A 71,501-nucleotide genomic window follows, 5' to 3' on the forward strand; every position below is an offset into this window, starting at 1 on the left:
GATATCTTGCCAGTTTGATGTGAAATTACTCTTCTGAACTTTCTCTTGTTTTGCCATGAAAGGTATCAGATCTATGCCATAATACATCATTGTCTTTCATCCTTGTCCCCATTATTTTCCTGCATTTTTGATTTGTTATAAAAGATAGCTTTTCAGCTCCATCCTTAATTTTTTTTTTTTTGAGCAGGGCGAGAGGGGCATGAGGGTGGTAGATGAAATGAGCAATCTAGTAAGTTAGTATTAGCTTATCTCTCTCTTCCATACTTAATGTTTCTTTACATTTTTAGGTCGGGGATAGCACTAACACTTTTCCTTGGACCTTCTGTACACCATTTGCTTTTCTATTTCACCTAATTAACCTTGTATTGAGACTTATAGCTTTGATTTCAATTACAGCCATCTTAAGAAACAAGACCAGTCTTAATTAAGAGATAAGAAGAAGATCCACAGACTCCCTAGGTAGTTTATTCCAGCAGTTCATCATCTTTATTATTAAATATGTATTCTAATTTGACATGCCTGGCTGCTGCTTCCAGGCAATTGTGTCCTACTATGTGGTTTTCCACAATATGCTAAAGGACTTGTAGTACTTTGGCCCTTCTGCCCAGGAAGCTGAATCCTCTCTGTAATTGAGTTCTGCCAGGGCTGTAGTGAAGGAGTTTGTCTCTAGGTGAGTTCAGTTGTTTGTGTTCTGTACCATCTTCAATGTCACATGAACTATGAGCACTAGTCTAGAATTGGACTTGACAAGCACCAAAGGTAAAATGACCTTCATCTCCCCCGTCCTGCATTAAAGATCTAGGATTGTCCCATGCCTAAACCTTGTTCTAAAATGCTTCATGTTTGTGTTCTACATCTCTGTTCTTGTTGTTGCAGAAAGTAAGGTCCAGACTTGATTTAATAAAGAGCAAATTAAGCATTTAATGTATATTCATTAAATGATCACCATTCATTCCATACCAAATAAGACAAAGACCTTATGATTGAAAAATTGCGTATTTTTAAAATAAAGACTGCAGATATGGAAGACTTTCAAAACCAATGGGGGCTTGGAAATTGATGTAGCAATACAGTGCAACCAGTGTTAAGAGAACATAAATGGACTTTGTGATTTGTTCAGGGATCTGTTTCATGAGCTAACACAGTAGCTGCAGGCTCTAGCTCTGTGAACTGGCATAGAGAAGACACCCCTTACCCTGTCTCTCTATCTGCTTAAAGAATAATTTTTCTTTTTCTGGGAAGTGTATGCTTATTATATTACACAGATAAATCACATCATTCTATTGTACTTAAGAGTTTATAGAAGATTTAGCAGGTTGCTAAGTCAAAACTGTAAGGCAATACAATAAATTTTAAGAAGGTTTAGAGATGACAAATATGTTGATTCTTGCTTTGAGTACAGTTTCATTTTGCTTCCACTGAAATGGTGGGTGCTGTATCCAGGAGCAGAAATCCATTCTAACTGCACTCCATTAGTTATTAGCTTTTTTTTGACAATTTAAATGAATAGTTATGAAAAATAATGAACACCTAGTCCTCTATGTACAGCTAAAAACAATTTCCTGCTTCAAAACCCTGCTTGAAATATCTATAAATATGATGGAGCAGCAGGTGGTGTCCATCATAAGAAGAGTTTTGCATAGTTCTTCAGTCAGAAAACTTCCAATAATTCTTCTTTCATAGATATTGCACACTGAGATTATGTCAACATTAGGAAGTCAGAGTGACAAGGAACATTTCCAGGCACTGGGATACCATCACCTACACTTACAGACTGTTCCAGTGTTCCTCAGAAACAACCTGAGTGCTGTGAAATAGTCTTTGCACAACATTTTGGAGGTTTAAAGAATTTGCTATTCTGGCAGCAGGCTGCAGCATGCCAGTTTAATCTCAGCATCCAGTAATATTTCCAGGCACATTTAACCCACTAATATAAATGCAGCCTAAGCAATTCAGAACATAGTGACACTGAGCCCCCTGGAGTGAGTAGGAGAATGGGTCTTCAGTCACGAGATAGTAAGACACCTTTCCCATCTCAAAGCTCTTGTATTCTTGAGATTTTAATGTGGATTGCATACTGATTGAACTTATTTTTTCATTATTTCATAAAGCAGATGAGACTCTTACCCTGTAAAATCTTTTCTACTAAACAATGTAAAAATCTGATGGAACATTATAGTGATAAAATATCACTTATAGACTTTCAAAGCCAGAAATAGATTTTGCTTTTACTTATGCAGCTGTTCTGCATAATTCTAGACATCTGTATTTAATAAAAATTATAAAAATATTTTAAATATATTATTGACGTAGACCAGTCAAATACTGGAATAAGTATTGGCACTTGTGGCTTGATTTTGGTTTCTATAAAAATTTTTCAAGCAGTGGTCAATCCTCAGAACTGAACACTACCAACATGTATCAAGATTAGAATGCAGAATTTTTGTGCAACACATTCTCCTTGAATTGATATTTGTCTTGCATTTTGTTGTTGTTACCTTTGGACAGTCATTTTCTTTGGAAAGAAGGTGCTTTTTTTTTTTTCTTTTATCCTTTGGAAGACCAAATATTGAAATATTGTGGAGGCGAGAATTTTTCACCGAGAATTTCTTGGTGAAAAAACTATGTTCCAAAAAGTCTGTGCAAAAAGGACAGCTCCAGAAAGTCTGTTCTCAGTAAACTTCTTCTTCTTGGATTTGCATCAAACTACTAAGGAGATCCAGTCTTTGGCAGCCAAAGAGGGCCTTGGCGAGTTTTCCAACTGTAGCACCTTTGGAGCCTTCCCTCATTTCCCACTTGAGCAGCATTTGGTAAACTTTTTCTTTTAGTCCATCTCGTTCATAGTCATGATCAATTTCATCAATCTCGGGATTGCTGAAGCCCAGTTTCCGAGCACAGTGCTTCCACTGCTTAGCCAGCTTCTCTCTCACTAGATTCAAATGCTTTTCTGTCAAGACAGTAGTATTGTCTGCAAAAAGAAGAACAGTATAAGAAAATTGCATCATTCAACAGTTCTGCTCATGTCATTCTCTCTCTCTCTCCTGTCCTCCCCCAACTATTTGTTGGTAATATCTGGAGACACAATCTTAGTGATGCAATCAGAAGTGGATTTCATGGAGGCAGCATAACCCAGTGATGGCAGGCAAGAAATGTCCAGGCAGAACATATGTATTCATGGGTCAGTTGCTGGACTTGCTTTTTGATCTGAAGCTATCATAGGTTGTCACTTAAACCTATAAGATTGAAAAACCCCTTTTTAGAGTTTTTAAAGAGTTGTATATGTTTTATATTCTGAGACACACATGTTACTTAGCAATACACAGGGATAGTTTAATTCAGTATTGACCAATGAAAATAAATTACATTTCAAAATTGTCCAACTTCTATCTGAATGAAGTTGTTGTGGCTCTTGAATATATGGTTTAACTTTTAGTTTTCCCTGTGTCGGGTCAGGCACTAGACTCTATGATCTGCATGGGTCCACTGAAGTCAGGTGACTAGCCCTGCTTCTTTCTACCAGTTTGAGTGTTTTATACATTGCAAACCAAATGATTCTCAGAATTATATGGGGTGAACACATGAAAACTAGGGAGATATTTCTCTTACCAAATATACCCCTTGCTTCATAATCTGAATAAATTTCTTCCATAGCAACAGAAAAAGTGCTGACATGTGGATTTTGCTCTTCAATCTTCATGTGATTGTAGGATCCAATTTGAATTCCAGAGCTGTTATTTATGTGGTACTTGATTGAATCATCTGTATAAGGAACTTTAACACAAATTTACAAACAACAGCATAAGGTTTAAATGTCAAGAAGTAACATAAGGAGGAAGAAGTTCCACTAGTAAGGGGAGTGACATTCATTGCACTTGATGTAGAAATAGCCATTTACTGGCAAGTGTGCCTTGAGCGTATTTTCACTATGCAGGCTGACACAAATGTACTTTACTGAAAGCCTGGTCTATTTTATGACAGAGTACCACAACCAAGCTGATATTTACTAGACTGTAAATAATGTTCTCTGTGCCTTGGGAATACATTGTAGCAGTCTTGCTTTCTGCTGCCCAACAGCTTCAGGAGGTCAGCCTTGACTCGAATGCTCTTTTTGCTTAAATCTTAAAGCCTCACTTCTGCCTCTCAGCTTTACTTTTCATAGATGTAAGTTTAGGTTTACAGTTATGACTTCTGAGTTCTCTGGGACTACAGCAAATCATTTCATGTTGCTCATAAGATATGACTACTAAAGCACACAATTTGATCCTTTTTTAGTGTTGTCTGATTTCCACACACAGCATGAAGCTAAGTCACTATTTGTGTTAGGTGATGTTAGTTTTCTGTTCTCTTGACAGTGTTTTCTGAACACTTGGTAATCATCTTGGGTAATCGTCCACTAAACATTCTAACTCTAGCTTAATGGTGAATCTCACAACCTAGGTCCAAAACTGAAGTATAGATACTTAAAACAATACACCAAGCTCTGTATTTAGTCACTTGAAATAATGGTTACATCCTTTTTACACACTCAATTGCAATGTGAAGTGTGAAAATCTATAGTTCTGTATGAAAATCCGACTAAGTGCACTTAATATATGCTAACCTGAGACTGTGAGTCTGAAATATTATATGTATGCATGATTAGATTAAGGAAGTTGCAAAAAAGGAATGCATTTTATCATGTCTCATAACATTACTACTTCTACTCATAACATTATGATTCCTGTATTATTTTTTAAGAGCTAGAGGACTTAGAAAACGCATCATATTTGTAGTTAAAAATATAAAGAAACCTCATGTTTGCTATGTTCTTATCTGGCAACAAAACGCATTTCGCATAAGATATTAAAATGTTTACAAATATCTTGTAAATATTACAGTATTAACAGTAAAAAATACTATGCTTATAAATCTTTCCCAAGCCTTTACACTTTGCAGCTTCTCAGGTTTGGGTCATCAGTTAAGGGTCATCTTCTTGGCAGAGCCAAGAAGACAGAAACCTGCTCTTTCAAGTTTTCTTTGTAGTGTAGACCACTTAGAAACTGGACAAGCCTTTGAAAGGGTTAATTAAAGAATTTAGAGTGCTCCAAGCAACACAACTTGAAAGGGGCACATATTAATAACTCCTGAAGGATATTATATAATTTTAGGGGTTCAAGCCAGTAGAACTGTAGAGACCTGTGCCCCAATGAAGGCTGATCAGCATAAAGCTTGTAGCTAGAAATTTGTATTAAAATCCAGAGCAAGATAGGACAAAGTGTCCCAAATGTGTGTGTGGTTCCAGAGCTGGGCAGAGTGACAGCAACTTGAAGTTTAATCTAAGGAAGCAACTAGTTTAGGTGTACAGGAGGTCTTGCAATCCTGTCATATTTTTAAAGTTCTTACATAAAAGAATATGTTGTTATTGATTGATCAAATACACATTTAATGGTGTGTTTAGGTCCTGCTAGAGACAGTAATTAGTTTTACCTACTGATACTGAAAACTTCAGCTATGGGTAGAGGTATTAAGCAATTATTTCAAGTTCCTGAATTTTTTTGCTCTACTGGTCAGGATACAATGCACAGCCTGTTGGCTACCAGGGCAGATGAAAGCCACAGCACTTACCTGGGCTTACTATGGGTGTGCTAGGACTGTATGCAAACGTTCCCCTTGGGAAAGAAGTGGAATCCCTGTAACCTATAGAAAGAGAAAAAACCAAAGAAATGGCAAAAGCATTATGTAAATAGAAGAGTAGATATACATAACAATGACTGCCGCATCTGTAATGATGTGAGTATACAGTGCTCTTAAACACAGAGACGAGAAGCTTTTTATTTAGCAGGATTGCATCTCCTTGAATAACTCTAGTTTAAGCAATGATCTTACTGTGGTTTTGTTGACTTACTAATAACCTTAACTGTCCTTGGATCTCAGTGAGGATAACAGGCTTCCACGTGGGTGTAGGGATATCTGGCAGTGTGGGATCACAGCACGCTGTAGTTACAGACTGAGCTGCCTTCTATAAGATATTCAAACCGGCAAATTCCAAACTCCTAAGTGTGAGTTTTTGAATGCTCACAGAGGAGCTCTGTAACTCATACTGGGGCAGCAAGAGCAGATAGGTTACAGTCACCCGACAAGTCAGTGAGAAGCTGAAATGCAGCTCTTGTGCACCTCAGTCTGGTATCTGCTACACTATTTTACACAGCCTTCCTAAAATAACTTTATTTCTTTCAAACAGAAGGTTTTTCTTTATTAGTGATGTTGAAAATTCTAATGCCTGCCTTCTGACATGACAACCCCCAGATTCATTTCAGTAAATAAACTCACATAAACAACTAATCACAGCCTCTGCATAAATAATTGAACAGAATAACATCTTTGTGGCATCCTGCTTGTAAAAAGCTAGGCATTCTTCATTTTCTTGTGAGATCACCTGAAAAATAACACCATGCTAAAAGTATCCAAGATTAGTTGCAGGCATCTCACGCTGTCTCTATTCCTTGTAGGTATCCAGTTACTACTTACTTATATGTTTTGTTAATGCTCAATATAATCTTCCTACTTTGTCTCCATACCTTTCTACTCCATGGCTTACCAGCAAACACCAACAAAAGCTTTCCTTCAGCACCAGACAGAGCTCTCTGGAGAAAGCAGTTACAAACCTTAGCTCCTTGCTGTCTCTCTAGGTTCAGGAGTCTCTCAGCTTGCAGCAAGTCAAGCTAAAAAATACCCATCTATTTTCTGAAATGCTACAAGTGTTGTTTCTGCACAAGCAGAACCTATGGTATGAATATTACAGTTTTGAGAGCCAAAGTTCTCTTCAGCTTTCCTAGAATGACTGGTAGCAGCTCCTGGTTTTGGGAGCTGCTTCAGCAGTACTTGCTGTCTGCTCTTCCTTGGCTGGTAGCTGAAGAGTCAGGTGTTGGGTCTCATGCTCCTGTGTTACACTGATGCTTTAGAAATGGTTCATTTGAAACTGGCAGCCTGACATCAGTGAAAGCAGCATAATAAAGTCAAAGCTAGAGTATTTTAACTTTGAGTAAACAAAAAGAGCTTCATGAAATAAATCCACCCTTGCTGTATTAGAGATCAGCCTGCAATTAAGCAGGTTGTCCCATGAGCTACAAAACTCTGCTGACCACTTCACTGAATAGAGAAAAAGGGTGTTTTCAGAAACACAGGTGTTGGAGAAGGAGGAATCTCACCTGTATCTGTGTCTGAATTTCTTGAGTACCAGTTTACATTGGTCTGTGACTGCTGGTTTTGTCCAGATTCCGGCACAGGAGGTTTACTTAGGCTTAAGTTACTGATGGCTGCATATGAGTAGGCATCCACTAAGTTTCCTGTAGGAAGACTGTTGGGATTGGGCTCGTAAAAAACATCTACATTCCCCCATTTTGGTGTTGTTGCAGCTGGCTGTTGCCAAAAATATGGATTAGTGTTTGATCCTGGTTTTTCAGCTCTTGGATACAGTTCACTCCATTGAGCAGCAGGAGATGGCTTTGCAAAGGGATCACAGGAAACTCTCCGTCTCCTTTCCTCCTCAGCACTGAAGACTCCAGGTGGAACTGCTTTATCCATCCGGCTCCCAAATGCGTGGTAGTTGTATTCATGCTGAAGTTTTTTTTTCCAGGTGATCAGGAGATGCAAATGAGGTCTCACAGCTCTCAGTGGGCTGGTTCTTGGGGGAGGCAGCAAACAGGGCTTCATTAACCTCGCTGGTCATGGGACCTTGGGAGCTGTGTAGAGAATTAGGCTGATCTGAAGGGGAAGAACATTAAATGTTTGAAAACATTAAAATGCAAGTATTTAACTTGTTGCAATGATACTAAAATCTATTAACCTACTTTATTATTATTGCATACCTAAAAGGTTTCAATGAAACATTACTTCCAGCATAAGACATTCTTTAGAATAATACATAGCTTTTACTGACAGGTAAAACAGATTTTTATCTGAGAAGTACAGGTTTGCTTTAGCTATCAGTGTTAAAATCTCGTTATCTTGAGGAGTGTGACAATTCACTGTGTACTCTGCTTATATTGGTATCAAGTTTTCAACCATTGAAACAAACATTCCTGTAGGCATTTGAAGGGTCTGATTTCCTGGTGTGTCTCCTCTTAACTGGAGTTTGATCAGTGCAAAACTGAAGTGTAACAGGATGGAAAATAATGCCACTATAATAGCAAGAGTAATTTCATACTGCGCAAATAATTTGTCATTAAAATTTTACTTAAAAATTATTTAATGGGTATTTAATGATGAATACTCTGGTCCCAAAGAATACATTTTTGCAGGTAATGTCTACCAGATAAAACAAACTAATTCTCAGTATCAAAGGAAGCTTTACTTCAGAATTGAACTAGATGGAGTTATAACCTGTATGATGCTGTAGCATTCCAAGACTAAATAAAAAACACAAAAATCTGTACCTGTACTTATATTTTTAAGGGTAGGACTACAGATGCTTTCTTAAAGTTCTGGAAGCTTTACACTTTTCTAGAAAATATCATACGTTGCTTGAAGTAAGGGACACTTACAGATCACTGTAAAACTGGAATACAGTGTATGTATGTGCTTCTATTTAGCTCAGATAATACCAGGGAACTTTTTGTCCCCAAAATTACATTATTTCAGGCCATATTAGGCAGGACCAAAACAAGTTCCTTTGAATGGCTGTATATTAGTACACCTTCAGTCAGACTTGCTCTGCCTGTTTTGCTACCACTGCTAGAAAGGGAGTGGAGGAATTATTAAAACAGAAATAACCCCACCCAAAGTGACAGTTCTTAGCAATTCAGTATTTGTACCTGTTCTCCAGGGCAAGCCTGAGATGTATGAACAGATCCTGTGGGATGCCTTTCACTACCACTCTCTGAGTGGTGCCCATTGACTAGAGAAAACCCCCTGCCTTTGACTGACAGGCTGGCAAGATGGCATTTTTCTGCAGTGGAGATTCACAACGAAGTCTTTTCTACTTAAAACATGAGAGCATCTGCAATCTGCAGCAGTCATATGATTCCTTCTGCTCAGGAAATCTAACTACACTCACTGAAAAATAGAGCAGTGGGGCTGCCCTAAGTCCATCAGTTCTACTGAGGAACATTTGTGGCAAACCTAGCTTTGGGGAAGATTTTTAGTTGCATGTTATAGTTTAGCATTATTAATTTAATCATGTCTTAGGTAACTCAGCAGAATTTTATTTCTACTGGATTTTTTATTATTTCTTGTAAATCAGTGCTGTAAATAAGATCCTGTGCCCCTTGACATTAAGAAACTTTGGTAAGAGAATTCCAGATACACTACTACAAATATATATATATAAAAAATATATCTAATATCTAATATATATATTAGATATATTATCACATATTAGAGAGCCAGCTCTATAAACTCACGGAACAGGCAACTCGTCCAAGATTTGATGAAAGTGCAAGAGAAAAGAGAGAAAAAGCTATCAGATTCTTTAGAGACCAAGGTCCTAAATAAAGGAATATTTTACAATTATGTATCTTGGTCATATTCAGAGCATTCATAAGAAAGGAGGGAGGAGGAAAAAGAAAAGTCTTAATGAAGTTAAAGCCTACAAACCAAGCAGTTGACATGACTAAAAAGATGAGAAGAAAGATCAAGTATGAAAAGTAATTCTCAAAGTGACCATTGTGAAGCTTAATATTGAACAAAATTTTTAACATGGAAGTGGAAAGCAGAAGAGTGTAAAAGGAGATGGGTTTGAACTGTAGATGATGGAAAATTCGAAATTTTAAGTGTGATTTCTGGGAGCAAATAACATCTCAGTGATTACAATTCTTTCTGAGGTGCTGAATAATTGAGTCTCTTAATAACCTTTAATGGTAAGGTTACCTGCTTTATACACAGATTTAGCTTTGGCAAATACAGAGAATAATTATGTGCTTGTCTTACCTATTTGACCATTGCTGGTATCTTCTGGTACAGCATCTATTTGAAGGGATTCCATGCTATGCAGCAGTTCATTTGGCTCAGGCCACATTTCCTGATGTGAGGAAGAACAGATGATCAAATTATAGACAAAAGGTTACACAAAGGGACTACCTGTAGAATATGAAACAACACAGCTTCACTGTGACGTGACCTGGATGAACAGATTCTGTCAGTCTCTGGGAAAAGATCCCATCCTCTTTCAGAGGGCACAGCCTGACAGGAAATAACCATTGCCTTGCTAGGTGGGCAAAATCTTCTCTTCAATGAAAGGAGGGAGGTCTACAATGTAACTGAGTTGGTCTACAATACTCTGAGTTGGCCAAACAATACCTTTGCCTACGTGAATGTGAGCTTAATTCAGAGTGGCTCTGGATTGTCTGACTTGTATTTAATAGCCAGACTTTTGGCAAGCAATCTCAGTGACAGGATGCTGCAGAGGTAAAGGTAGCAAACATGCATCCTGTTCTGTGGATCTGTATCTAGTAAATTCATTCATCAACAGGAAAGAAGAGGTGAGAAATAATTAATGTCTAGGTTTAGAAACAGTAACTTTTATGAAGATGACTAGGAATAAGGAGTTTAGAGGAAATTTTCAGAAAGAAGCAGTGCAATTTCCTTTCTATAACTCTCATCCTCACTTAACTAGAGTGAAGGCCAAAGCTACTCTTGTTCTATTCTTTTGATGTTCTCATTATTCAGGCTTTGCTGGAAATAATTTTTTTTAACCTGGAAAAATTATTTCTCAACTTCCCCAACGGCTGCTTACTCACAAAATAATTTTCAAAAGTAGAGGTTTTGTTAGTGAGATTTCATTTAAATGAATTAAACCCAAGAAGAACTTTCACTGATAAAAAATCAACAATTCCTACCTATCTCTTCCCCAAAAAATCAACTTCTCTCTAAAAGCAAAAGATGACATTCTAACACACACTACAACCATAGGTCCTTAGATTTTATTTGAGTAATGGAATTGTTGGAGCAGGGGGGTTGAACCAAATGACTTCTGGTCCCTTTCAATCTCAACCATTCTGTGATTCTGTGATTCTTTTAGCAAGGAGGCTTCCATGATTGCTGGGCAGGCAGCAGGAAGATTATGCCCAAACCCTCCAAGTCATGCTGCTACTGAAGTTGTACTAGTAATTCACATAGTGACTTGCCTTGGATCCACTCTTCATAAACTGTGCCCTGATTGTAATGGACGCTTTCCTTCCTGAGAAAGTAAGAAATTCACAGCCCATTTCCTAAATAGTCATTTTGGCCCTATGATATGAGAGGTGCATCTGCAGAGAGCATCTAGTAAAATTTGCCATGGACCTGATTTGGGGCTGCTGTCATAAATTAGACATATATACAGCTGACACTGCGAGTTTGATCAAATCAGTCCAAGAAATTTGTTTCCTCAGTTTCATTTTGAAAAACTCTTGTTGCTTTTTTGAACAGTTACTGGTGCTTTATAAATACCACACAAAATGTAACATCCATTTCCCTAATTGGTGAGAAGGAAGCACTTGGAAAAAAAGTGAAAGAATGGTTTCACAAGGAAGTTTGGGGTTTTTTTCTCTTAGTTAAGAATATTGTCTGTATTGTCTGTGAATGAAGTCTATATAGTCAAGTGATTAAATTCATAAAATCTGTGATAAAAAGATTCCATTATCAGCCCAGTTGTTCAAGAAGTTCTGATTCTCTTATTTTCAGTCGTAAAATAATTCTTTTCATCATAGTTTTTAAACTTACAGCCAGAAAAGTAAGAGAAACCAACTTGGACACTCAGGAAAACTACCTGAATTTAACTTTTACCTGTTAATATTACTGTGGTATAGCTTTCTGGTTGCAAGCAGGCTGAGACTCATTAGACACTGCCTGAAGACAGGGGAAAAATTACCAAGAATTTATGAAGTTACTTTAAATCAGATTCTGCCACTTTTGAATTGCTAGGAATAACATTTTATTTCATGAGTGAGACTTAATGGATATATGAGGAGCTTTTGCAAAATATTATCATAGAATCAGTGTGCCACTTAACTCGAAACAGACCTGGGGGACCTTGGGCCCACCTCCTGCTCAAAACAGGGTCACTTACAGGATCGGAGTTGGTAGCTCAGAGCTTTGTGCAACCAGATTTGAAAATCTCCAAGGATGGTGATTTGACAACCTCTTTAGGTAACTTGTGCCACTGCTCTGCTCTCCTCAGAAGGAAAAGTTTTTTCATTTCACTCTTATATCCAGTTTGAGTCTCTCTTGTTTCTGTATTTGTCTTTTTTTCTCTAGTCCTCACACGATGCACTGCTGTGAAGAGCTTGGCTCTACCTTCCCAAACTCCTCACAGAGGGGCAGGTTGCTATTTCTTTGTCCTCCAAAGCCATTGCATGTCTGGGCTGAAGTAGCTCCATCTTCTATTAGGACTAACAAGGTCTGAACAGATCTGCTCCCTGTGACACTGCTGGTGCCAGGCAGGCTGTGGCTGGCGCCCAGGTCACTGCTCTCCACCACCCTGATATTCTTCTCAACAATGCGGCTCCCTGCCTGGGCAGCCCCTGGTTGGCACTGAAGCCAGGGGTTATTTAAACCCAGGTGCAACATTCCACTTGTGCTTTCTGAATTTCACAATGTTTCTGTCACCACATTCCTCCAGCCTGCAGCTATCAGCCTCATCCTTTTGACCCTTCCTTTTGGTCCTTCTAGTTTGGTGTCACCTGCATACCTTAAGTGTGCTACATCACTGTCAGATCACTGACAGAGGAGTAAACCAGGTCAGGTCCCAGCCCCCTGCACTCCTGCAGCTGCTTCTGGCCTGCAGGTGAAGTAGGACCCATCAGCTCCTCTCCTCTGGGACTCACCATCCAACCTGCTTTCATCTGCTCATCCAGATAGCAACATCTGAACTTGGATACAAGAGTAGTTTGGGAGACTGCTGAAAACCTTCTGAAGGTTGAGATAAATGACATGCACTGCTCTGCCCTCATTCACAAATCCAGTCATGTCATCACAGAAGGAAATCACATCAGTCAAGCATGATCAGTCTTGAAGTGGCAGATCTGGCCATAACTGGGGTTGGGAAGAAGGAATATCAGAAACTTTAAAATTCTTAGAAAGCTACTCACTTTTAAATTCTTCAGATCTTCTTCAATATTTTTTCCTAGATTTTGATAGTAAAATGGCTGGTATCTTTCCCTGATTTCTGCAAAAATAAAAGAACTAAGTGAAATTGGTTTTCAACGGAAAGTAAAAGCGACTTGTACTGTGAACAATCTTGATGGAAAAAGAATGAAGAATGAAGACTTCTGTGATGTCAGAAACAAGAAAGGTATACATACATTAGTAATTTGCTCACATGGTACGTTTTGTCTTGAACAGTAACAAGAACAGGATCACTTCTGGGGAATTTTTTTGTCGTTGTATTGCTTTTTAGGGTGAAATCTGTCTATAATCAGTAACTGAGAGCATCTTTCCTTGACTTGCATATGGGAAAATTAGAAGCTAAGACCCAATACAAGCACAAGCTTAATACATATGTTAAATATGGAGACAGTAGGTGGTTTCCTCATGGGATATTTATTTCCTCTGTGTATTTTAAGTACATACCTGCTATAAATGAAGCTGTTGGTGACCCTGTCTAAATACAAACCTCAGTTTCCTGTTATTTGTTGGGGTCTTTTTTGTGGGTTGGGTTTTTTCCTCTTTTTGTTGTTTTGGGGTTTTCTGGTTTGTTGGTTTTTTAAAATTATTTTTGGCACTATGTATTGAGGCAGAAAGAAGAGACAATGAGATATAGAATTTTGACTTATTTCCTCTTCCCAGACCATTGAGCCAAGACTTCTACTGATTGGAAGTGCATTACCATCTGACCATATGAAAGGATGATTAGCTATCAAAGTCAGTCAGATTGCTTATGGAAGGATAACTAGGACAGCTTTTGAATCTAGAATATTTTGAACAGGATATTTTCTCAGTCATGGGCAAGTTATACTATATCCCTTGATGTTAGTTTTTATGTAAATTACAGCAGTAAGATTATACTATGCTGAAAAGAAATGATCAGGGGAAAAGTGCCTTAATTAGCTCAGTTCAGTTACTAGAATTTCTCAAACCTGTAAATGCTGCATCAGATCCCATTTTTGGTCACGGTACAGAGAGCATGCTTTATAGAACATGTGCATTGCTATTTCAGTTTTCAAAACAAAACTCCACCTTATTTCAAGAGGAAAATACTCAGGTTTGTTTTGCTGCATTATAAACTCTCAATGGACACAAACAAATACAAATCCTAAAGTAATGCCTTACCTGCAAAGGTTGGACGTTTCTCTGAATCTTCATCCCAGCATTGCTGCATTAAGTCAATAATTTCCACTGGACATTTATCAGTGATCTCCTTTACGTCTGGTCTGTTTCCATTTATGATGCCAAAGCAAATCTGGGCTTCATTTATACCATCTGAAAAATAAAATTTCTTATCAGGTCTGGTCATGGCTTTTGCTACCTTTCCATAGTAGTGGCTCCCTATGTGTTTGTGGGTATGTAAAATACAATTTCAAAGAGGTCCAGGTTACAGCTACAAATCTTTTATATTAGTGAATTAGAATCCACTGCCCTGACTTTCATGGATTAGAGATCTATTTTAAAATTAATGGATTTAATTTTACATGTCAGACATGTGCAGTGTGAGTAAGGGTGACAGTTGTAGCTCTCTAGAACCTGCATCTCAGGTGCATCAGTTCTGCACAATATGAACACAAAGATGGCCACACAGGCAACATTTAGCCATTTAAATAGCAAAAAATCCATTCAAAATTATAAACGTGTTACTCTGGGATTCCACAGTTGGCTCCTATTGTTCTACATAAGCCCATTCGTGCATGCTGAGAAATCATCACCACACAGCTGAGAATCAGCAACTGACTGTGAGATCATACCCATTTCCATGTGTAACTAGTCCACCTCAGGAAATAGTGTCCATCAAAGTTTCCATCCTGGCCCTCCTGAGGTTTGCCTAATTTCTGCCACCAAGTCTGGTTTGTGCCCACACTGTGTAGATATGAGTAGATTCAGCTCATGGCTGCATTTCATTCAGATGTTCTTATCCATGCTTGGAAGTCAGGAATGATGCACTAATTCCTCTCAGTAGCCACGAGGTGCCAAACCAGTGCTATTCTAGGCCACGGGTGATACAATCTACTAATCTTAATTCTATAACATTAAGCGCTTAATATTTGTAACTTATTTGTCGGATAGCATCCTTTGGGAAGTAACGTACTTTCATATGGCTCTTTGTTAGCAAATATTGCCCAGATCACAATGCCAAAGCTGTAAACATCTGATTTCTCCACTGGTTTAGCATTAACACTGCGTAAATGCTCTGGGGCCATATAGAAAAGAGTCCCAGCATGGCTCTGGTAAGTGGTCTTCATTTGCTTCTGTCGGACAGTTTCTGCTTGGGTCAGCCTACTCCAGTTCTTAAAGGAAGCAACACCGAGATCTGCAATCTGAAAAATGAGACACACCAAGCTAGCACTGTAATGAAGAAGAAACAAACAAGTATTTCATGCAGTGCTCAGTTTTATCATGACATAATAGTCTAATAGCTTATCTAAAAATTAAATAATGAAAAAATACAACTTGAGAAAGGAAAATAAATTATTTGATTTTTTCTCTCATTTGCTGGGAAGCCTGGCAGGGTAACATGGCACCACCAATCAAGAGATGAGAAAGGCTCTGCCAATGAAAGGCATGGAGGGACTGATTGACAGGCCTTGGGAGGAGCCAAGTATCCATATATGGGCAAAGCTGTGGGCTGTGGGAGGGGCCAGAAGGACATATAAGGACCACTTATTAATATTAATGAGGCTGATGCAATCTCACGCTATAAAAGGCAGAGATGCCATTTTGTGAGCTGAGCCTCTGGTGGGCAGAAGGAGTCCCATCGTGTTTCCAGTGCTGTTCCCTTTTGCTTTGTAACTTTAATGGGTTCAAATTAAATTTTATTTACTCATTCCCGCCCAGGCTTTGAATCATTTGTAACAATCGTTTGGTTTGGGTTTTGTCCTGAATAAAGTATATCACTGCCAACTGGGAGCCATTAGGCTGAATTTTTTTTATTAATTGTGGAACACTTGCACAATGTGAGGATAGAAGAAATTTGGTTTCACTAATGTTGACAATCATATTTGAGGTCTGCTTGCAGTGCACATGGATGAACAGAAGATTCACAGGAGAAGAATTGAAGATTCAAACCTAGAATCAATCTATGAGATGGGCAGATATGCCTTGTCCCTCACTGCCCTTTCCATTCAGATTCCATTTAACTCAACCATCTTAGATCTTCCTTCGGAAAAGGGAAAGAAGAGGATCTAAAATGTTGTGATATGTATGACAGAGAGATATGGGAAAGAATAGCATGGAGTAGGTTAAAGTAGAGATACGTGGGTACTGTGTGCTTGACAGTGAAACTTTAGGGTGTAGTTCTGCAACTAGACAAATGGCTAGTGGTGAAGAAAGAAATCCTTCCCTCCTTTCCCCCAGTCTTCAATTATGTGCTCCCTCTGCTTCTCTTGTTCCAGCACTGACACTTAGCTGGAAAGACCTGGTGCTAGGCAGCAGTCAAGCAGCTTGCTGAACCAAGTGCTCCCCAACAGAAGGACAGCACTGCCAACAAGGTAAATTCTAATCTGCTGGTTTGGCTTCCTAAATCAAGGCAGAGTGTTCAGATTAGCAACAGTGCTAACACAAAGGAACAAGAAAGCTGAAAGAAAATGGGCCTGTTTCTCTTGGCCACAGGCAGCTATCCAGCAGGGTTGGGTAACTCATTTACTTCAGATAAAATTGAGGTGACACCTTGCCTCACTTTTCTCTCTTACTGCCTCTAACTAGCTTGTTGTTCCTCTTGAATTTCTGAAGCCTCGGGCTACGTTCAGAGGTTGTGTATTCAGAAGAAAATCTAGGTGACATTCTGCTGAAGTAGGAGTCCAGGTTCATGTCTACAAAATGAGAGTTCCAGTCATAGAACGGGATATGACATAAATCTTTCTACATGTACAATTTCCTGGAACAACTACTTCCTCTTCTAATTATTGACAATGTTAGACACATTCAAGAGAGATCATACAATAGCTACCTTAAATTATACTTTTGATTAAGCTACTTAAGGAAGTCTTATCTGATTCTGAATTTGATCCCATGTTTCAGATCAGTTTGTCTTGAAATGTGATGATAGCCTAGTTTCGTCCTGTCCATAAAAGCAAGCTGAAACCCAACCCCCATACAATTTACATTTAAAGCAGATAAAAATGGGGGTTTTATTTTTGGAAAATAAATAAATTTATTATTGTTATCTGCAAGCTGCTCATAGCACACTTGCTACTATATTAATGTTGTTGAAGATCTTCTCACTAATTTATGTGTGACAAATAAAAAAATTACAGAGTTCTCTTCACAGAAACTTATTCTATAGTTTCAAACTGTAATGGGGTGATTATTTCAACAAGTCACCTTGACCAGACAAGGATATCTGATGAGGACTGCTGCAAATTCCCTTCAGCTTTATTCCACAGTGGCCTATATATTTAAGTGTCTTGATCCAAAAACACACTAAAGTTAATAGAAGGGCTTTGGAATAGGTTTATAAACCATTCTTTGAAGTAGTGTACTGATGGGGCTTTTTTTGTAGCTTCTGGAGGTAATTTTAAAATGATGACTAAGAAAAAAGAAGGATACAAAAGAGGAGAAGACAAAAGAAAGAAAGAAAGGAATAAGAAATAAAAGCAGTGAAGGCGGGAGGAGAAATTACAGCAATAAAGGCCAGAAGACATTATCCATAAAAATTCTATTTTGTTTCAAACTCTGTATTAACGTTTGTTTCAGCTTTCAATTTTTTTGTTATTTATAGCTTGTTAATTCTCAACAATATTTTTTTAATGCCCTTAGAGATATTTTTTTTCACAGTTGGAATACTGTGCAAATCTCAGACTCAGACATTGTATAGGCCACCATAATTCAGTGATCCAGGGCTAACACTGTCTCAGTGATAACTCACTAAACTACAGAGGCATTCATCTACCAATTCCACCAATTTAGGAACTCTAAACAGCATGGCTGAAATGGGCTCTTCAACCCAAATCATCAGCCTTCTCCATTCACATGCAAAAAATACCTTAATGTGGAAGTCTCTGTCCACAAGGATGTTTTCTGGCTTTAGGTCTTTGTGTACAAAGCCTTGCTCATGCAGGTAAAGCATTCCTTCTGTGATCTCCAACACGAAACGCCCTCTCACTGACAAAGGTAGTGAGAGCTAAAAGAAAGAACAAGGAATATATCTTTAAAATATGCAACTACAACAATCAAATTAAAACTCAGTCTTTAAAAATAGTTCCTCAGTCCCAAGAGCACCTCTGCTTAAGCTGTGGTAAGAAAAACCAACATCACCAGCAGGTTGAGGGAGGTGATTGTCGCACTTTACTCCACGCTGGTATGGCCTGATCTTGAATAATGTGTGCACTTTTGGCCACAATTGAAGAAGGATGTAAAGCCATTAGAGAGCCTCCAAAGGAAAGCACAAAGATGGTGAAAAATCTGGGGGGAAGCCATATGAGGAAGGACTGAGGCCACTTGGTCTGTTCAGCCTGGAGGAGACTGAGGAAATTAATAGCTCCTCATGGTCTACAGCTTCCTCATGATGGGAAGCAGAGGGACTGGCACTGATCTCTTCTCTCTGGTGGTCAGCAATAAGGCCTGTCAGAATGGCATAAAGCTGAATTAGGCAAGGTTTAGGTTGGATATTTAGGAGAAGATTCTTCACCCAGAGGGTGGTTGTGATTTTTGGGGCTGTCCTTTGCAAGTTGGACTTGATGATCTTTCAAGGTCCCTTCCAACTAGGGATATTCTATGGATCTAAGGTCCTTCTTGGATCAAAATTTTGGCATTAACATTATTCTAGAATCACTCCATATTTACAAATATTTGCTACATATTTAGCAAATTTTCCACATATCTCTACAGCCACTTCTAGAACTTTTTAATCTGTAATTGGTCTGCTCCTCTGTGATGCACAGGGAAGCCATTGTCATTGTCTGCTGTCTCTAGAGAAGGCAATGCTGCCACTGGCTTTTTAATACCAAAAAAAAAGAATTTAAAGACTATATTTTCTGGCTATGCCAGTAACATCCTGTCCCTTTCAAGCAGCTCACCAACCCTAAGGGATGAAGTAATTGACTGCTCACATTGTTTAGCACTTTCATCATGTTTCCCCGGTCCACGTACTCCATCACAAGTGAGTAGTTTCCGTCTTCCAAAATGACACCAAGTAGCTTTACCACACGGTCATGCCGCAGTCTGCGCATAATCCTGCCTTCTTCAAGGAGGGAAACATTGCACCTGTAAAACAGAAATAACACTGACTTTAGGTGCCAGCCTAGAAAGAACAAATTCTGATTCAAACATTCTGATTCATTATGAAAACCATGTCAACACCCTCAGAACCCCTCCAAGATTAACCATACCTTCAGCTGATTTTGAATTGATACAGATTTGTTCATGCCAGGTTATATTCTCTAAGATTCTGCTCAAATGCCTTACAAAGCAACTGTCTGCTCAGTCTGATTTTAAGGCCTGCTTTTCAGAAACTGCGTAAGTATTCTTCTTGTAGGTAGCTGTGGATGTCCAAATCTTTAAACTGGGATGAGATCTGGGCAGAGCTGAAGGAAACTTGGAACAAGGAGGATTAAGATCCATTCCACTACTTCTTGAACAGGAAACTTCTAGAGATCTTGTTTCCAAAAGGCTTCATGTTCAAAATGGATTTCTTACAAGGGAACCACACACATACTAAATCACTACACCATTTGCTAACAGTTACTGGTTTAGGATGAATTGAAAGCCTAACTCTTTACCTCCGCCTCAGTACAACTCATCAATAGTCACAGGTACATGTCTGGGAGCTCACTAGGGGTCTTCAAAAAGGATAGTATCCATTACATAATGAATAGAAGGGATGGTATTTTCATTATTGTTCCTGTTCTAGTCATCAGACGAAAGGATGTAAGAAAATTTTGAAACTATACTGCTTGCTAATGCTTTCCTACCCTCTGACATAAAAGGAAACTGCTTTCTCCGTCTGTGTTCTACCATACAACACAGAGAAGAAACTGGTTGTTTTGTTTGCATTAGGCTCAGTTTAAAAATTTGCTAAAGACTTTTGGTTCAATGTTTTAAGAAATAAGAAATTTAAGAATTTAAGAAATAACAAATGAGCCTGTGTAATGAGGAAATAAAAACAATCCCAAAAATATATTTGGTAGACTTGTCCATTTTAACTGTGGTCATCCCAAACTGTCATTGCAGGCTGTAAACTGCTAGAATCTCCTAATCTGCTTTCCGCCAGCAAAATAAAATCTCAGTTATTTATCATAGCCCACTGAAATCAACAGCTTGAATTAATCTTTGAATTAAATCAGTGGGCTTGGCTCACTCTGCTCTTTATTAAAGGAGAGAGGGTAACATTTGTGGTGTTAACACACATGAGGTTAGAGTCCTGCTGACAATTTATGTGTGTTTATCTCCTAGTGGACATCTACAGTTGGATAATTTCATTGAAAACATATCCACAAGTTTGAAAATATCACGTGACCACTGAGTTCCTGCATTTCCTTAAGTTCTTGCACTCTTCTGTGCAAGAGTCCTCTTGAGTCTTAACAATTCATGATAATGTAACAAGAACAATTCCCCTTGTAACAGAAACCAGGAACTTCACTGGAATTATGAGTTAAAACTAGAAAAGTTATCTCGAGAGAGGAAAAAAAGAAAATTTGCGAGACAGCTGTTAGTGCTGTTTTCTTTTCCCCACATGAAGTATCTCCAGAATCCAAAGACCTGAAATGACTACACTCCATTTAGATTAGTCTTAATTGAATTTAGAGGACTTAGAACTAACTGAAATGAAAATCAGAATCGAGATCTGTAACTTACTCAGTGCGTTGTGGTCCTGTATACACTTTTTTTAACACTACAAATCCATATTTCTTGTGAATGCATAAAGAAATTACTCCAAATCCTCCAGCATCTAATTGTTTTTTTTCAAGCAAATCCTTGGTGCTCATGTGGATGTCTTCCAGAGACATGGCTGCAGTCTTTGTGGCTTAGCAATTAAAATAAAATCAAGCACCCTCGTGCTTCTGGACCTGCAGTATAAAGGAGGAAAAATAAGTGTAATTGAAAGCATTTACCTGTTCCACTAAGTAAGTGTACGTTTAAGGACTAGGACAGAAACATAAACTCTCATGACCCTTATGAATTCTCAGCTGGAAACCAAAAATGCTGTGGTTCTCACAGAATCAGACCTAAAGACCACAATGATTTATCTTGCCAACCCTCTACAGTTATATTCACTTGATGTGAACCCATTTCTTCACCTGAGGATCTCAAGGTTGCTGTTGATAAATATTTTTTATCCATACAATATGCAGTAGATTGGTACTGTCCCTACACTTCGTATGTGCAAAATCCAAACCCCCAAAAATCAAGAGCCATGGTCCTGTCTTATGTAACCAAATATGTAACCAAATATGTAACCAAAAATGTTTATTCTATTCCATCTGTTGAAACCGGTTAGGGAGATGTTTCCTTTCTCTTGTATAACCCATTCCTCATAACTCCTGGGGGGAGGGGGCGCGTGTCTTCTGTTAATGGGCCAGCTGCTAAAACCAGGTGGAGCAATGTTCCTTATCCAATGTTCCAGGACCCATCCTCCCTCCAGGGGAATATCTTCTGTTAATGAGCCATTAAGGCTCACCAATGACATGACACATTACATCATCCCACTGTGAGATGCTCCACCCAGTGGGAGGAGCCAACCATTCCTGCCTAGATAAAAACTGAACCCTAGGTATCTGGTCTTCTACTAGATTCCTGGAGGAAGACCAGCCTCATCCCGCCACCACTGGACCTTTCTATAGGATCATCTCTACTTGAACAGAACTACATCTGCCACTCCAGGAGGGCTTACTTTGGACTGCTTCCAACACCCTGACCACCAGGGTTTCAGATTGTATTTCTGATTTTGTCAAGGTTCCTAGGAATTGTTTTTGTTTGTTGGCTTGTTTTTTTGTACTATATTTGTATTCTTAATATTCCTAGTAAAGAACTGTAATTACTATTCCCAAATCTTTGCCTGAAAGCCCTTAATTGCAAAATCATAATAATTAGGAGGGAGGGGGTTTACATTCTCCATTCAAATGGAAACTCCAGTCTTCCCTAGCAGATACCAGATCCCAGACCAAGACAGTCTAAAAGGCAGGTAGTGCCTAATGATTCTGATAGGTATCTTGTTTTCTGAATTGCCTGAACATGGGCTTGTCAGGTGCCCATTCTTATATAACTCTACAGAGTCTTATACAACTCTGAACTATCTTTTAGGCATCTTTGCAAACCTAGCTCTAAAAGATTCCTCTGGAGGGTGAAATTAAGGACTCAGCTTCTATGGGAAACTTTTTTGCACATGAACTTGAGACAGGTGCTGGGAAGGAATATGTATGGCAGCTTCTCCTCTGCCCATTAAAAAGAAGAGGAACAAAGAAATTGTGAAGGCTTGTAGTGACTCCTTAGTGCATTAAGACAAAAAGAGAGTTTGAGGAATCCTATGAAATGGGTAATTAATACATAAGTAATAGGTAACTAAACACCAGTGGATGCCAGAATAATTTTAATCCTTTGATAAAGCTGTGGTACTCTCTTGCCTACTATGTTTCCCAGGCTAGACAGCCCCTGCCTTCAGCAGGTCAGCAAGCTGCTTTGCTAGCACTGGTGCAAGCCAACAAACTCTGCTTTTCTTCCCCTCACGAAGTTTTTAACTTAAGCACCTTACATCAAGTAAAGAGTTTGCTAAAAAAAGACAAAGTCCAAGAGACTCTCAGGGATGTTCATTTTCCACTCATCTTGGGTAACTAAGACACAGAGAGACAGAGCTGGGAGAAAGGCACCACCTCTACTAAGTGCTACTATCAGCAACAGTAAATTGGCTGGTTTGGGTAACTAAGAGCTCTAAACTGTGTAGCAAAGGGACTGCCAAGTTTTTCCAGACCAGCAAATGACTGCTAATTCCTGTAAACTACTGTGCACCTTTATCATCTCATCTCTAATTGAAAAGATTTCTTAATCGTGTTGTGAACATCAGCTGCAGGCTAATTTTGACGTGCATTACCACAGCCTCTTTGGGGAGACTGGGAACTAAGGAGTTTGTGTGTGTGGAAGGTGGGAAGAGAGACATTTCAATGCTGAGTTGGAAATGGTCTGATCAGTTCAATACTGACAAACCAAAACAGGGAAGAATAAGTGAATTTTTTAAAAAATAAATAAACTGTGCCTGTAGAAGAGATAGAGCAAGAACTTTCTCTTCAAAGTACATATAGAGACTGCAGGCTGTTGTAGTACAGATAGGGAACAACTTCCCAACACTCAGAGCAGTGTCCTCTCTTCAGAGTTTCTGCTTTGGCTTCACAGACTTCAAAAAGATGCAGGCTGTTTTGCTGCAGTGCTGGCCAGTGTTATGAGCACAGGCCTGAGCATATGGCTGCATTCATTTATTAAGAAGGTAAGTCCTGCTGTGCGTAATAATGATTAGAGGAAATGTTTCCTGTTCTGTTTGTTGTGGTAGGTTTTTTTTTGGTGTGGTATTTTTGGTTTTTTGGTGTTGTGGTTTTTGTTTTGGTTTTTTGGTTGTTTTTGTTTTTTTTGGTTGTTTTTTTTTTTTTGTGGTGGTTGTTTATTTTTTTGTGGGGGGTTTTTGTTTGTTTGGTGGTTTCTGTTTTGTTTGTTTTTTAATTCCTTTACAGCCAATCAAATCGCCAAAATGAGTCAAATTACTCATAGCAGTGCCATGAAGAATTCCTAGCAGTGCCATTGCTGCTCTAGTAGCTGAGCTTTCATTTCCCTGGAAGTTTGTGGTGATGGTTCTCTGGATTTGTTGGTGTGGTGATATTGACTTTTATGCAGATGGGGTGGATATCACATGTACAAGGGCCTAAATTCAGACATGAGAGTCAAACATGGCATCAGCTAGCATACTGCTTCTTTATCTGGGTCTCCCTTCCAAGAATTGGTTTGAAGTCACTTATGTATGTTAATTTTTCCATGCTAACAGCAATTATGCATCTAGGTAGTAGTTATAAGACTTGCACATGCTTTTCTTGTGAATGCAAAGTAGATGTGTATTTTTGAATGGTGAATCTCTAAAGTTGCATTAATACCACTGATAGTTTGGCACTGACATTCAATACAATATAACCTGGCAAAAAATATCCCTGCCCAAAACTGTAATAAATAGAACCTTGTTCCTAATTACAGTGTTAATTACCTGTTCCTACTAAGCCACATGTAGTCACTATAACTGGAAGTCTTGGAAATTCAAAAGAAATAATTACTTCTAAAAATAATGTAACTGCTGAAGTGAGCTGGGTAACATTCAAGAAGAGGGAATTTTCTTACTAGATGGGAGGGAACCTTCCTCCTCGGCCATGGTAAGATGCTACTGCTTTTTTTTGCTGTTCTTATTAAGTAATGAAGTACTCTGAATAGAACCTCTCTGATCTAATGACTTATTTCAAACCCAGAGTTTTGGGGTGGTTTTTTTTTGGTGGTTTTTTTTTTTTTCCTTTGTAGAACAAATATCACAGAAAAATAATGCCTAGCCAGGCTTTAAAGCAAAGACTATTTATTCTGGTATACTTTTTAGCATGAGATATTGGCTTATGATACCTTGAAATGTCAGATGATAAAAACCAAGGGTAGAAGCTCAAAGACTAAGAACCTTACTGTTCTTATTGAGATACAGGGTAATTTATATGTATCCTCAGTTCTTAGGACACACCAATTCATGCATTGTGTATCTGTGGTTAAGAGAACAGAAATTTTGTAGGTTAATTTAGGCAACCCTTACAGAAGCTATGCATACTTCTAGTGGTTAATTTACATTCGGTGAAGTAGTTCTCATCTGTATATTTGATAAATTATAAAGCAGTTTTTTCCATGTACTATTCTGAACATTTGTTATATTTGATTGGGCTCATATTTACCAAGTACATGTTGATGTATTATGATAATTTTGAATACCAGTTGCTAGAAGAGAGGAGTTTCTGTCCACCAGTATAACTGGTGTCCTTTAGAAAAGGATAGAAGTGTTCTAAGCAGGTTTGTGACATTTTTATTTTTAACACCATGGTTATGTCCTCTCCTCTAACTCCAAAAGAGCTTTTAAATTCACAAGAATCATAACCTGGACATTAGGTCACTGAGTCATATCCCTAATCACTGTTCAAAAGTGTTTCCCTCAGTTCTAATGACTTGTAACTGATCTGATGCAGATTTGATGTGACCTGCATGGTTAAGGAGGAAAAGGAGCACATTAGCACAGTAATATGAAGAAACATTGATTGCAGCCGTTGTAGTCTAGTGATTCTCCCAGCACCTAAGTTCTTAAGAGGTGCTGCAAACTTTAATTGGAGAAAATGAGCACGTTCACAAGTAGCAAAACTCTTGGCCATTGCGTTATCAGTAACAGAAAGGAATAAAGAACAGAAGCCAAAGCTGGTATTCCCAAATGAGTAACAGGAGACAAATAGAAGGGTTGCTACAGCTGATAAAAGAAATATTGCCCGTGTCAATAATGTCTATATGATGTTTCAAAAGCTGTCAGGGTATCTCAGATCTGTTGCCATAAATGTCATAACCCACTCCATCTAAACCTTTCCCTTCTACTCAGGTTTTTCAGCTGATGCATCATTTCGCTAAGGAATGATTTTTTTTTTTTCTTTTTTCCTTTTTGCAAATAGCAAAGACAATACCTGTGTCACATCGTTAGCAGGTTACAGAAGGATTCTGTGGGACTGGGAGGAGAAGCCAATACAAGGGAAACAAAGGTATTATGCAACACAAGTTTTCACAGGAGCAGAGGCAGCGTGGGAGGAGGAAAGGATGGGGTCTGTGCAGTGGCCTGTACCTGTGCAAAGGTGTTACAGTAGGTTCTGGTGGCAAAAGCGTGCATTCCGTACGGGAATCGGGAAAGGCGGTCTTGGCTGCGGCGCTGGGCCGGGCCGGAGCAGTCGGGGAGGGGCGCGCAGCCGCTGCCGGGCGCTCCCGCCCAGCACCAGCGCGGCCTCGCCGCGGCGCGGCGCCCAGGGCGGGCAGCGCCAGACCCGTCCGCGGGCCCAGGGGCCAGAAGCCCTAACGCGGGGCTGCTCTGGCCTAGTTCCTCGTTGGCCGACTTGCCATATTGCCCTTCTCCCGGCGGCTTCCTGCCGCCGCGGCCGCCTCCTCTCGTACGCAGCGCTCCCCCGCCCGCCGCTTCCCCTTCCCCGTGCCCAGGAACCACGGTGGTGCGGGACGGGATGGGTGGGAGGTAATCCCCCACCCCGCCGGGCCATCGCGCCTCGAACCCGTCACCCCGGCACCCTCCGAGGACCGCCAAAGGGGGCGATACCTTCGGCGATGCCTTCGCCCAGCAGGGTCGCCACGGTGGTTTCGGTTTCGGTGCTGCAGCACAGACCCTTCCCGCAGCTCGGGCAGCCGCGCTCCTGCTTTCCCGCGCTTCGGCCTCCGGCAGTCCTGATGATCCCCCAAGCGCCACTGGCAGCGGGGGTGGGATGCCAACGCCGTTTAAATAACCTGGCCCCGAGAGGAGGCGCGTTCCGAATAGGGCGGCGCGGGTGCCGCCCAGAGATTGAGTCACTGCCTCAGCTCTCGGGGCACTGCGATCGGTGCCACTTGTCGCAGCCTCAGCTCTCGGGGCACTGCGATCGGTGCCAATTTCGGTACCGCTGCTCACGGAGCACCCTGATCGGTGCCGCCCGGGGGGCTCCATCGCTGCCACAGCTCCCGGGGTAACACAATCGGTGCTGCACGGGGGGGGGTCTGTCGGTGCCTCTGCTCCCGGGGAACCCCGATCAGTGCCATAAAGGGGCTCCGTCGTTAATTCAACTCCAGGGGCACTCCGATCGGTGTCACTCGGGGGGGCTCCGTCGGTTCCTCAGTTCCCGGGGCACCCCGATCGGTGCTGCACTGAGGAAGGGGGGCGGTCGTCGGTGCCCCAGCTCCTGGGGCACCCCGATCTATTCCGCCGTGGGGGCTCAATCGCTGCCTCAGCCACCTGGGCACCCCTATCGCTGCGTCCCTGGGGGCTCTGTCGGTGCCTCAGCTCCCGGGGCACTGCGATCGGTGCCGCCCGGTGGTCTCCATTGCTGCCTCAGCTCCTGGTGCACACAAATCTGTTCAGCCCAGGGGTCTTCATCGCAGCCTCAGCTCTCGGGGCACTGCGATCGGTGCCACTTGTCGCTGCCTCAGCTCTCGGGGCACTGCGATCGGTGCCAAATTCGGTACCGCTGCTCACGGAGCACCCTGGTCGGTGCCGCCCGGGGGGCTCTGGCGTTAATTCAGCTTGTGGGGTACCACAATCGGTGCCGCCTGGGAGGGTTCCGTCGGTCCCTCAGCGCCCGGAGACCCCCGATCTGTTCCGCCCAGGGGGCTCCATCGCTGCCTCAGCTCGCGGGGCACTGCGATCGGTGCTGCACGGGGGGGTCCGTCGGTGCCTCTGTTCCCGGGGAGCCCCGATCAGTGCCGTAGAGGGGCTCCGTCGTTAATTCACCTGCGGGGGCACCTTGATCGGTGTCACTCGGGGGGGCTCCGTCGGTGCCTCAGCTCCCGGGGCACCCCGATCGGTGCCGCTCGGTGGTCTCCATTGCTGCCTCAGCTCCTGGTGCACACAAATCTGTTCAGCCCAGGGGTCTTTATCGCAGCCTCAGCTCTCGGGGCACTGCGATCGGTGCCAATTTCGGTACCGCTGCTCACGGAGCCCCCCCATCGGTGCCGCCCGGGGGGCTCCATCGCTGCCTCTGTTCCCTGGGCACCCCTATCTCTGCGTCCCTGGGGGCTCTGTCGGTGCCTCAGCTCTCGGGGCACTGCGATCGGTGCCACTTGTCGCTGTCTCAGCTCTCGGGGCACTCCGATCGGTGCCAATTTCGGTACCGCTGCTCACGGAGCACCCCGATCGGTGCCGCCCGGGGGGCTCCATCGCTGCCTCAGCTCCCGGGGCACTCCGATCGGTGCCACCTGGGGGGGTCCGTCGGTGCCTCTGTTCCCGGGGAACCCCGATCAGTGCCATAAAGGGGCTCCGTCGTTAATTCAACTCCAGGGGCACTCCGATCGGTGTCACTCGGGGGGGCTCCGTCGGTTCCTCAGTTCCCGGGGCACCCCGATCGGTGCTGCACTGAGGAAGGGGGGCGGTCGTCGGTGCCCCAGCTCCTGGGGCACCCCGATCTATTCCGCCGTGGGGGCTCAATCGCTGCCTCAGCCACCTGGGCACCCCTATCGCTGCGTCCCTGGGGGCTCTGTCGGTGCCTCAGCTCCCGGGGCACTGCGATCGGTGCCGCCCGGTGGTCTCCATTGCTGCCTCAGCTCCTGGTGCACACAAATCTGTTCAGCCCAGGGGTCTTCATCGCAGCCTCAGCTCTCGGGGCACTGCGATCGGTGCCACTTGTCGCTGCCTCAGCTCTCGGGGCACTGCGATCGGTGCCAAATTCGGTACCGCTGCTCACGGAGCACCCTGGTCGGTGCCGCCCGGGGGGCTCTGGCGTTAATTCAGCTTGTGGGGTACCACAATCGGTGCCGCCTGGGAGGGTTCCGTCGGTGCCTCAGCGCCCGGAGACCCCCGATCTGTTCCGCCCGGGGGGTCCATCGCTGCCTCAGCTCTCGGGGCACTGCGATCGGTGCCACTTGTCGCTGCCTCAGCTCTCGGGGCACTCCGATCGGTGCCAATTTCGGTACCGCTGCTCACGGAGCACCCCGATCGGTGCCGCCCGGGGGGCTCCATCGCTGCCTCAGCTCCCGGGGCACTGCGATCGGTGCTGCACGGGGGGGTCCGTCGGTGCCTCTGTTCCCGGGGAACCCCGATCAGTGCCATAAAGGGGCTCCGTCGTTAATTCAACTCCAGGGGCACTCCGATCGGTGTCACTCGGGGGGGCTCCGTCGGTTCCTCAGTTCCCGGGGCACCCCGAACGGTGCTGCACTGAGGAAGGGGGGAGGGCGTCGATGCCCCAGCTCCTGGGGCACCCCGATCTATTCCGCCGTGGAGGCTCCATCGCTGCCTCAGCCACCTGGGCACCCCTGTCGCTGCGTCCCTGGGGGCTCCGTCGGTGCCTCAGCTCCCGGGGCACTGCGATCGGTGCCGCCCGGTGGTCTCCATTGCTGCCTCAGCTCCTGGTGCACACAAATCTGTTCAGCCCAGGGGTCTTTATCGCAGCCTCAGCTCTCGGGGCACTGCGATCGGTGCCAAATTCGGTAACGCTGCTCACGGAGCACCCTGATCGGTGCCGCCCGGGGGCTCTGGCGTTAATTCAGCTTGTGGGGTACCACAATCGGTGCCGCCTGGGGGGGTTCCGTCGGTGCCTCAGCTCCCGGGGCACCTCCATTGGTGCCACCCGGGGGGGGCTCCATCGCTGCCTCAGCTCCCGGGGGACTCCGATCGGTGCCGCAGAGGGGCTCCGTCGTTAATTCACCTCCCGGGGCACCACGATCCATGCTGCTCGGAGAGGCCATCGATGCCTCTGCTCCCGGGGAACTTCCATCGGTGCCGCACGGGGGGCTCCGTCGGTGCCTAGCTCCCAGGGCACTTCGATCGGTGCCATGCGGGGGGCTTCGCTGCCTCCTCAGCTCCCGGAGAACCTCGATCAGTGCCGCCGAGGGGCTTCGTCGTTAATTCCGATCCCGGGGTACTAAAATCGGTGCCGCCCGGTGGTCTCCATCGCTGCCTCTGCTCCCGGGGCACTCCGATCGGTTCCTCTCTGGAGGCTCCGTCGGTGGCTCAGCTCCCGGGGCACTCCAGTCGGTGCCACACGGGAGGCTCCAGCGTTAATTCAGCTCCCGGGGCACTCCGATGGGTGCCGCCCTGGGGGCTCCATCGCTGTTGCAGCTCCCGGGGCACTCCGTCGGTGCCGCCCGGGGGCTTCCGTCGGTGCCTCAGCTCCGGGGGCACTCGATCGGTGCCAGCCAGGAGTCTCCGGGGTTAATTCAGTTCCCGGGGCACCTCCATCGGTGCCACTCGCGGGGGCTCCATCGCTGCCTCAGCTCCCGGGGGACTCCAGTCGGTGTCACTCGGGAGGCTCCGGCGTTAATTCCGTTCCCGGGGCACCCCGATCGGGGCCGTACTTCGTCGGCGGCGTCCGGGGTTTCCTTCGGTGCCTCAGCTCTCTGGGCGCTATGGATCTTGAATACCTGCCGACGTTATCGAGACTGAGAACATCTTTGTAGTTCGAGGCATGTTGGCATTGCCTTTTTCCCCTGGAAGATTTGGCACTGGATACGTAGAGATTTTTTTGTTCAGGTAGGGCCGAGGGAGGGGTTTTTGTTTGTCAGCAGAGGCGCTGTCACAGATAACAGTCCTGGGACGGTTGCAGGGATACAGAACCAAAAGAATCGCCGTAAACCACCTAGTTAATCCTCCTCCGGATGTCAGGTGTGTAGTTAATACACCTTATTTCCATAAGGGCCATCCCTTTGCCATTCTTCTTTGAAAAGCATGGCAACGATGAATGTCTAATTTCTTTACCGTGATCTTTCCCATTCTGCGGAACTTTGGCATTCCCTGTGATGCTTTAACGTAGCAATAATAGAAGAGCAGCCAGCAGATCAACGTGGCAGGGCAATAGCAGCCCACAAATGATGTTTTTAATTTCTCCCTTTGATAGTCAGCAATGCCATATGGGAACTCCTAAACCACCCATCTACCCTTATCTGCTCTTCCAGGGGTGGCACTGTCTGCTTTGTGCCTTTTGCTGGCCCACCCGTGCATCTTCTGCCGGGAGCAGGGGCTCCTCCCTTGCAGCTCTCTGAAAGGTGTCTCATGGGAAAGACAGGTGGGATGTGGGTGGCTGTGGGTTTGGAGAGATAGGACAGCCTTGGTGATCGTTTTCAAGATGAAGTTTTCTCTCTGAGACTCAGAACTGCCTTATGCTGGACAAACTGAATAAACAGCTCCTTTAAAAAAAAATGACAGTGGAGCTAGTGGAACTGATGCAGGACCAGCACATTCCTGTTTTTGACTCATTCTGGATCAGCTGGTATTGAGCTAGAGCAGGAGTTTAATGCTCTGACAGCTCCTGATGCAAGGGCTGATCACACCTACTGTAAAGAGGAGACTCAGGACCAAATGCTGAATTGCCACACTGACTGTAACTCACTGTAGTTTGAATGCAGCAATTTGAATGCTGCATGAATCTCATTCATGCAAGAATGAGATACCTCACAGTGTCCAGCCACAATGTGAGGTATCTCAAGGAGAGCGTTATTGAACCTGCAGAGAGTCTGGGATATTTGTCAATTAAATAAAGCAAATGCAAATACAGATGTGATATCTCTGGTAGGCCAATTGTGCAGTTTTGATCTCCTGCAATCCCAAACATTACAGGAAGCTTTTGATAACATTTGACTTCTGAGGGTTTGTTTGTTCTTTCCTTCTTTGGTCAGTTGGTTTGTCTCATCCAGTTCTTCTGCTGTTTAGTTTCGCATTGTGTATGGGAAGGTGTGGTCTAAAAGCAGGAAGAGAGATGGCTGGAATTGATAATAATTGTTTGGTTTAAAAGGTGTCAGTGTCATTTGGTGGTGATTTGCCAAAAAGCACTAGGCAAAGAAAGAAATTGTCATTTATTTGTATGTGCTTAGAGGTTGGTGTTGCAGTTATGACATTTCTTCTCTAAATGAATAGAGAAAATAAACAGATCCAGAAATGCAATCTGAATTTACAGAGAAATGTCTTAATTCTGATCATGAACAAGGAAACGTTATCTTGAAATGGACAAAAAGATTGGTACATTTTTAGTGCTTTTCCCAATAATGAATTTATCTGAGCAGAAGTCTTCAATTTTAACATTAATGAGAATTTAATAAGCCTATTAGGTGTTTTTTTTTTTTAAACTTTAACTGAACTTGCATTAATCTCAACCATTCACATACTTTGTACTAAAAATCTCAGCGATCTTATTAAAACTTAGTGCTACCATATGTGTGGGAACTGGCACTTGTCTGCCAGATAGTGTCAAGCACAGTATCCTCATCATACAGGTCAGTCTGGCATTCTTCATCTAATAGTTAACCCCACTAACCTCTGAAATTGATCCAAAGCAGTAACACTGGTTTGACAGTTGCAACTTCTGCTTTCACCTCAATTTCCTTATTTCCTGAATAGTCTGCTAATTGAACAGAAGGATGATTTCTCTTCTATGCAATTTTAAAATTTGTCCTCAAATTTCTCTTGGCAACTTTAGGTTGTTCTCCTCAAGTCTTTTAGGCATGAATCTGCTTTCCCACAACTTAGATGTATTGACACTTTCTTCCTTATTCCCTTTCACTTTCCTTTTTCTATAACAAAGCTGTTGACCCAAAGCAAATTTCCTGCTTCTACAACCTAAAGACTTTGGCTCACATGCCCCACAGCAGACATCTGTGACAGCTTGGGGCAGCTCTGCGTCCTGGGAAATGTCTCTGCTGGACATGGCCACTTCATATAGGAGCAAACAGGAACACATGACCCTTTCCCTGCGGTGGCATTTCCCAGTCTGGTGTATCAGCTTACACTGAGCCTCCAGAGTCTGGATTCAGCAGGGTGATTAGCCAGTTAGTCCCTAAGGAACTGTAAGGCTGGGGTATGACAAGACTGCCCCAAAGCAGGTATGGCAGATGCACAGAGGTCTAGGTGTCGTTTGACAGTGACTCAGGAGATGGGTTCTTATTGAGGCCACATTCTTTTAATATCAAAGTGGAAGGGCAGCAGTGAGGTGAGCTGGTCAAAGCAAGAAATTTCTCTAAGTGAGAAACCCACCCCCTGCAAAATGCACAAACAAGGTTAACAAATCTAAAGCACAAAAATAATCCTGCTACAGTTCCAGGTAAAAATCCTGGCTATTAGGAGCCAGACAATTCATTTGTCCCGTTGATCCTGACCCATAGACAGACAGTGCACCTGCAGGTTTTTTTGTTAGTGCCCTGCCTCACCAACAGCTAATGCTGGAGATCTCCAAGGAAGCCCATCAATGCTGATGCTGGAGAGGAAGCAAACACTCTCCAGATCCAAACACCATCACTGACTGGTATGAGGAGACAGGTGACAGAGGATTCCTTTTTCTCTCCACTTTGATTATGGGAAGATGCATACTTTACAAATGGGAGTTGTACAAAGGAAGGCAATTCATGTATGTACCAATATACAAAATTTGCATATATTTTTTCCCCTTTCTGGTATCTGACATAGCTTTAATATTGCTTTGTAAACATGTCTAAAAGCCTAAGGCTGCCCACAAGGCTTTCCAGCTGTTTAAGACACTTTGCAATGGTACATCCTTTTGCAACACTTCCTATGATCTGGTTTTGTTGCTCCAAGGCACAAGTGTAGCGCTCTCACAATCAGCCTTGGGTATTAAAGGTTGGGTATGGACACCATATTCCCTGGTAAAGGAAAAAACAGTGGCAACTGGTACAGAAAGTGTTAAAATAAACCTGGCCATGTACTGTTTGAGAAGCAGCAATTCTAGAATTTGCCATGAAATATCACATGTGTTATCAACCACAAGGAGGCAGGATGACACTGTTTATGTGAGCAAGGAGAAATTCCCATCCTTGGAGGGAATCCCTTGGCAATCAGTGAAGATAAATGCTATGCTGTCAGTTAAACTGCTAGATGTAGTATTCAAGATTCTTCAAATAGATTAGAATTAGGAGATTAGTGTTCAGGTATTTAGCTAGAACATCCAGAAGAGGGGAGAAGAATAATCTTCTCTCTGTGGTCATGCCTCTGAACTCTACTTGAAATACCACTCAAGAGAGCAGTCTATGGGTTCTTCCTTCCAAAGAGTCTTCAAACGCTGGGACCAGGCAGTCAGCATCTCCTTCCTCTTCTCCTCAGAGACATTCTCTGGAGCATAACAGATGTGAGGTTCAAGGACTTTGACACCACAGAAGTGCATGATTCCATGCTGGATGCAAAACAAAGAAAGAAATGCCTCAGGAAATCTTTACTCCTTCACTTTCATTTGTGGGACATGTAAGATTCAAATCTGTTCTGTTTCTTTGACTCAATATCAGTCAGGTTCTCAAAATCTGTGCATTTATCAGGAGAAGGAAAATAAATTGCCAAAGTTCCCTACCCATCCAGGCAGTCACTATTGAAGGCATTCAGCAGAATGGCATACATGACACTGAAAGATAAGGGCAAGTTCATTTATTTTGCTTTGTGGAATTTATTTTTAATTGCTGGTAATCCCACAGAACTGTCCTCTTTGGCAGACATAGACTGTTCAGTTTGCAAGGATCACAGCTGGCCAGAAGTTCATAGTCCAGTTTGAAACTCTTCACAGTGGTATCTAACTGCAGTGGTCTACATCTACATCTAAGATGGGCTTTTTTTCACCTTTTGTCTCTAGCTTTGACAAATGTTCCTGTAAGAAGGCTAGTGCCTGTGGAATCAGCTCAACTTGCCATTTTCCCTCTGTGTGTTTCTGAGTTCAGATTTGTGTTTCACATTTTTGGCATGTTGACCTGTGAGCTCTGCAGCTGGACAGCTCCACAGGAGCAGGCAGGTGGTAATTGCTTGGGGAGGAAACTGTCAAATTTTAGCTCATCTGTTCTATTATATGAGGAAGAAGCTGGCAAAACTTGCCTTACCACTTGTATTTCCCAAACCATGCTGTGTACTTCTAATAAAAGAGTAGCAATTAGAAGAAGAATGCTAACTTTTGTGTGTTGATTGTTACTGCCAGGGTAATGTGTGGCTCCCCTTCTACCCTGCATCCCACATGAATTGGGAAACTATGAGAAACAGAAATCCTGCATGGCTCTATGGGGAACAGAAATCCTGCATGGCTGGGCTAAAAGAAATCCTGTAACAACAGGGAAACTGAAAAGACTGACAATATTAAGCTTTCTCTACATTCTGATCTGGAGAAAGAGGGAGAAAACAACTTTAAAAGTCAGTGGACTTTTAAAGTAGTTACAGGATTTTAGGTAACAGTTTACAACCTGCAGATCCTTGGAACTCACAACTTGATTATTAATGATTATATTTAATATATTTTAAAAATCAATAAAATAATTGTTAAAAATACATGGAATAAAAAAAATTGTAAACAACAACCAAATGTTCATGTATTATACCTGCATGGGCCACAGGACATAGCGAATATCACCACCGATACCTTCCTTTGAATACATCTCACGGCCTCCTCCCGTGGTGAAAGAAAACAAGGATAATTTGTCCTAGAAGTAGCAAAGTGGTGGTTGATTAAGACTTATTTAAAGAAGAGTGCCTGAACAGTTCAAGAGATATTCAGGGAAACCTGAACAGCATGGATTTCTAGGGGAGAGGGTGACCACTTCTTTCCCAGACCTTATATGAAGTGGCAGTTCTGAGGCAAATATTGATGTCATACAGTTAGACTGTAGACTGTGTGTCTTTGGCAAGAGATAGGTTAAAGAAAAGGAATTATGGGTCTTGTGTGAAGCACGGCTGATACACTACTTCAGCACAGTGTGACGTGAGGGCTTTAAACAATTACAATGGAAAAGAATGAACAAGGCCTCATAGAACAAGGTGCAAGCCATGACCTTAATAAAACATTTCCAAAAACATACCTGGAGCAAACCACCATCATAAGCCTTTGACAAATCGTAAGCAAAGCCTTGCACCAAGACTCTGTCCATCCAGCCCTTCAGGATCGCAGGCATGTTGAACCAAAACAAGGGAAACTAGGCCAAGAGAAAATTACCTGGTCAGCACAGAGAGTTTGGGCCACCCTTAGGGTTGGTCTATGGGATAAGCCTGTCCTCTGAACCTGCTCAGATCCTGTACTTGCCTTCCTGCAGCTCTCTGTCAGGAGAGTCAGTAACTATGGCTGGCTCAAGGAACTGAAGTGCTTTCTGTTTGAGGTAACCTCAGGGCCAGAGCTGAGCATCTAAAGCACATCAACACCATGGTGCATGTGAGGACTTCCATCTGGACTAAAGCGGAATAGGATGAAGTAGGAGGGTGTCTTTCAATTCAGATTTAAGACTGCACAGAATCATGTCTCCTATGGCTGAAATGTAGAAAAGAATCTAATATCCTCATAGCAGGATTGACATCTGGTGATTGGTTCTGATCTGACAGTCTGCTGACAAATGCAATGGGATCTTAGGAAAGACTTATTTAAAAAACTTGCTGACATCATGCCATCAAGCCATGTCTAAGGCCAACAAGGACACAAAGAAATGTAAGGATACTACTTTCATTCATGGTCCTTTGGGATTTTTAGACACAGGGGACAGAGCTAGCATAGTGGAGAGTAGGCATGGAATGCAAAGCTCTGTTAGCAATTCCCAGAAGAGCTTTTGCAGCTCAGCAACATGTGAGAACAGTCTACTTGGGAAAGCCCAATTCCCTGACTTTGCTGGCTGCCCCAAGCTCCTTGCCCAGAAAATAATCCCAGCTCTGCTTCCTGCCAGCCTGTCTGACACATGTCCTTGTGCATCCATCAGGAAGTTTGGCCCAGTGTTGGGGAGTTCTGGGGTTGCTGTCCCAACCTGCACCATTGTGCTACTCAGCTACTGGATTGGCTGTAATAATGACCCAGGTAATTGTGCTACTGATCTGTAGTTTTTACTGTACCATTACCTAGAGACAGAGTGAACATCACAACTGAATTCTGATTAAAATAACAACCTGAAAAATCAGCAGGTCTGCTTCCTGCACTTTCTTCTGCTCTTCAACCAGGTCTTTGGACAACCCTCCTCTCTTATAAGCTTCCCAGGTTTCCACACCATAATTGAACGCTTCTGAGTTGTGCAGGCGACCTGTGGGTAGAAGTGAACAGTCATTCCTTGCCCCCTGTCCAGGATCAGTGCCAGATAAGGGCTGAGTGCAGGTTGCCATTCACAGTTCTAAACTGAGTTACTGTTTTCCATTTCTCCTACTTTCTTGTCCTTGTTGGATATTCAGCATCATCCCAGCTGACAGGTGACTTGATTTTAACATGGAGGGAAATGCAGGATCTCAGAGTTCTAAACCTTCACCTTCCTGCAGCAACCAGGAAGTGCAATATGAGGACCTAAGCTTGCCTCAGGACTCTGGGGATGTAGGTGGAATATTTAACAGAATGTTGTTAATTGTTCTGCCTGTGCCTTCAGAGGGATTTGCTGAGGCCATCATGCACTTGTAGGCACTTTGGAGCTGCTTTCCAGCCTCCATAACTAGGAAATTGACCAAGGGATGGGGAACCAGCATTGGCCAGCTCTGCTGAATGCACTGGCAGATCATCAGTCTCTAGGAGAAGACTGGGACAGTTGTAGCCTCGTGAACTGAACTGTAGCAAGTCCCAGAATGGTATCTGAATGCATTTCCTCCTCATGAGAAATGGACTTTGGAGACTGAATTTGGCCACATGCTAATGTGTTTTTTTTTCTGTCAGTAATCTCAGTGTGATACAAAGTTCATGTTCAGGAGTGGACTTTTAGAAATGCAGATGTGTGGACATGAATAAGTTTTTTATTAATAAAATCAGTTTCTCACTAATAACTTGATGATCTGAGAGCTGGAGCACTTCTCCTATCAAGACAGGCTGAGAGTTGGAGTTGTTCAGCATGGGGAAGGTTTCAGTGGGACTTTTTTCAGCTTTCTGATACCTGACAGGGGGATTACAAGTCCCTGGTTTGTGAAAAAGGTACATTTTGGCTGGTCTCACCAACAATGTCGTTTCTTGTTGCTCTGGGCTCAAACTGCATGGCATACAAATCCGACACGGTGACACTGCAGCCCTGCTTGGTCAGTTCCTCCACAGCAATCTTCAACAAAGATCCATTGAAGGACTTGGGCTCCTGATGTGCATAGACTATCAGGACTTTTTTCCCTGAAGGCAGAAAGAAAACCAGGAGACCGTTTGGAATCTAGGAGGCACATGCAGAACAGTCTGTAGAGTTGGGGCTTGTTCCTTGCTCTTTCTGTAGTGTCTTTTCCCAAGGGCACAAATCCAGTGGAAGCGGAGTGGCAGTGGCAGCATTGGACTCGTGCTCAGCAGCAGGGAGTGACTCCTGGGGCACTGATTGCTGCATGTGCCCTGCCCAGCAGTTCTGTGCCACACTGGGCTTTCCTAGGTGGAACTCAGCGGTCAGAGGGGGTGTTCCACAGCAAGTCACACTGCTCTACATCAGCACAACCCAGCCCCTCCTCTTGAGACAACAAGGAAAGAGGAAATACTTTGTATGAGGCAGCAAGTGTTTATAGATAGACAGAGAGCAAAATTTATAGGGATTATTGAAAGCTACAGCGTCTGCAAAACATGAAGCTCCTAGTTCCTGACTGCCAAGATAAAACTTCAGACAACTCCTGAGCTTAGTTTCTCTGGGACAAAACTTCAGCTCAGAGCAACACCTGTGGAGTGACAGGCAAGTTTACGGTGCCATGGAGAACTAGCAGAAACTGAGCTGAAGATTTGATGAACAACAGCTCATTCCTTAACCTAAATGATTAGGGGTAATTATTTCAGCAGGGTGCACATTGTGCATGAAACAAGAGCTATGGAAAAAAGATAATTAAAACTTCTGGGTCAATGCTCTCATAAATTCAACATGTGTACAAAGTTTTTCAACCCCTGTGTATATGTTATTCTGGAATATAAGGAGCAGTTGCCTCTTTGCTGTTCCTGCCAGCTCCCAGCAAATAGGGACCTCTAGGGAGTACCTGGAGAGGGACAAGCTCTCCAAGGTGCTAAGTTGGATTCTGCAAAAATGCTGATTTGTTTTCACTTCTTTGGAGCTGGGGACACTTGGGCACAGGGTTTGGAGAGACCGGAGTTTTCCAAGGCATCACTTACTGAGGTAATTCCAATCGTTTGGAAAAGTAAGGCCTCAGTGTCCCATCTAAACACGGCAGAGGAGCCCCATCCCTGAGGTGCCCAGCGCCCGCCCTGGAGCGAGCAGCATTTTCACCCGCATTTGCTCTTACCTGCCATTGCTGGGGAGCGCTGGGGAGCTTCTCTCTTGATGGTCTGGTACTGCCTGAGAACTCAAGTGAGAGATTTGCTTGTGAGAAACACGAGGAAGAGGAGCGAGGAGAATCGCTGTTTCAGTGGGCAATGTGCCGTGGTGTGGGTACAGGCACTCAGGCACAGGCGGGCTCCGGACAAACGCGAGTCGCTGGAGCGGGAGCGAAGCCCCTGGCTCTCGGCCCGGGCTCTGGAGATGGAATTCTCGAATTCTCCTCCGGCCGCCGCATCGGCGCTTTGCGGCCGCCTGGGCCCGGGGCTGCGCCGGGGGCATCGCGCCGCTCCCGGTCCCGTGCCGCCCTCTGGAAAGCGGCTTCGGAGCAGCCCCCGCGCCCCGGCCCCTGCCGGGCTGCCCTTACCTGCTCCTCGGTGCCCAGAGCACGTCTGCGGCGGGGCTGGGATCGGCTCTTCCCGGCGGCGCCGCTGCCCGCCCTCCCCGATCCCTGGGGCAGCGCCAGCGCGGGGCGGGATCGGGAGCGGCGCCGCCCGCGCCTCCGGCTCCCTCGGGGCCGCGCTCGGCCCCCGCCTGTGACGGCGTGTGACACCTACATCGTCTCTGGACATGTTTTTATTCTGGGTCTCTGCTCTTCTCGGAGTACAGAGCTCGTTCTTCATTTCTCCCAGCAACGCAGTATCTGATCTCCTAAACCACCCATCTACCCTTATCTGCTCTTCCAGGGGTGGCACTGTCTGCTTTGTGCCTTTTGCTGGCCCACCCGTGCATCTTCTGCCGGGAGCAGGGGCTCCTCCCTTGCAGCTCTCTGAAAGGTGTCTTATGGGAAAGACAGGTGGGATGTGGGCGGCTGTGGGTTTGGAGAGATAGGACAGCCTTGGTGATCGTTTTCAGGATGAAGTTTTCTCTCTGAGTATCAAAACTTCCCCGTGTTGGACAAACTGAATAAACACCTTCATTCTGAGACCTTGGAGGAAACACCCACCCCCCAAAAAAACCAAACAAAACACCCCCACCCAAAACAAAACACAGAGACACACACACACACAAAAACCCCCAACCCTGACAACAACAACAAAACCCCCACAAAACCCCCAAAAACCCAAACCAAAACCAAAAACCCAAACACACACACACCCCACCCCCCCACCCCCAAACAAAACAAAACCAAAAAAACCCAAAAAGCTGAGTGGAATGTTTTGCCCTGGGGAAAAAGAAAGTTTGACAGTGGAGCTAGTGGAACTGATGCAGGACCAGCACATTCCTGTTTTCGACTCATTCTGGATCGCTGAGCAGGAGTTTAATGCTCTGACAGCTCCTGATGCAAGGGCTGATCACACCTACTGTAAAGAGGAGGTGAATGCTGAATTGCGACAATGAGCTCACTGTAGTTTGAATGCAGCAATTTTGTGTCCAGCCACACTGTGAGGTATCTCAAGGAGAGCATTATTGAACCTGCAGTCCTGAGAGCCTGGGACATTTGTCAATTAAATAAAGCAAATGCAAATACAGGTGTGGTATCTCTGGTAGGCCAGTTGTGCAGTTTTTTGTGTTCTCCCACAATCCCAAACATTACAGGAAGCTTTTGATAACATTTGACTTCTGATCTTTCTTTTGGTTTGGTTTTTCTAATTTTGAGATTTGCTTTATGGGGCTGAAGGCAGGAAGAGAGATGACTAAATTTATAAGAATTGCTTGGTTTGAAAGGTTTAAGTCGCATTCAGTGTGTTTTGCCAGCATGTACTAGGCAAAGAAAGGGAGATATTAGCATCTATTTACATGTGCTTAGAGGTCACACCTTTGATATGTAGCTGGGGTTTTTTTGCCAGCAGGATGGAAACTACTGTATGTGAAATTTGCAGATTTCATTGCACCATTGGAAAAATTGTAGGGGACCGATAAATAAAAAGCATCAAGTCTCCACAATGTTAGACCAAGGCTACCTGGAATGTTCCTTAATCTTAACTAAAAATTCAATCACAGTAAGCTTGTGCTATAATGGGAAGGGGATGTTATATCTATTTTTTTGGTATTAGCTTTAGGGGCTGTATTTTAGTAGTACATTTTGCCAACAAAGGTTTAATTTTTAAGTTTTCTTCCTCTCCTCCTGTGGCCAGGTATCTCTTTAGAGACTTCTTCCTCTCCATTTCTCTGATGAATTGCAAGTTCTGTAGGGACCTGAGCATAATCATTCTCTGGCTGTTCCTGGCTTAACACTCTGCCTGGCCCAGCAAGGATGAGTGTTCTCTCACACAGGAGGTTTCCAGCTTTGAAGCATAGAGTCCTATGCTAGAATGTTAATTCTGGGCTCTATACTCTGTTCAGAACTCTGGGGAGGGGGATCATCAGTGGGCAAAACTCTAAGGAGATACTTGTCTATAATCTACCTTTTAGTCTAAAAGTAAAGCATCAGCTGGTCTGATAGATCCCCCTGCTGTCCAACAGCCATGAAAATATTGTGCTGTAAAGCTGATTTTGGAGAAAGATGTTGTCTTAGCTAGTTTTGCATCGTCTGTGTACCAAAACTCATATTGTATTTCTCTGAGCCCTCAGAGGGCCGAGGTGGGAGAAACTCCCGAGGTTGGGAGCAACCAACAGAGCTGATGCTTGTGGAGAGGGGCTGCATCCCCCTGGGCAGTGTGAATGCAGAATGGGAGGCTCCAAGGGTCTTGGGAACCACCAGTCTTGGTGACTGACTGCAGCCACAAATTTTCACTGCAGTTAGGTTCAAAAGACCACTACCTGACATTTCCCATAGATGCTGAGCTGTGGCCTAGCAGTAGATGGCAGAAATACAAGGGTGTATGGCAGAATACATTGAGAGGGTTTAATTTTCTCTTGGATTCTTATTGAACTCCAATGAAGAAACACCTTTTCTCTGTATGTCTCACTGGGGTACAACTGTATTTGCAGTTTTGGCAATCTGTTACGTGGACAAGCTGGTTAGGTCTTGGTTTATTATCTCTCCTAGATGTCAATAAAATGGTTTCTCATTTCATCAAGGGCAATTCAGAAACAGCTATGGGGTATTTTGGCTCCACAGTCCTAGGGAAGAAGCTGGTCTTTTGTCTCCTTCCTGAGTTTTCAAACATATCAGAATTCCTGTGTATTCAAGCTGCATAAAACAGAGCATTTTAATACTCTTAGAATGCTGAGACCATTATCCAGCACTGACTTGATTGTAGTATCAGCTTAAATTGTTTACATCTCTTCTGTAGAACATAGCCTCTTTGGACTTTAAGATATCTAATAACACATTAGGATTTTTCAAGAAAAGAAAATAAGTAGTACTTGCATTGTGCATGGTATTAGTTATTGGCTGTTTCTCTCCTCAGCAAAAACTTCTGATAAATAGTCTATTACAAAGTATATTCCTCTGCAAGCAGGCGGCTCACCTCAGTGATGTTGCTTCAGGAACCCAATATTAAACCACAGAATGAACTACACCTGGATTTAAGTGTCAGGTTTTTTGGAACCTGGATTAAAGGTGCCTTACTGCAAGACATCGGTCTTGGTCTCTCTAGGCTATGGGGCTTCTTGTTAACATAGTTTAGATGGGTATCTGTTTGTTTTTCCCTATTGTTCTGCAGTTGCAAGCATGTTTAATCTGCCATTTCAGGACGTCAAATAAAAGAAATACAGTAATGATTTCTGGAAAAAAATGTCAGAGAAAAATATCAGAGCATTGCCTAGACATCTGTGGGAGAGGAGGACCACCAGCAAAAAACCCCAAATCCTCAGAATAAAAGGAATTGGAAAGCATGTTCCTTTATACCCTTTTCCCCAGCCTGAAGTGCAGCTACAAGTTACCTAATTCTAGTTTCATTCTTTTGAAATCAATGCTGTTTGGCAGAGTGATATTTGACTTTAAGCATAATGTGATTTAGAAGGAAAATTATTCTTTAGTTCAAAATGGCTGTAACATTTCCAGTGCTGCTAGGAAATTAATACTGCCACTTCTTTTCTCTCTCCTTACTAACCTCAGACCAGTCTCTCTTTTTGTATATTTTCTAAAATTCACCCAAGTTTTGGAAAGGCATGTGTCAGGACACACGTGCAGCCCAGCACAGTGCCCTGCACGGCACACACTGAAAGCACATCAGGTCAAGGACAATAACTCTTGGCTCAGCACCCCCTGTCACTGCACATTTGGTGGCTCCCAAAGCATTGCAACAGCAGCACCTTTGTGGAACCTGAAAACTTTGGCTCACGTGTCCCACAGTAGACATCTGCAACAGCTTAGAGCAGCTCTGCTTCCTGGGAAATGTCTCTGCTGGATGTGGGCCTTCCCTTCATCAAGGTGAAAACCTGAATACATGACTAGTGTAAGAGGGCAGGAAAAAAAACAGGATTCCATTTTGTCTCTACAAAGGGTAATCAAAATTGAGAAGTCCCTTTGATTTTAGGAAGCTGCTTACTTTACAAATGGAAGTTGTAGTCTTCAAAGGAAGGCAATTCATGAATATACCAATATACAAAATTTGAATAATTTTTTCCCCCTTTCTTGTATCTGTCATAGCTTTAATATTGCTTTGTAAACATGTCTAAAAGCCTAAGGCTGCCCACAAGGCTTTCCAGCTGTTTAAGACACTTTGCAATGGTACATCCTTTTGCAACACTTCCTATGATCTGGTTTTGTTGCTCCAAGGCACAAGTGTAGCGCTCTCACAATCAGCCTTGGGTATTAAAGGTTGGGTATAGACACCATATTCCCTGGTAAAGGAAAAAAACAGTGGCAACTGGTACAAAAAGTGTTGAAATAAACCTGGCCATGTACTGTTTGAGAAGCAGCAATTCTAGAATTTGCCATGAAATATCACATGTGTTATCAACCACAAGGAGGCAGGATGACACTGTTTATGTGAGCAAGGAGAACTTCCCATCCTTGAAGGGAATCCCTTGGCAATCAGTGAAGATAAATGCTATGCTGTCAGTTAAACTGCTAGATGTAGTATTCAAGATTCTTCAAATAGATTAGAATTAGGAGATTAGTGTTCAGGTATTTAGCTAGAACATCCAGAAGAGTGGAGAAGAATAATCTTCTCTCTGTGGTCATGCCTCTGAACACTACTTGAAATACCACTCAGGAGAGCAGTCTATGGGTTCTTCCTTCCAAAGAGTCTTCAGACGCTGGGACCAGGCAGTCAGCATCTCCTTCCTCTTCTCTTCAGAGACCTTCTCTGGAGCATAACAGATGTGAGGTTCAAGGACTTTGACACCACAGAAGTGCATGATTCCATGCTGGATGCAAAACAAAGAAAGAAATGCCTCAGGAAATCTTTACTCCTTCACTTTCATTTGTGGGACATGTAAGATTCAAATCTGTTCTGTTTCTTTGACTCAATATCAGTCAGGTTCTCTAAATCTGTGTATTTGTCTGGAGAAGGAAGTAAATTGCTGTCAAACACACAGAATTGTCCTCTTTGGATACTGTGCACTGTTCAATTTGCAGTGATAAGGGGCAGTCTAAAGTTCATTGTCCGGATTGAACCTCCTCAGATTGTTCCTGAACTGCAGTGTGTTTCACATCTACTTTCATGTTGGTTTCTTGGATTTTTTTTTTCTTGTTGTTGTTTTGGTTTGGTTTTTAAGCTTTTGCCTCTGGCTTAGCCATATGATCCTGCACGAAGACTAGTGCCTGTGGAAGTTCAGCTTGCCATTTTCCCTCTGTATGTTTCTGAATTTAGGGTTATGTTTCATGTTTTTGTTACATTTACTTGTGAGCTATGCAGGTGGACAGCTCTTTAGGGGTAAGGAACTGGTAACTGCAGTGGGGAGGAGACCATGCATCCTACACAAATTTGGTAACCACGGGGTACAGAAATCCTGCATGCTAGAGCTAAAGGAAATCCTGTAACACCAGAGACATTGGAAAAGCTGACAGCAGAAGCTTTCCCCAGATTGCAAGCTGGAGGAAGGGGGACAAAACACCTTTAAAACTCTATGGACTTTTGAAGTAATCTCAAGATTTTGGAGCCCAGTTTATAACCTGCAGATACCTGGAGCAGGCAACTTAATTGTTTCTTAGTATGTTTTGTATAAAATAATCAATAAAACAATTGTTTATAAATAGCTGGAATAGTAGAAAATTAAAGCAAACAGTAACCAAATATTCATATATATACCTGCATGGGCCATAGGAGATAGCGAATATCACCTCTGATTGCATACTTCTCTTTGGTTCCTCCCGTGGTGAAAGAAAACAAGGATAGTTTGTCCTAGAATTAGGAAAGTGGTGCTTGAGTTAGGCATGTGTGAAGAAGAGTGGCTGAATAGTTCAAAAGATATTTGGGGGAGCCTGGACAACATGAATTTCTAGAGGAGGGAGGTATCCTCTTCCTTCCCAGATGTTCCAAGGATTGGCAGTTCTGAGGCAAAGATTGACATAATACAATTACATCAATGGACTGAGTGTCTGGGCTTTGGGCAGACACGGGTTAAAAAGAAAACAAATTATGTGTCTGACAACCTTGTGTGAAGGAGGGCTGATCCTTGTTCTTCCTTATGCAACATTTGGAAATCTGTGGCTGGAACGCCCTCTGTTCCTGTGAAAATATTATTCCTGTCCTCTCTAACTCCAGAAATTTTTTGCTGAAATCCCCGTTTCAAACTTGGGCTTGCTTAACCACCATGTATCTTCTGCTCCTGTGATTATGGCATTAGCCATGTGCTCAGCTTCTCTCATCTCAGTTTTAGCTTCTGTAATTGAACTAACATTTTTCTAGTGCAGTATCCCAAGTATCTTCAGCCTGTACTCTATATGCAGCTGTGATCATTGGGGATTATGCCTATTTATGTCAGCAAGACAGCCATTTCTGAAATTTAAAGAAACTGAAATGCTTTAAATTGTTAAGAACTGATGCTGTTTTAAGACAATGACACAGACTCTGAGCTTCAGAAGGCTGAAATGATTCATTTATTTTTGGGATGTGTCTCTCTTATATACTATTATACAGTATATAATAGTATATATTATACAGACCAATTATTATATATATATTATACAGACCAATTTGATTGGTGACACAAAGACAAACCTCTTCAATGTCACTGGTCAGACCAGAGGGACATCAAGAAGAAGTCCCTCCTAGGAAAAGGAATGAATAACATAGATACAATTTACAAAAACACTTCTCTTATTTACAGAAAATTCACTGGGAAAAGAATTTCAGAAAACCAAAGCATCTCAGGCACGAAACCAGGACTACAAAGAACATCAGAACTAACAGAGATTAACATGCAGTGATAGAAGTGTGAAACTAATATTGATTGTTTTTCGAAACAATTTGTTTGCAGCATTTGCAGCATTTGTTACCAAATAAGATCTATCAGAGATAGTGGGGCAGAATTTTCCAGGGATATTCTCAGTGCTGTGGGGTGTTAAAAATATATAAATTGACATTGAGAGGCACTGCTTTTACCAAATTAAATGCTACAGAGAGGAAAAAGTTCAAAGTAGATAGTTGTGACAGAGGTTCATACTCTGAGTATTTCAGATTTCTGATTAAGTTTTATAATTGAACTCCAGCCTTTGACATTTAATTCCAGAATGGGACTTTGACACCTAGTGTGTTAGTCATGACAGATAAAGAACAGTCTTATAGTGGTGGGAAGACTGTAGCTGTATGAAATGGATTGATTTGAACTGTTTTTGAGCTGTATGTACCACAGTGCACTCTGATACTCTTAATAAAGGATAAAGTCCACATAGTAGGCCAATAAGGATCTCTAAGAGATCATTTAAATCTTAAGGAAATGCTGTAGTCTTCTTATTTTCTTACCCTCCAGACAGTGTGAACAACCCAGAAAATCACTCAACATGTTATCAAAGCATTACTTCAGAGCAGTGTAAAGTGAGAGCTTTAAACAATTACAATGGAAAAGAATGAACAAGGCCTCATAGAATAAGGTGCAAGCCGTGACCTTAATAAAACAATTCCAAAAACATACCTGGAGTAAACCACCATCATAAGCCTTTGACAAATCGTAAGCAAAGCCTTGCACCAAGACTCTGTCCATCCAGCCCTTCAGGATCGCAGGCATGTTGAACCAAAACAAGGGAAACTAGGCCAAGAGAAAATTACCTGGTCAGCACAGAGAGTTTGGGCCACCCTTAGGGTTGGTCTATGGGATAAGCCTGTCCTCTGAACCTGCTCAGATCCTGTACTTGCCTTCCTGCAGCTCTCTGTCAGGAGAGTCACTAACTATGGCTGGCTCAAGGAACTGAAGTGCTTTCTGTTTGAGGTAACCTCAGGGCCAGAGCTGAGCATCTAAAGCACATCAACACCATGGTGCATGTGAGGACTTCCATCTGGACTAAAGTGGAATAGGATGAAGTAGGAGGGTGTCTTTTAATTCAGATTTAAGACTGCACAGAATCATGTCTCCTATGGCTGAAATGTAGAAAAGAATCTAATATCCTCATAGCAGGATTGACATCTGGTGATTGGTTCTGATCTGACAGTCTGCTGACAAATGCAATGGGATCTTAGGAAAGACTTATTTAAAAAACTTGCTGACATCATGCCATCAAGCCATGTCTAAGGCCAACAAGGACACAAGGAAATGTAAGGATACTACTTCCCTTCATGGTCCTTTGGGATTTTTAGACACAGGGGACAGAGCTGGCATAGTGGAGAATAGGCATGGAACGCAAAGCTCTGTTAGCAATTCCCAGAAGAGCTTTTGCAGCTCAGCAACATGTGAGAACAGTCTACTTGGGAAAGCCCAATTCCCTGACTTTGCTGGCTGCCCCCAGCTCCTTGCCCAGAAAATAATCCCAGCTCTGCTTCCTGCCAGCCTGTCTGACACATGTCCTTGTGCATCCATCAGGAAGTTTGGCCCAGTGTTGGGGAGTTCTGGGGTTGCTGTCCCAACCTGCACCATTGTGCTACTCAGCTACTGGATTGGCTGTAATAATGACCCAGGTAATTGTGCTACTGATCTGTAGTTTTTACTGTACCATTACCTGGAGACAGAGTGAACATCACAACTGAATTCTGATTAAAATAACAACCTGAAAAATCAGCAGGTCTGCTTCCTGCACTTTCTTCTGCTCTTCAACCAGGTCTTTGGACAACCCTCCTCTCTTATAAGCTTCCCAGGTTTCCACACCATAATTGAATGCTTCTGGGTTGTGCAGGCGACCTGTGGGTAGAAGTGAACAGTCATTCCTTGCCCCCTGTCCAGGATCAGTGCCAGATAAGGGCTGAGTGCAGGTTGCCATTCACAGTTCTAAACTGAGTTACTGTTTTCCATTTCTCCTACTTTCTTGTCCTTGTTGGATATTCAGCATCATCCCAGCTGACAGGTGACTTGATTTTAACATGGAGAGAAATGCAGGATCTCAGAGTTCTAAACCTTCACCTTCCTGCAGCAACCAGGAAGTGCAATATGAGGACCTAAGCTTGCCTCAGGACTCTGGGGATGTAGGTGGAATATTTAACAGAATGTTGTTAATTGTTCTGCCTGTGCCTTCAGAGGGATTTGCTGAGGCCATCATGCACTTGTAGGCACTTTGGAGCTGCTTTCCAGCCTCCATAACTAGGAAATTGACCAAGGGATAGGGAACCAGCATTGGCCAGCTCTGCTGAATGCACTGGCAGATCATCAGTCTCTAGGAGAAGACTGGGACAGTTGTAGCCTCGTGAACTGAACTGTAGCAAGTCCCAGAATGGTATCTGAATGCATTTCCTCCTCATGAGAAATGGACTTTGGAGACTGAATTTGGCCACGTGCTAATGTGTTTTTTCTGTCAGTAATCTCAGTGTGATACAAAGTTCATGTTCAGGAGTGGACTTTTAGAAATGCAGATGTGTGGACATGAATAAGTTTTTTATTAATAAAATCAGTTTCTCACTAATAACTTGATGATCTGGGAGCTGGAGCACTTCTCCTATCAAGACAGGCTGAGAGTTGGAGTTGTTCAGCATGGGGAAGGTTTCAGTGGGACTTTTTTCAGCTTTCTGATACCTGACAGGGGGATTACAAGTCCCTGGTTTGTGAAAAAGGCACATTTTGGCTGGTCTCACCAACAATGTCGTTTCTTGTTGCTCTGGGCTCAAACTGCATGGCATACAAATCCGACACGGTGACACTGCAGCCCTGCTTGGTCAGTTCCTCCACAGCAATCTTCAACAAAGATCCATTGAAGGACTTGGGCTCCTGATGTGCATAGACTATCAGGACTTTTTTCCCTGAAGGCAGAAAGAAAACCAGGAGACCGTTTGGAATCTAGGAGGCACATGCAGAACAGTCTGTAGAGTTGGGGCTTGTTCCTTGCTCTTTCTGTAGTGTCTTTTCCCCAGGGCACAAATCCAGTGGAAGCGGAGTGGCAGTGGCAGCATTGGACTCGTGCTCAGCAGCAGGGAGTGACTCCTGGGGCACTGATTGCTGCATGTGCCCTGCCCAGCAGTTCTGTGCCACACTGGGCTTTCCTAGGTGGAACTCAGCGGTCAGAGGGGGTGTTCCACAGCAAGTCACACTGCTCTACATCAGCACAACCCAGTCCCTCCTCTTGAGACAACAAGGAAAGAGGAAATACTTTGTATGAGACAGCAAGTGTTTATAGATAGACAGAGAGCAAAATTTATAGGGATTATTGAAAGCTACAGCGACTGCAAAACATGAAGCTCCTAGTTCCTGACTGCCAAGATAAAACTTCAGACAACTCCTGAGCTTAGTTTCTCTGGGACAAAACTTCAGCTCAGAGCAACACCTGTGGAGTGACAGGCAAGTTTACGGTGCCATGGAGAACTAGCAGAAACTGAGCTGAAGATTTGATGAACAACAGCTCATTTCTTAACCTAAATGATTAGGGGTAATTATTTCAGCAGGATGCACACTGTGCATGAAACAAGAGCTATGGAAAAAAGACAATTAAAACTTCTGGGTCAATGCTCTCATAAATTGAACATGTGCACAAAGTTTTTCAACCCCTGTGTATATGATATTCTGGAATATAAGGAGCAGTTGCCTCTTTGCTGTTCCTGCCAGCTCCCAGCAAATAGGGATCTCTAGGGAGTACCCGGAGAGGGACAAGCTCTCCAAGGTGCTAAGTTGGATTCTGCAAAAATGCTGATTTGTTTTCACTTCTTTGGAGCTGGGGACACTTGGGCACAGGGTTTGGAGAGACCGGAGTTTTCCAAGGCATCACTTACTGAGGTAATTCCAATTGTTTGGAAAAGTAAGACCTCAGTGTCCCATCTAAACACGGCAGAGGAGCCCCATCCCTGAGGTGCCCAGCGCCCGCCCTGGAGCGAGCAGCATTTTCACCCGCATTTGCTCTTACCTGCCATTGCTGGGGAGCGCTGGGGAGCTTCTCTCTTGATGATCTGGTACTGCCTGAGAACTCAAGTGAGAGATTTGTTTGTGAGAAACATGAGGAAGAGGAGCGAGAAGAATAGCCGGGGGCATGGCGCCTCTCCAGATCCCTTGCCTCCGTCTGCAAAGCGGCTCCAGCCGGGCTGCCCTTACCTGCTCCTTGGTGCCCGGAGCACGTCTGCGATGGGGCTGGGAATGGCCCTTCAGAAAATCACTGCATATCCTGAGCTGGAATGAACCCTTAAGGATCACTGCGTCCAACTCTCCTCGGCGGCCCGCCCGCCCCGGTCCCTGGGGCAGCGCCAGCGTGGGGCGGGATCGGGATCGGCGCCGCCCGCAGCCACGGCTGCGGCTTTTCCTCTCTGCTTCTGGTTTCATTTGTTACCCCATAGTTGTGGTTCTTGTGCTGTGAGTGGCAGCGCAGGGTCAGTCTGCTCTTCCCCCTGTCCGCTGGTGATTTTGTGGGCTTGCAGCGTGAGCCGGCTGAATCATCTCTTTCCTGGACTGTTCTTCGGGGGCTATCCGTGTCCAGAAACTGCTCTCTACTTTTAATCCTTCCTAGTGCTCTTCTCTGCTCCTTTCCAACTTTGCTGTATCATTTCTTGAAGCGAGGGAACCAGCTTTATGCAGTTTTCACACTGCTGACATGCCTTGGATATACCCAGTAGTCTGATGATTTTCTGCTTTCTGGTTCCAATAGTTCCTGATGTAAAATTTGTGCTTTTTTTGACCACTGTGGGGTGTTGAGTGGATGACTGTGTGGAATTGTCTGTCATAATCAGAAGATTTTACTCCTGTGTGGTGACAGTGAGCTCAAAGCCTTTTATTTTAAAAGTGAGGCCAATCTGGTTGATTTGTCTCCCAGAAGCATCTCTTGGGGTTCACAGAGACTAAAAACAACTTTTGCTTGTTTAACTTCCTGAGCATCCTTCAGAACACTGTGCTGGTCTTAGTTCTCATAGAGGTTAGGAACAAGACTTCTGCTCTATGAACGACTTACCTATTGGAGGAATTTGGCACAAGTTTGTAGCTTAAATACCATTCTTCAGATATATTATAGGTACACTTCCCTACTGGTGTCTAAAATACTTATGCTCTTGATTTGTAGCCCTAAACCTGCTAAAGAAGATTAATAACTTTTATTCTCTGAAAATCTAATCAGGAAACTTGAAGAAACTTGATTTTCTCTTGATTTTCCTGGGGCTGGCATTGGATGCATAGGAAGGGTAGAAATATTTGTGGGGTGTTTGTTTGGTTCGGATTTTTTTTATTTGTTTGTTTCATTGTTTTTTTTTTTTTGCTTTTTTGTTTGATTGGTTGGTTTTGGATTTTTGTGTTGTGGTGTGGGTTTTGTTTGTTTGTTTCTAATACAGCTTCAGTTTTTGTTTATTGGTCCACTTATTTAGAAAGTTCATGAGCTGTATTTAATTCTGTCTTCAGCTTGCGGGAAACCAAACACCCATTCTTAAAGAGTGACCCCCACATCAAACTGTAAGTTGTTTATTCTGGAGTGGGTACATCATCAGCTCTAGTTGCAGCTGTTTCATTGCAGTAAAATATTTTATGTTCTGGTTAAGGGAAAGAGAGAAAGCAGGCATAATTTTATTACTTAGGCACTGGGATGACCTTGGAACAGGAAAGCTCCAGTCTTCATGTCAAGAATTGCTGAAACTTTTAATATGCAACAGCAGCTGGGTGCTGTAGTGACCCATGCAGAAGGTGAGGTAATAAATCCCTTTGGGAGGATTAGAGGGAAACAACTCTGAGTGATCAGTAAAGAAATGCTTCCTAGTGTCCAGTCTGACATTTGAACCATTCCCACTGTCATTGGATCCAGGAGAGGAGAGCTCAGCACTTCCATCCAAACTGCTCTGAAACAACCAGGTTTGTTGCTTCAAGCTAACAATGAGTTGAGTCATAAACACCATCAGAGCCATTATAGATGCCACTGTAAAGTGCAAACATATGCAGCACTTAGGTTGATTGATTTCTTCAGCAATTGAATTAGATTAAAGTTTTCCCCTCCCACGTTATCAGACGACACAGCACACGATGTTATGACGCACAACAGCTGTTGTATAAATTCGTGTGGAAATGCTAATATCATATTTGTGCTTGTATGTGTGCATTTTCTTCATACTTACTGCATACTCTGGGTTTGAGTGCAAGGGATGGTCATCTATCATAGAAAATAAATTAATTAGAACAAATGGAACACATTAGAATATAACCACGCAGGAACTTTAACTATTCTTACGCCTTTTCCCAGGATTGATACGAACCTTAGTGTACGCACTGTTCCGTTTCTGGAGTAGTATATCGAGGTTTTAAGATGCTGTGTATCAAAAGGATATTTATTGTGCCCTCTAGCGCCCAGTGCGAGGGGTTGCCTCTACAGCAGGAGCGAAGCCTCCACCGAGGACGAGCATGTAATCCTTAAAGCCAATTCTGAACCGACAAAATGTTTTAAGAACCTTTGTTGCCAGTGATAATAAACAACAAGGAAAAACGACGCTAACAAACCGGTAGAGTGAGAGAAATCCTATTTAAGATTAGTTTTCTGTGACTTTTCGCAGAGAACACATCCACTGGGGGAACAGTTCTAAGCAGTGAGTACTGTGGTTCTGCACTGAAATAGAAGAAAAAACGAGAAACTGAGAAATAAAATCCAACAGAAAACAGGTCTTTACCCCCAGATGTGTCACAACAATACCGTAGCTATGCATAGGCTTGTTTTGTTAGGTAATAAAGATGACAGTCACTCTTGTATTTATCTTCTTCCTCAGAGCAGACAAGTTGAGGGGCTTGTGCAACAGGAAGGAAGGAAGGAAGGAAGGAAGCAGGAGCATTGTGTGACTAACAGCCTCTCACTGTGACCTGTTTTCTTCTCAGCCTATCTCTATGGTAATGAGTAGCAGACATTGAAAATGGCAACCTCTGGGGTTAACAAGTCTGTAATACAGTATCTAAATCAAAAACAAACCACGAACAGGGATAGTGTCCTGGAAAATATCTCTTATCAGTTGTTTACCTAATTTTTAAACTCTGTGATGTTAAGTATTTAACAATTAATGAAATGTATATATGGCTTTTATCTGTTTGAAACTGAGTTGCAGCTTCTGCTAGCAGTTTTTTTTCCAGGGTGTAAGAAGACTCGTTCAGGCAAATACAAATTTGTTACTTTCAAATTTTTAATCCCTTCTGTAATTTTTGTTTGAGGTGTCTAGCCTGAGATGCTCTTTTGAAGAGAGGCTGAAGTTTCAGATCTGACTGTGAATTCAGTCTTTGTAAAGCACAGCATATCTGGGATTTGTCTTTGCATCTGAATAATGAGAACCTTTGCTAAATGTCACTGTCTTTCTTTGCTCCATTTGTGATAGCAAAAAGCAATAGAAAGTGTCTGCACTCTCCCTCAACTACTTGGAATATTTAATGTAAATATAGAGTGAAATTAGGATTAACTGGTACTTAAAGAGGCAGTAAATAAGCAGTTTAATTTCAGGGCAAGGTAATTAATGCAGTATTTGAAGTGAGAATGGCAATGTGTTAGCTATGATATTAAAATACTTGAATACATCTGAGCATAGCTTTCTGAGAAAATATTTTAAAATCTGTTGATATATTACAGCTCTACCTATCTGATTTTGAACACAAGTCCAAAACACTCTTTTAAGGATTGTGGGCTTTTTCAGGAGAGAGGTGAAGAAGGGACTAAGTAGATTTTCTATGCTGATAATTCCTCCCTCAGATGAAACAAAAAACCTGTTTCAATAGTCATTGCGCATCAAAATTGCTTTCTATCCTTAATGTAAGGTTTGCAGTTGTCTGTTATGGAGAAAAGACCATGCATCATGTTGGCATTCTGTTTTCATATTCAAGCTGATGCTTCTTTAGATTCAAAAATGACACTGGAAAGGAGCCCAGCTGCTGGCTGAAGTCTGTTGTGGGGGGGGTAACAATCCTATACAGTTGATCAGCCCTAGAGAGGCAGCAGAACATATATAAGGTGCTGCCTCTGGTGAGTCCAACATGTGTGATATTATGTATTTCAGAAGCAACTAATTTTAGATAATCTTTCCAAAGGAATTTTTACAGGTTCCTCTCATGTGCCAGAGTACTAGTCTGAAACATCTGCTGACAGGTCACTCTGTGCACCTGCAAACCCCATGGGGAGAAAAGCCAGGGAAATTAGGAGGAAACACCCACTTGCTCAGTGTGCCATGACCTCATCCTGGTGCTTTGTTATGGGACATACTCATGAGAGTAACTTGGTGATTGCTTTCTGTTGAAGCCTTTCACTAACTTGGAATCAAGCCATGGTATGGGATCAAGTCCAGTACAGGAGCACACCATCCCGTGAGCTGAGCACTAGCCATCCTGGTAAAAGAGTCATCAAAGGAAATTTGTTTTAACACACAATGTCCTGCCCAGGCTCAAGATTAACAACCTGGCACTGGAAATAGTGAGGAGCTGAGTGAAAACTGGCTTCTAAAGAAATCCAGCTATTTAGCCAAAGTCCAAAAGAATAACGTTATGCAGAGGACACAGTTCTGGGGGGATGCCCCTCTTAATTTCTGCCAAAACCAGACTCTCTAAAACTTCAGTAGGAGCAAAGCAAAGTTTCATTGTCTTTAGTCCCCCGACACCAACTCATCGGGCCTGTTGTGCGCGACAGGAGTCAGGACGGCGCTCGCCCTGCCGAAGCCCAGCTGGGGGTGCTGGAGAGCCGAGAACGGTGCCGTGAAATGCTTTAAACTCCTTGAGCCGGGCGGAGCAGCAGCTCCAACCCCCTACCAGTGTGTTTTCTGCCTTGTGCGGGTAGTTGCAAAATAAATAGGGAATTAATCAAAATCTTTCTTGTGTTTGCCAGGTGTGACTCTGCTGTGCAGCTATTTTGTTACTTCCACCATCCTTTCTTGGTCTATTTAATATGTCAGATAAAGAATCTAGGTAAACTTTTAACAGTTTACTCATAGAACAGATATTGTCATCATAGTACTTGATAGAAATGAAGAGTAATGATTTATGCTTGATGTATGGGCAAGCTGATGCTTAGAGACTAAAAAGATATAACCACCTCCAGTCTGCCTATGGAAAAAACTTCAGCCCTTTAAATTGTGTGTTGTCCAATCTCTTATGTTCGAAATCCACCTGGAGAAAACTTTATGACTTAGCAGTTGATCTGGAATTTTATAGGTAATGATTGTGTAGCGTGAAACACAGGGAAAATCTTTTGAGCCAGAGCTGGGATCCGACCTCCTCTCTGTGCTACCAGGACCAGCCAGCAGGACACAGCCATGCTGTGCAAGAGCTTCTGCTGCTCTGCCTCAGCTCTTCTGCGGGTGGGAGTCTCTGCAGCACGGAGCTGCCTTGACTTCCCCCTGTCCTCACCTCCTGCTCTTCTACAGTTTCGTGGGGCTCGGTGGCTGAAGTGCCCTAAAGTGTGAAACCTGTGATAAAATTCTCTCAAGGGAGACAGGGTTTCAATTCTAGTCTTAATCATTGGGCTATAGCATAGAAGGGAAAAATAAAATAATCAGCACGTGCACACTTGGGGAAAAATATATGCCAACTTCTGAGTATGGGAGTGGAGGCCTGTTGGTAGTTGTCCCCTTGGGATGTACCCAAATGGCTGGGGAAGCTGATTCAAGGCGTATTCCTGGTATTACTTGCTTTTGCATTACTGTTGGCTAGCTGCAGATAATCTGTCTTCCTGTGGCCCTGTGACTCCCGTGCTGGAAGCCTCTTTGCCGGGATGTCCATGTCGGCTCCTGTCTCTCTGTCTGTGCAGGCTGCAGCCAGCAGAGGGGCTGTCCTGGGTGCAGAGTCTGGGGGGTGGCCCCCTGGAAAATGACTGTTTGCACCCCAGCCTCTTAGCCCCTGGCAGGTCTGAGCACGACCACGGGGTGCTCATGGGCTGTGGTTCTCTGGGATAAATACCAGGTTTACAGCGTTCACATACAATGTAAGTCTTTGCACTGTTACTATATCTGATAGCTACTCCCTCCCTCTCGGGATCCCAGTCATCAGAGATGTGAAAGGGTAATCTTGACAGAAATGTAACCAGTACTCATACATGCCTCCTCCCCAGGCAGGGAGAGGAGGAAGGTGTTCCCACATGAGGAGGTGTTGTTCCAGTTCACATGAAGAACCCAGCTTTGTAAGCTGCTCTGAAGGGTAGAATGTTACAGTTTTACTGAACAACCAACAAAAGATTTTGGCAATTGACTGAGTGCAGGCTAGAGCAATGCAAAATTACATATTCATACAAGTTGTTGTTAATTCAATTATTTGCTTGTGCTTAGTGTTTTAGGAGTTCTGGTTTGAGAAATATTAAATTTGTTGCTATAATATGAACTAAAATTCACACAATCCAGTGTGCCCCATTACTTTAGATTGCTTCTAGCTTGGTCTGCATGAAAGAATTGGCAAAGACTTGTGTATGGCTCAGAAAGGTCTGTCCCAGGCACTAAGGGGCATTAGTCATGCAGCTTTATGCATAGTTCTTTTTTTTTCCACATTGCTGTGGGGTATCCCCGTTTGCTCCCAGACCTCCTACGCAAAAGGCACAAGCACAAAGTTACTTCCCTGCAGCACCCTAACTAGTAGTGCAGATCGACCACTGCTGTCACAAAGCCCTCACATTTGAGAATTACTTCCTTGCCATATGTCTGTTCTGCCCAGCCCCTTCCCCTCCCCATTTCTTCTTTGCTACCTGCAGTACTGCAAACCCCAAGAGCAATGAGCAGGGCTGAGAAATCCCCCAAACTCAGTTATCCGTGCAGCTACTCAGCATGACTCTCACAGCACTCAACATGTGCATTGCTTCCCCCATTGGGTTTTGTGACCTTTTCTGTGGCCTGTTGTCATCTAGCATCCTGTGTTCACACCACCTCACAAGCCAAAGTAGTTTGTTTTGGGATTAATTTCTGTAGTTCAGGGGCTCAACCTGACAAGTGATGTAGCAGCAGTCAAAGCTTACAGCAAAACCCCAAGCAGAAAATTGAAAGAGAAATAAGTTCCTTTCCCTCTCCTCTCTGCAAACTCAAATGCCCAACTTAAAGTGTTCTCCATACTTTTATGCATAAAGAGACATCATACACTTCTTTTCTCCCTTTTAACTGCTCTGTCCCATAACAGAATCCTTCCCTACTGCAGTTTTACCTTGTGGGAAGATAGCATAGCAATGTATGTGTAATTTCTTCCCCCTCTCCAACTACTGTGATGATAGCAGAATTGTTCCCGGAAAAGTGTGCATTAGGTTTTGTAATAGCATATGCACAAATACGAAAAATTATTGTGGTTTAGAGGTAGGACAGTCAGGGGAATATGTGCAAGTCTGGGAAGTAAGAACAGTTCATTTCTCCCACTAACAATCTCCTTGGCCATGGGAAAGTTGCATAGACTCCTGTTTCGAACAGTCATTTACTCAAGTTCATTTATCTTGATTTTTGGATGCCTGTCTTGAAACAGATGGGGTGGGAGCACCAAAGGGTCACTCAGTCCCTGTCCCAGTATATTCCATAGAGAATCTTTGGCAATAGGCATTCATGGGAGCAAGCTCAGGTTGAGGACTCAGAAACAAAAGCTACTTTTGAAAGAAGGGTTTTAAGGCTAAGGTTATGAAAATGCTGGTTATCATGAATGCTTATTTCAAAAGGTCATCTAGTGCCCAAGATGAGTTTTCCAGGAGTGAGGGGAAGAAAGTCATCTCCCCTGCTGTTGCTGTTTCTCTGGGCAATCACAGTCCACAGGTGATACAAAGGCTGACAGCACTCTGCCCCCCTGCTTGAAAAGGGGCCAAGGGGGACGAAGCTTGGATGCTCTCTGCTTTGCTGTGACCGAATGTTGCTCCACAGCAGAGCTGTAAATTAGGATGGTGGTTTAGAGCTGATCTTGGGAGGCCTTGCTGCCACGTAATAGGGTTATCTCTTCAACCAAAGTTATTTTAACTGTAAGAAAGGAAATGAAAAAATAAACAGAAATATGAGAGAAATGGGAACAAGAACATGCACTAAATGTTCCTGGGCTGTGTAAATGAGTCATGGAATTGAGTTTAAAAAAATAATAAGGTAATAGAAACCTCTGTGGATAACTAGTCATCTGCTTTATTAGTGATACAATAGGATTTGAACAGGAACATTTAGCCTGGGACTAACAGAAACCACTTTCTTCCCTTTTTTTTTCTTACCAAAATCTTCAACCAAGATGTACATACTCTGCTTTTCTTCAAACATCTCTGTTTCATGGCAGACTTCAAACTTTTTACTTATATGTTGCAGTACAGGCAGATTTGGATATAATTTCATACATAATCTGATGGTTTATGGATCACACTTGAATTTCTTTGAGCACTGCTCTAACAATATCATAGAACAAACACTGAGCTGCTTGCATAACCTCGTAGGTGTCAGTGGTTTTGCTACAGAGGCATTTAGTCAAACCATTCTCCCCAGCAATATGTTCTGAAGCACACTGGTGTTTTCAGGCCTGCTGGAAACATGCCAGAGTTCTGCTGAGCCTTACGTGTGCTGGGGCATGACTTCGAGTAAGGCTGTGTGAATATATTGTCTGCCGTGTTCACTAATTGAATTGGTTTCATCCCTTATGAGGTAGTGACTAATTTCTTTATTTGCATGGACATGGTGGGCAGTGTTCCTAAAGCTGTTCTTACAGTTCCTTGACTTTCTAATGCCCATGTCTTCTCCTCATGACATTGTTTCTGGAAAGTCTTGTTCTCAAAGACAAATTTCAATTTTATTTTGATTGCCATATCCGGCCTCCTTGCTTGACTTGCCATCCTGGAGCAGTATAAAACCTAAAATCATACTTTCACTATGTTGAAAGATCTCTAGGGAAGAATGACACCATGATAGCTCTTTGTGTAGTATATAGCATCTATTATTTGCTTTCTTTTTGTATTTTGGAAAATTGCCTTCTTACAATTGCATGCTGGGATTCATATAAAAAATTATGAAAATACCATTTGTTTGAAACAGATGTGACACTGCATGCTTGTGTATGCCTCCAAAATCTGTGTGTGTGAGCACCTTGCTGACAGTTTTTTTTAATCCATACCATCCTACTCAGCAGCTGTACTGAACAGTTGTACTGTTCACCTTCCTCTAAACCCTGCTGCAATCTCTTCTTGGGGTGGAGAATCTGTGTGATGAGAATCTGTGTGATGAGAAGGAAATGGCAGTGGTCTAGTCAGACGTCTAGACTGCATCATTTTTTCCTGGTCTCCTCCAGAATTTACAGGTGAGGGCTGCATAGATGAGTAGCTTTAGGCTGAATGTGTGTTACACAACATACTAACCCCTCTGTGCTATAGGGCATGTTGTATAAAGGGTGAGATGGTTCAGAGCCAGCAGCATCTAAAAAATGCAGAAATCATGTTGCAGCAATGCTGCCGTATGTTAGAGATGCTGCTCAGGAAGGTTTCTTCTGGCTTCCCCCAGAGTTAGAAAGACACATGCAGAGCCAAGGATTGAGCTACAGCTTGTGCAAGTTTGGGCTTTAAAGATTAACTCTGTTTTTCCCAGAGCCCAGGACTATGGAGTATTATGTGCCAATTCACAGTAGTAATTTAGGTTCTTATATGAAAAATGTGGGTGTGTGGAGAGAAATGATTGTATGTAAGTGATGTCATGCAATGTGAAAGAAGAGAAAGTGAGCCTTTGTTTCCCTCTGTACATGATTTTTCCAACTAAAGCAACCTTTGCTGCATTCAGAGATAGTACAGGACTAATAGGAAGACAACTGTCAGCATGAAAACCAAGAATAAGTCTTCTGTAAGATCCAGAATCAAAACTAAATAACTTGCATGAAAAATAAGACTGTGAGTCTTGAATGTAAATATTCACTATTAAATGAAATCATTGTTTTGTCAACAGAAGGGCTCATTCTAAACTGGGTACAAGTCTTTACTAAATCTTAACATCTGTGAGGTAAAAGGTTTAAGCATTTAGCTGAGTTACCTCAGTACATAATGTCAGCTTTTACTGTTTGATAGCTTGTGTTGGACATATGCAGTCCAAGATGCCATTTCTGTTACCTGCATAAATACCTTAAGTTTTACTGGCAGTTTTTAATGTCAGAAGTACTTATACAGTTTAAGAGGGCCCGGATTAGCATTAATTAGAATAGCTAACAGTTACTGCAGACAGTCTAAGTACAGCTGCAATTATTAACACCTCCTCTATAAAAGTGAAACCAGAAGATTTTAACCCAGTTTTAAATGAATTTTTATCTCTGTGTCTGTATTCCAAAACTCTACCTTGGAAATGAAGCCATATTCAGAAAAAGTCACACACCTTTATCTCATGTTTGTAATTTGAAAGATGGAAGGATGAGCTGAATTTCTTAGGATTTGAACTGCTACTATTGCTAAATCTAACAGGAACCTAGTGACAGAACTTCAGTGGATGTACCTCCCCAGTAGGTGCCTCTGTAGGATTTGATCCATGGAACACTGTAGTTAAATATTCCTAATAAATAATATTAGGCCTCTTGGCAGTTGTCTCTATTGCAAAAAAACCCCAGACATCTCACAATCTCTGCCTGCGAACACTGTTATGGAGGAGCGGTTATAGAGGAGTTGAGGTCAGGTCTGTTCCATACTGTCTTTTTCACGTAACTACCAGGGGGGAAAAAAGGCACCCAGAAAAAAATCTTTTCAAAATAGCCACCTTAATATTGAACCCCGTGGATGAAAATCCTGTCTAGTGAATTGAGTGCATCCTGATTGTGGCCTAATTCTGCAGCTTCTTGCTTTACAATGCTGGCTTGCAAGAGCTCTTACAGGAAGAGCTTGTGAAAAACGAGAGGTCATTTAAAAGTCCTGTCCTTCCTTCCTTCCTTCCTTCCTTCCTTCCTTCCTTCCTTCCTTCCTTCCTTCCTTCCTTCCTTCCTTCCTTCCTTCCTTCCTTCCTTCCTTCCTTCCTTCCTTCCTTCCTTCCTTCCTTCCTTCCTTCCTTCCCTCCCTCCCCCCTCCCTCCCTCCCTCCCTCTCTCTCTTTTGGGCTGCTGTGGAGGTATCTAAGTCTGGCTGAATAATTTGGGATTTGTTTGTATTTGTCTTGCTCAGGGTCATGCTGGAAGATTCTGAAGATAATAGACTTTGAGCTCATGAAGAAAATACAACAAAAATGGTGGAGGCTGCATGAAGGGATTAAAAAGGGCCAGATCCTGAGCAGTCTTGCGGCCATGTAGAAACTGGTCCCAGTATAACAGTAGTGTGGTATCTTAGCACGTGTATTGCACAAGTTTTTGAAAAGGAAGTTCTGAGAGAAAGCAAAGGAACCACATACATAGTGAAATTACATTATGAGTAACAAAAGTACCACCAAGCCTGTGGGCCTCCCTTTCTCCAGGATCTGTTTGAACCTTCATTTACGTGTATCTGTAATCTGTGACTGGGCATTGTTTCATTTCCATGCCTGTTTAGAAAATCCTTCCCTATTTGGTGGCCCAGACTCTCTTACATGTGAGTAGTGTCACAATGTTCCCTGTGGTGACTTACCAACATGCTGGCCAGGAACAGCCCAGTGCCAGTACTAGCCCAAGGATGTCAAGACTGGGTAGAAGTAGATAAAGACGGAAGAACTGGGAGATGAATTATGGCGGAGTTTAGTTCCTGGGGCAGCAGAAGAATTTTGGAAGAAATTGCTGCTGTTTCCCTGATGTTTGCTGCCTCTCTGAGTATACTCATCCCTTCATCAGTCTCCCACCTTGCTTTCCAGGGCTTTGAACAAGACAAAATTGGCCACTTTGATACCTTTCATGAACCTTATGCATAACATCTTTTCCTTTAATTCTTCAGAACTAGAGTGAAACTGTACAGTTCTGATTTTACTATTCTTATATTCCCTACAAGCACTCCCTGGGCCCAGCATGGTCCCAGCAATGGGATTCTGTGTTGGTTTTTCCAACAGGCAGCGAATTGACCACACTTGTATTGTGATTTTTATTTAAATTCCTGAAAAAATGTCAAGATCCACAATTTCACCTCAAAAATCTGAACAGGTACATAATACTGTCTTGTATCAATTTTACTGCCTTGTTGTTCTATTGCTTTAGAAGAGCTTTTTCTGAATACAGAGGTATTTCCTGGTAACTGAGCAAATCTCAAGTTTACTGATGAGTGTGAAGTCTTGCTGCCTTAAAACATGAGCCCTCTCGGTTGGGATGGCTGAGTCCTGAGAAGAGAGGGTGAAAAGCTAGAAAGCTCCTCTCTTAAGAAATTGATTTGTGGATTGAAGGAATTCTAGAAGTGTGTGGGGAGATAAACATGAGATGAAGCCTAAACCAAAACTCCTGCAATTAAATTTGAAACCAAAAAGATCCTAAAATCTTATCATGCCTCTTTATTAAAGACTAACACTATCTTCTAGTGAATTTTCTAAGTGTCCTTTTAAAAAAAATTAAACCAGTATGATTTCCTCCTGATCTTTCTTGAATTCAGCTTGTGACTGTTACTAGGAGGAAGTCTGCTGCTGATGTTTTCCATGAAGTTATACTGTATCGCTGATATGTTACAATTTATACAAATTGAACTTCTGCCAGTTACTTCTGTGCTTACCATAAGAAGCTGAATCTTGACGTCAAAGACATGAGAAATAGGACACTGATGTACAGATGAGCTCCCTTTGGTGGGTGATTGTTTTCTTTTTGGTTTTTTTTTTGTTTCTTTGGGTGGTTTTTTTTTTTTTTTTTTTTTTTTACACAAATGCGGTATGCTAAGAAATTTTTCATTGAACTTGCTGTAATTAATTCAATTTAATGTCAAGGGCTGGATTTGTAGATGCTACTCTAGTCCCTTTCAGACCTGGCTGGAAAATCACTATGATAGAGAAGCTAAGGATTTCCCCATCAAGGGAAGCCCCCATTTGATGGTGAAACAAGTCTAGACCCACCTCTTGTTTAGAGAGATGTGAAAAAATTTGCCCTCTGGCATATTTTTCCTCTAGGAAAATCATTATCCCTCCCAGTCTTCCTGTGCAGTTAGGGGGCTGAGTATGTTACAAGTGTTACAGAAGACATCTCTTCTTGCCTTGCTGCCTCAGGTATGTAGCTGGCATAGTTTATTCATACCCAAATCTCCACTGAGATAATATGCAGGATTAAACCCAGGACATCCCCAGTCACATAAAGCTGGCTTAATTTTCTGTGAACTGTTTTGCTTTTAGTCACTACATATATGTGTATATGCTTGTACTTACATGAAAAGTGTGTACTTTCATATGTAATAGAAGGACATAGTATAAACTCTGCACAAAATCATAAAATTACCTTTTTTTCCCCCAAAGTAAATATTTACATTTAGCAAATTCAGCAAAGATGAGGTAGCCATTTCCCCTAAATTTATATCATGCATATTTCCAAAAGGTCCAAAAGCTTGATACATTGACTGCATATAAAATTAAAAAAACCTTGAATGGAAATCCATGCCTTTCTACTTGTTCTGTGACCTTGAACCTTTCCTAGATGCTTGGTGGACTCCCAGATGCTTTTTATAGAGAGGGTTTTTCCTCTATCTAGAACTGTAATTCTTCAGTTTTTTATTTGTAGGGTTTACATGGTTTCCTTTCTAAACAATTCCTTTTCCTCCCTCTCATTAATAGGAAATTTAATTTCTTGGAGATCACTTGGGAGACTCAATAAACACTGCTCTTTGAGGTTTTGCAAATATACAGTAAGGTCAATGAGTTATGTAAATTTAGGGTTTTACAGACAAAGTTGAAAGTAATCATCTCACATTTATGAAGTTCCATTCTTTACCAGGGATCTAATTGTTTGCCAAATATACAGGAAGATGATAAATGGTATTTAATGTGCTGTATGATGGCATCCAGTTGGCTAGAGAAAAAAGTTCTGAATGAAATTGCACTTCAATTTTATTTTAGGTTGACCTAAATGGGAATCCATAACTAATTGTTTGAGTTGAACACCGCACTGATTTTACTGCCAACACTTGTCCAAACCAACAGAAGATCCCTGATGTGTTTTCACTCCTTCACAGGGCAGCAGAGCAGTGTTTTCAGCCCACTGTTCCTGAAGGGAGGTTCCCTTGGAGACAGGAGTGTTCCTGTGCAGGTCCCAACCCCGGGCTTGATAACCCCCAAGCAGATATGAATGATACCCAAAGCCGTGGGATGGAATTGTTTATGAACGGTTGGTTTCACTGTGAACTGTGCTGTCAAGCAAGAGAAACATATTTTAACAATATTTGCTGGTAACCCACAGCACCCACATCCTCTGCAAATGAGAAGCAATAGGTAACAAGGATGATAAAGGCACTGTGTATGCTCCCTGCAACTCACAGGTCACCACAAGGTTATTAATGATAGAAAACTCCTAAATGTTACCACTCGGCCACCAGTGTAGGGCAACTCCTCCTCCTATCACCTGGACTTTTTCTTTGAAGAGCACATTAAAGGTTGTAAACAAAATTTTATGTTTGTTTTATGGTATCTGAATTACTCCACTGACACAGTATTTGACATTACTGTACCCTGGGAAAAAATAAATTGTTCTTGCATTAGGCTTGACACAATGATGAAAGAAGTTGCCCAGCATTATTCAGAGGAAGTCTATGGGAAAACAGCTTTGGATATTTTGCAAATGCCTCAAATTTGAGATTATTTTTAATAATTTTGTGCTTTCCTCCAGGTGTTGAGTAGGAGGTAATAGAATGACAGCAAAATGCAGTGTTATAAAGAGAAGTTTCTTGGGGACCAGTCAACAAACTGATGACAGAAAAGAAAATAGTGGAAGGTTTTGTTTTCATTCTGTGTGCTAGGAGGAATCTGCTTCCTGGTTAGTGTAATAGAAATTGTGTGGTGTTTCTTTAAATAGCTGTCACTATCTGGTGTGTTTCCCGATGTGAAGTGATTTGAAAATCATATTGGCCCTGCTACAACAAGCTGATGAATTGATATTTGTATCATAGCAAATAGTTTGTGTGAACCCTAGAGTGCTAACAGAATTTCTGTAGAAGATGTTTGGCTTTGGCATGAAGGAAAAGCATATAGATCATCTCAAAGGTTTTGGAAAACGTAAGCTGCTTGGTTATCCTCATCTGTATTTGGTAGTTGGTCATTCCCTTCAGTGTTTCAGGACAACCAGAGACTGAATGTTCATTGATACCTAAAGTGAGGCTAATTTTGGTTGGAAAAGACTGTGACTTGCTTTCCCCCATAGGCTTATTTTCCTGATGGTAAGTTCTGGGACTTTCCCTTCCTGGAAAGTTGTTCTCTGTGGCTTGCATCTCATCACAAGCTTTCTCTGCCATCTGGCCCTCTCAGGAGCTAAGCCAGCTTTCCGCCTTGTCTCACTACTCCTCCTCAGAAAAGTTTTCATGAGCAGAGTAGAGTTGCACATACAGTTGCAAGGGGGTTCTTTTTCTTAACCTAGGACAACACTGTAGAGATTTTCCACTTTTTTTGTGTGGCTACAAATGCTTTGCACAATCTGGTTGACAGGTCCAGTGTGGCCACTTATGGGAGTGGAGAAGGTGGATGCTTCTTCTGGTTTTGCATTTGAATTCAAGTGGCAAAAATACTGGCAGACTCTTCACTTGCCACACAGCTACTGGTTTCCCAGAGTAAGAAACACATCGTGGCTGGTGAAAGAAAGGTTCATCTGTCTGAAGTCTGAAAATAAATCCTTATTTGTTGGTGACAACTGGCAGATGCCTTCTGGAAGACACCATGAATGGGGAAGCAGAGGTCTCTGAGAATTTGCCCTTAGAACAGGGTAACTTGTAGAGGGGGGAACAGAGCAGCAGATGGTGGAGAAGAGTCAAATCTATTGTGGGATTTTGGTATAGGGGCATTACACTAGAGGCAGCTGCTGGGTCACCCATAACTGTGCTACACATAGCAAAGTTATTTGAAGATATAATGTAAGCATATTTGAACAAAACATTGCAGAATTTACTCTTGCTGTGGCATTTACTACTCAAACTTGCTGCCTAGTTGTTTGAAATAAGTTACGTACTAAAGACTGGTGTGGTAAGAGTAGGCTCAGGGTGTGTGTCAGGCTAGCCAAAAGGTGCATTCTGATGGCTCTTGCAGAGCTTGACTTGGGTCTTTCACTGAGGCAGACCAAGGCATGGTCATTTGTCATGATTGCCACCTGCATCTGGGGTGGTTTTTTTGGTGTGTTCAAATCCACAATGGAGCATGACTCTAGGAAAAGGACTGCAAACAGGTTATAGTTAAAAAGGCTTGACATAAACACCTGCACATGGAGCTCGCTGCACTACTTAGTAGAAGAGTTATATTTCTTTGCCATGGGTCTAAACATTCCATCAATTCACTGCTTATTTCATCAATCTGAAGAGAAGGAGAGCATAACATGGACCCAAATTTCTCCAGGCAAGACTGGTTGGGCAAAGTAATGTTTAGTCTCTAACTGAAATTCATTTTACTGCTTTATTGTCTTTCATTAAAAAAACAAACAAACAAAACAAACAAACAAACAAAAAAACCCCCAAAAACCCCAAAAAACAACTTAGTGCAAAATAGCAAAATAACTCTTTTATTCTGACCAGCATTTTTACCTTCTAGGATTTTTAGTTTCATGATCGATTAAAGTTCTTTTTTTCTTTGGTAATGAAGTTACTATTAAAATGTCTATATATGCAAAAGAAGGGAATATTAAAATGGAGTTATTGAGAATGATATTCTTAATTTTAAATTTAATTTTTTTCATTCTTCACATAAAAGTCAGTCCCTGATTTAGACTGTGACAGGATATACTGACAGACACCCACAGGAAACTATTAATACAGATTTTTTTCCCCCTATGGCTCCTTCTCAGTCATGCCTTCTTAAAATAGAGGGAGAAAGTAATAACTTAACATGGATTAGTACCTGTGGCATAAAGATCTAGTGGAAATTTTTCTTCTCAAGATGCAGTGTAGAGACAAGAAAGGAAATGGGATGTCAAGTTGGAAGCTTCAGTATCTGATTCAGATACAGAATATGTAAGTTATTAATTTCAGTGTACGAATCTTCATTTCATCACTGACCCAAGAGAAAAGGTAAAACTGGAATTATGGGTGAAAGAATTCACACTATGTAATGTACGTCCACCGAATTGCAGCTACAAAGTTTACTCTTCAAAGCAATAATCCAAAGAATATTGATTGCACTACTTCAATGTAACAAAAGATGTCACTATCAGACACAAAAAGCACTGAGGTTATTAAAGCTCATTCTGAAACTATTCAGATCTTACCATTAAGCTTTAATAATGATTATTTTTAGTTTCTTTCTTTCTACAAGGGAAACCACTGAAGACACTCTGCGAAACTACTTAATTTGAAAAAAAAGTACCCAAACCCCTACCCCAAATTCTGTTCTAAAAGGTTCCTTTTTTGATAGGAATGCTTATAGAAATGCTTCCAAGTTCCTGTAAATGCCCCCACATTTTACACATCATACTATGTGAAGCTGTTCTTGACCCCAAAGAAGATGTGGCTGAATCATTAAACCAAAATTAAAGAAGAAGAATATGGAGAATAGGAAGTCTGAATTGTGAGGACAGAACACAGTATAAAGTGAAACAAAAGGTAAAGTTTCAAAGTAGTAGATATTAGAGAAAAAATTACACCAAATGAAGAGATTTTCTTCTGCCCTCATCCATATTTCAGTGAGGAATATGCAGTGAGGAAACGCAGTAGAACAATGTCTGGTGCACCATGGATCTCATAGTTTTTCTCATGGATTTTCATGATCCCACTGATGTCAAACTCCTATTGACTGTTCAGAAGTAGGATGGGAATCATGTGTTGTAATCAGGCTAAGCAACAGGCAGCATTTTCACAAAAGGAACATCTGCAGACACAGCCATGACTCTTTCAAGGTCAGTTGGACTGACCTATCCGGCCCTCTTGTTCTGAGTTACTTCCTCCAGAAATGTCTTGGCCTGGATATGAAAGTTCTTGCATGGGCCAAATATCCCTATTCCAGCTTTCCTGAGAGTTTCATCTCTCCTCTCTGCTTCTGAAGTGTGGTAGAGCAGAATGTGGTCCTCAGGTTTTCCTCGGCCTTTATTGAGGCTCCCAGAAGTCTAGGCCATTTTCTCAAAACCAGTATAAGGCAGAAATGCCATATCTGCATGCATGATCCTCTTTATCCCAGCTTCCACTTCTGGCTATGCATCCTCTGCTAGACTACTGAGATGCTTGTGCTTATTTTTCAGTCTTTGCTTTTTGGGTTGGTTTTTTTCCTTCTTTCTGAAAGGTGAGCACAAGATTCAGAGAGGAGATAGTTCATGGGAAGAAAATAATTGTCCCTCTGTTAGTCCCTTGGGGTATCTTTTCAATGCTCAGTACAACTGGAGACTTACATTTATTTCCCTGAGTCCTGTCTCTTCTGGGGAACTTCCCCATTTAGGGGGAAATCCACATTCAGCCACAGCTGGGGGAGTCCCAGGCATCTGGACAAGAGGTGAGAAGGGTGTAAAGGACCTAGAAATTGCTTCTGAGAAACTAAGGCATCCCTATAGGCAGTCTTCAGTGCACACCAGTAGATGTAAATGAACTTGGAAGACCTGTAGACTTGAGTCCTAAGCCTACTAGTTGTCCCATGGTGAAACAAGCTGGCCATCTTGGTCCCACTCTCTGGAAATAATGAGTTTGAGAAGTTGATGAAAAAGCAAGTTGTGGAAAGTGATGGGAACTTTTGCCTCATAAAGCAGTGGGGAAAAGTAGGGAAAAGTGGGGAAAAGCTGAGTGAGCATGAGTTGATATTTCATCAGATGAAAGAAGAGGAAAGGAGGCCTCTGATATTTGCAGAATTAAAAAATAAAGCTTTGGTTTACTAGTGGGGATGTAGGAATTTCATGTACCAGATTAGGTCCCAGACTGGTGAGACATTATGCAGGGAAGATATCTGTGCCAATAAATGGGTAGGTACAGTGTGACAGAAATCAGGCTCTGTAGCTCAGCTGCTTGAGAATATATATAGAAATCAAACCCATTCTTTCCATACTTATTTCCAGGTCCGATTATGACTACAGATCACTGGGTCAAGTTAAGTGTGGACATTAACTGTCTAGTTAACACATCTTATGCTGTGTTTAGGGTGAAAATTTATATATATGTTCGCATTCATTTAGCAGTTTGTTCTGTGAGAACAATTCAGAAAAAGAAGTAATTTTCAACTTATCTCAACCAAATGAAGTTTTTCTATTTCTTTCACAGGATCTTTACACCAAAATATAATTTTCTAGCTGAATGATGATGGAAAAGTTAGTGATTTGAACTTACTATAGATGAAGGACTAGAAAAAGCTCAGTGCTGTTTTTCTCCCATCTTATGAAAACTATAAGGTAGATGACAGCAGAAGGTGTATTAAGAAATAATCAAACATTGATAAAAATGCTGATCAATTTTGGATCCTGTAAGAACTTCCCTGAAAGGTGAAAAGCACAGGTTTCTTTTATTTTCCTTACCTTGGCACCACCTTAGATCAGGTATATCACTCAGCAGAGTGTAGTATTGAATTAAATATATCACACTGTACAGCATTTAATGAAAGCAAACTCATTAAATTCAGAAAAAAAAATCTAAAAGTCAAATTACTTTTGCTTCTAAAGAAGCTTGTAGAGTTTCTATTTCCTTAAGCTATTTCTATCATTGCCCCCTTTTCCTAAATTTTTACATATGTTTCTGTATAGCAACGTAGTTACATGGTATATTTATAAATGTTATTTAGTTCCCAATTCACATTTTTATTTTCTGGCAATTTTAGGACATTCCTCTGTAGCAGATTTTTTCCAATTAAACTGTTAAAAAAATCATATATAGATCAAGAATCTTCACTGTTTATATAAATCTCTATACGCAAAAAGCTTTTCTTTTTCTGCTCATGCAACAGCATAGTCACTTCACTTGGCACTCATATCATATTCCAATAGTTGCATATGCAGACATTATCCTGCAATGCACTGGATGCTGGTTTATTAAAAAAAGGTATTCTAAAACAAATCTGCTCAGGTATGAGTGTTAGGGAGCCCATCAGAGCTCTTAATTTGTACTGCATTTATTAATTGCTTATTGATTCCCAGGGTTTCCAGACTGAGCATACATGTTCTTTGTAGTCATTTTACTTGACTGTGGTGAAATATGGGATGCATCTGCTCTAGTAGGTAAATAAGATTAAACTAAATAACTTGATACACAATTATTTGAAATGTGCAAGCATTTATAAGTCTTGCCCAGAGTACTCTAGAAGTAAATTTTATTTGGAAAATGTGAAATTTACAGAAGGATTATAGTATATAGGAACTCTGTAGAGAACCATACAACAATACTAGGACAAGATATTAATTTGCATATAATTCTATCCAAATTAGAATTTTTATTCAGGTACCATAAATCCCCTTGATGTCAAGGTGATTCTCTCCTCTTGGAGTTTATAAGCTAAGAGTGACCCAAAACCATAAGACTGGGACACAGTCTGGTAAGGAAGATGGAACTTCAATTATCTCACTGTTAGTGTAATTAGGACCCACATTTGTTGTAATGGACCATTTTACAGGGAAACATGAAGGCACATGTAAGCAGGATAAAAGAGAAAAGCAAAGGTGTAGATCTCAAAATGTGACAGATGGCTGTGTTAAGATATTTGAAAGGACATCTCATACTCAGCACTTCGACAGGAAACACACAGTAATTAGGGTCTAGACTGTGATGGGTCCTACAAACAGAAAACTGGTTCAGTTAAATTTCACATGATTCAAAAAAGCAAAGATAAGAGGTATCCCAAAAAGTGAGAAGAAATAAAAAAATCTTATTGTAGAAAGTTTGTCTTTGCTGAAACGCTTGCATGGTGCAAGACTGCATTGCCAAAGCCAGGAAAAGCAATTACTGGGGGAGAATGATTAACCACCACATTGAGTTTCCACTGATGCTTCTGTAGAACTGATGGTTCTACATCCAGAGCGAGGTGTTGGAAAGACAGGCTGAGTTGTTAGCTTGGCTAAAATGATTCATGCCTAGAGTGGAAATGTGGATCTGCAAGTGGTGAGTATGAGGCTGTTAAAGTGAATCAGGGGAGTGGTTATTATTCAGAGGTAAGAGGCAGAAGAGGAACCAAACCCAGGACTTGATAGAACACCCCATCCTCCTTGCAGTGCTGGGGTGAAATGAAGATGCCTCCAAAGAGCTTTGTGAGCTGTTATAGAGGGTGGAGGAGAACTAGGAGAGAATGGCCCTTCAGACCCTGAAGCCAGTGA

At 42.4% G+C, this 71,501-nt stretch overlaps 3 protein-coding genes across 4 annotated transcripts; all 3 read right to left on the reverse strand.

The window, feature by feature from the left end:
- Positions 1-896: 896 nt before the first annotated feature.
- On the reverse strand, positions 897-21,107 carry RIPK1 (receptor interacting serine/threonine kinase 1). Its single transcript, XM_066325421.1, is given in 12 exon segments — positions 897-2,968; positions 3,607-3,771; positions 5,605-5,676; positions 7,188-7,608; positions 7,610-7,743; positions 9,907-9,997; positions 13,047-13,123; positions 14,227-14,376; positions 15,197-15,425; positions 18,089-18,226; positions 19,155-19,308; positions 20,899-21,107. Coding segments are annotated over 12 exon segments (2,079 nt in total). The 5' UTR covers positions 21,051-21,107; the 3' UTR covers positions 897-2,672.
- A 10,492-nt stretch (positions 21,108-31,599) lies between these two features.
- Positions 31,600-39,395, reverse strand: LOC136365111 (ribosyldihydronicotinamide dehydrogenase [quinone]-like). 2 transcript variants are annotated; one of them, XM_066325440.1, is made up of 7 exons: positions 39,335-39,395; positions 38,936-38,988; positions 37,677-37,841; positions 36,659-36,789; positions 35,593-35,706; positions 35,116-35,217; positions 31,600-33,938 (listed from the first exon to the last, which is right to left on the reverse strand). In XM_066325440.1, exons 2-7 carry the CDS (start codon positions 38,940-38,942, stop codon positions 33,765-33,767), a joined length of 693 nt encoding a protein of 230 aa, XP_066181537.1. In that variant the 5' UTR covers positions 38,943-38,988; positions 39,335-39,395; the 3' UTR covers positions 31,600-33,764. The 2 variants fall into 2 exon arrangements, with proteins under 2 accessions (XP_066181537.1, XP_066181529.1); XM_066325432.1 differs by having other exon boundaries at positions 38,936-38,995.
- A 4,043-nt stretch (positions 39,396-43,438) lies between these two features.
- LOC136365389 (ribosyldihydronicotinamide dehydrogenase [quinone]-like) lies at positions 43,439-50,271 on the reverse strand. The gene is made up of 6 exons (XM_066325792.1): positions 50,219-50,271; positions 48,960-49,124; positions 47,945-48,075; positions 46,879-46,992; positions 45,054-45,146; positions 43,439-44,169 (listed from the first exon to the last, which is right to left on the reverse strand). Exons 1-6 carry the CDS (start codon positions 50,223-50,225, stop codon positions 43,996-43,998), a joined length of 684 nt encoding a protein of 227 aa, XP_066181889.1. The 5' UTR covers positions 50,226-50,271; the 3' UTR covers positions 43,439-43,995.
- Positions 50,272-71,501: the final 21,230 nt, after the last annotated feature.

This window comes from Sylvia atricapilla, chromosome 1, assembly GCF_009819655.1.
Source record: "Sylvia atricapilla isolate bSylAtr1 chromosome 1, bSylAtr1.pri, whole genome shotgun sequence".
Taxonomy (NCBI): Eukaryota; Metazoa; Chordata; class Aves; order Passeriformes; family Sylviidae; genus Sylvia; species Sylvia atricapilla.

Bases quoted from the DNA above. Each gene is read 5' to 3' on its own strand.
- LOC136365111 (XM_066325440.1), bottom strand. The intron at 35,218-35,592 runs GTATGTTTTTGG...TGCTACTTCTAG, and splicing joins ATGATGGTGGTTTGCTCCAG to GACAAATTATCCTTGTTTTC. The intron at 33,939-35,115 runs GTATAATACATG...TTTTGCATCCAG, and splicing joins ATGTCCTGTGGCCCATGCAG to CATGGAATCATGCACTTCTG.
- LOC136365389 (XM_066325792.1), bottom strand. The intron at 48,076-48,959 runs GTGAGACCAGCC...TTCTACCCACAG, and splicing joins AACAAGAAACGACATTGTTG to GTCGCCTGCACAACCCAGAA. The intron at 44,170-45,053 runs GTATATATATGA...TTTTGCATCCAG, and splicing joins ATCTCCTATGGCCCATGCAG to CATGGAATCATGCACTTCTG.